The 72089-nt window shown below is 41.6% G+C and overlaps 2 protein-coding genes across 2 annotated transcripts in view; both read right to left on the bottom strand.

Moving 5' to 3' along the window:
• LOC117442464 (insulinoma-associated protein 2) overlaps positions 1-1783 on the bottom strand; it is a 3022-nt gene extending 1239 nt beyond the window's left edge. Inside the window, exon 1 of the mRNA XM_034078467.2 lies at positions 1-1783. This exon is cut by the window's left edge and continues 1239 nt beyond it. Coding sequence (XP_033934358.1) covers positions 1-1754 — 1754 coding nt within the window. The 5' untranslated portion in view covers positions 1755-1783.
• Positions 1784-32022: 30239 nt separating this feature from the next.
• LOC117442465 (calpain-1 catalytic subunit) lies at positions 32023-52567 on the bottom strand. Its single transcript, XM_034078468.2, has 22 exons — positions 52534-52567; positions 51334-51587; positions 51100-51169; positions 50813-50928; positions 50573-50706; positions 50307-50481; positions 48407-48481; positions 47841-47926; positions 46844-46918; positions 46508-46668; positions 44963-45129; positions 44810-44821; positions 44492-44700; positions 44134-44182; positions 43936-44004; positions 43718-43775; positions 43571-43632; positions 42457-42525; positions 42262-42340; positions 41570-41686; positions 34207-34259; positions 32023-33994 (listed from the first exon to the last, which is right to left on the bottom strand). The coding sequence occupies exons 2-22, from the start codon at positions 51568-51570 to the stop codon at positions 33968-33970; spliced, it is 2100 nt and encodes a 699-aa protein (XP_033934359.1). The 5' UTR covers positions 51571-51587; positions 52534-52567; the 3' UTR covers positions 32023-33967.
• Between the last annotated feature and the right edge of the window lie 19522 nt (positions 52568-72089).

Here is a 72089-nt window from a genome sequence, read left to right as displayed (position 1 = left end):
TCATGTCTGAGTCCTCCTCCCAAAGTTCCCGCCAGTAACTCATCCCTCATCGCGTGCCACATACGGTGCTTGTCCCTGATTTCACCCGACGGGAAGCGCGCGCCGCACAGGTGACACAGATACACCTGGCCGCTGGTCTCGCGCACCTGGTTATAAGGTGGTGGAGGCGGTGACGCTCGTGCTGTCATCTCGTGCGCGGCAAGGTGTTTCTTCAGGTAAGCTTGTCGGCGGAATTTCTTCCCGCAATACCTGCAGTCGTAAACCTCCTCTTCCGTTAGGGACTGCACGAACGGTAAAGCGGGAAGCGCGAAGGACGGCCGCTGCTGCTGCGACAGGTCCACGCTCTCTTCCGAATTACCGTTCAATAGAAACAGGCTCGAGGGTGGGCTGTCTACCGCTCTCACCTCCAAACAACTTTCCACCGGGTTCCGGTAATGAAGAGAGTGCTCATAGTGAGGAGGAGCAAGACTGTCGGTGTCGGGGCTGTTTCGGGACCGGCCATGGAGCATCAACAGGGAGGGCTCGCGCCTCACGCGGGAGCTGTCCGGTGCTCCGTGGTGCTGGTTGGAGTGAATGCGCAGCAGCTCGTTCTCTTTGCCCTCCATGTCAACCGGCTGCCGCTCGTGCTGAATGAGCCCTCGTGTCTCCTTTAACGGCTGACTCTTGTTTGTTTGAGTCTCTCCTCCCTGGTTGTTCACCGGGCGAGGTTTGTGCCAGCGGCGGTGGGACGCCAGGTTTGCGGGGCAGCTGAAGACTTTGTCGCACTCCGGACACCGGTACTCCACGCGCACTATGCGGGAGCACTTGTGCTGCGCGAGGGAGAAGGGGTCGAGGTACTCCTCTTTACAGAGCTGGCAGATGAACTCTCCAAGTGGCTTGTTCCCGCTGAGAGCAGACTTCTCGCGCTGTCTCCTCAGCTCGGGGCTCTCCTTTTTGATCCGCAGACCCAAAACCGGCGAGGTCGTGACCTCATCCTCGAAGTTTAGTTTCCGGTTGACTTTTGGTTTCTTTAGCGGGTTTGACTGTTTGTTGTGCCTGTTGTTGTTCAAGCGCTGGTCCTGTTCGAGGAAGGCGCGTTTCCTCGCTGCTTGGTGCTGGTTCATCAGTGTCAGGGGCGGGAACAGGTGCCCCATACTCGGGTCATATGTGTCGTGGTGACCGTAGGACTGTGCGTGGCGGCTGCTGCTCGCCAGGAGTCTCTCGATAGAAGCGGAGGTCGGAGTGGAGCTCACCAGGAACGGCAGCTCCGGTAACTCCAACACCGGGGGTGATGTGAGGCATTTACCGGTTAAAAACGGTTGCTTCTCTCCTTCCTCGTGTTGTTCCAGCAGCCTCGTGCCGACCTGTTTAACAGGGCTGCACGACGTTATTGTCAATTCGCGTGGGGGTATCGGAGGAGGCGGGAAGAAGCAGGAGAAATCTCTTTCGGGAGTCAGAACGTCCACCTCGCTCCCCTGCCCCTCGGTCTCGGGTAACTGCGCGCTGCGGTCGGCTTCTGCCTCCAGCGCCGACTCCACCTGCGGGTTCCACGCCTCTCCTACACCGGCGGAGTCCTCGCGGGATACCGGGAACCGTCCGTCTGTCCGTTCAAACCCGTTCAACACGTCGATCTGGTTCACTGACTCCGTTTCGATCCCTTCGGAGTTATTGTTGTTCCTGTCGCCGTAGTATGTTCCAGGTTGGTTATTGCTGGTATTCCGTGACCGGTGACCCAAACATCGCCGGGTTCTCTTCACCAAGAATCCTCGAGGCATGATGACAATGATGCTCCACCAAGCGCGAGAGAACAACAACTCTTGTCTCGAGCTCACTTTCAAGTACAGCTTTGAAGTGTCAGAGAGAGAGGGAGAGAGAGGGGGGCAGGTGTGACGAGAGGGAGAGACATCTGTATCCCTGCCCTGGTGAGGAACACTGCACACTTCGATATATTTTGTACAAGAAAAGTCCAACAAAATATAAAGGCTAATTAGAGTTAGCCTCTTCGCTGTTGGAAACTAATAGGCCTACGTATTGGGGAGACCAGTGACTAAAAGAAACATTTAGTCACTGCGATGCATTTCAGAAGGAGGTTCGGTTCAGCTTTACTCCAAAAAGTACTTATTTTTTTATTTTCCTATCTTTTATAAACACAACCAAGAAGACTCTTTAAATGCTTAATCTAAAATGATGAAGTCCAATTAGGCTTTCCTGGTGTAATTGTGAGCTATCACCCCACGTGCATGAAGATAAACGTATCAATGTTTTTCTTTATTTTTAATAATAATTTAATTGGATATCGTAAAATACACCTTAGACATTTCCCCCCAAAATACAGGCTTATTAGTAGGCTAATTAGAGTATTACTTTTTCAAACGAATGCTGAATATTAGGGTTAAAGTAAAGCATCGAGCAATGACTGAAAGCGTTATTTAACAACTGCGAGGAACTCCAGCGGAGATTCGGTTCATTTTTACTCCAACAATAAATTCATAAACGATGTCATTCTATTTGAATAAGAACAACTAAGAAAACACGTGCCTTCACTTTCAATTCTTAAATGATGACGTCTAATGAGGCTTTCTAGTGTTTCGAGCTATCAACCACATGAACATGTATAAATGTTATTTTTACTTATATGATGTTTCATACCATTTTTTAAGCAGAACTCATTTTATATTTTATCTGACCATTCTAATCTCGTCATTCCGTCAGGATGTGGCTCACGTGGTTCTTGAAATAAAAATCTGCAAATATAAATATTTGCAGCTGGATTTTTATTTTATTAATATTGTTGGCATTTTTGAGGACTGCAGTTTTTACTCTAATAATTTATATAAGGAAACGTTGGGTTCACATTTAATTCCAGTGTGTTTTATCAGCCATTTCTCCTGCTGAATTCCCACGGTGATGATGAACGTCTGTCAGTGACATTTCCCCCTCTTATTTCCTCAAAACAATGCCCTTTTTACCTTTCACCGATATGTTTGTATTTCAGAGGAGACCAGATGTGTGTGTGTTGGAGTCAGTGCCGTGAAACAGCATCCGTGGGGATTCAGATACACGTATCTTTTTAAGAACACTAATGACCGATCCCTGCTGAAGTGTCGGATTATCTGCGTCTTTGTTGGCGGTGGGAATACCTCGGGCATAGCTTTCCCTCTGCGTGTGTGTGTATGTGCGTGCGTGTGTGTGTGTGTGTGTGTGTGTGTGTGTGTGTGTGTGTGTGTGTGTGTGTGTGTGTGTGTGTGTGTGTGTGTGTGTGTGTGTGTGTGTGTGTGTGTGTGTGTGTGTGTGTGTGTGTGTGTGAGTGAGGTGTATCTGCTCTGGCTGATAAGAGATCGGAGAGAGATTCATCTATCCATCCATCCTCTCCCCCCGGGCTTGGCCGGCCCCTCTGCGGGGACAGGCGCTCTCTAGCTCGGCCAGTGGGCTCCGGCCAGCCGGCGTCGCTCCCTGGAAATCAATCAAGGGGGCTGAGCGTGAGAACGGGCTTCAGGGTCGGGCTGTTGGCTGGGCGAGGGGCCGCCTGGGGAATAGAAACGAGAGGGGCGGTGGAGGGTCCAACACTAAAAGGGTCATTCCAGAATTGGAGGACATTTCATGTCCCCCATAAAACATGCACTTGTGTTAAACATACTTGTCTTGAGACAAAATGTATATAAAGTTGTAGAAAAAGTGGTTTCAAAATATTATTTAAATGATCAAATAGCTCTCGAACATCCCCTAAGATGACATTTTTCTCTTGTCCCCGCTTCTTGGTGACCAACTTGCATGTCAAATATAACATTTAAAATAGGGATTGTATTTACTTTTTTTGGTATTATTCTATTGATATATGTCTCTTGTAATGGTAAAATCAATTTGTTAAATCATAAACATATTTTAAATAACAGTAAGTTTGCACAGAAGGTGTGTTCCTCAACATGCGTTCAACCCTGTTTAGATTGGCACAGGAAGTGAACAAACTGTAAGTCAGATGACACACAGGAAGTGACATCAGCAAGCCATGTGCTCGTGCCATGGGTAGACCACAACTCAGTCCTCTCTTTTATTTTTCATATTTTTACAATCTTAAAAGAGTGTGGCACTCTGACCCACTCAACCCTGTTACTCATATTATCAGAATAAAGCATATTCATTTCAAAGTTATCTTTCTTGCATTAGATATCCAAGTGTGTCCTTGCCTTGAAAGTACATGCTACATCTAGCAATACTTCCTGAGGTTTAAGCTCTAATTAGCATTGACTTTCAACCCTGTTACACAGCAAAAATGCCAGTGTTGAATTTAACACCAGAAAAGTGTGTATATGCGTCCACTCTTGTCAGTGTAAAATTAACACTTTCGAAAGTGTTAATATTTAACACTCACCTGTACTTAATGGAACACTGAAACGAGTTGAAAGTCAACACTGGCCAACACGCAGTAGTGTTAATATTACTCTACACTAGTGCAGTGTTAAAGAATCAACACAGACTACACTGGATCTCAATTTAGTAACACTATTGGGCGTTACAAAATGTAACTCTTGAGAGTGTAGAATGTTGTGAAGATCCCATCCCTCCCAGCCAAAACCCCATAACCCACTTTACAACAAATACAAGACAACACATTTAACAAAATAGTTTGTATTACAAGGCAAGTACACCACAATTACATTCATAAACCTACAACAGTTCAGCATGGAGTGCACAACATTACAGTATGGGACAATAAACATTTGGTCATCAGTGTCATTTGAAAATGGCCTATCATATGGTCTGTAGTATGGCAGGTCATCTACACAGATCAGTGTGAATACATCGCTTTTCTCCTCGATACTAAATGCATTTAAGTGATCTTCAAAATATGTTGTTGAGACTTTACAAGTTAGAAGATAAGCATTGTCCTCTTTAACAATCACACTGACAATCCTGTTGAACAAAGGCATCTCATGTTCAACACCAGAACATACTGTACATACGTCCCAGGCTGGTACTGTGCCACAGCTTTTGACCCAGGAAGTTGTGGGAACAATACAAGACATATCAAAAGTTTCATGCAGCAGCTCACTGCCCTCCAAACTGCTGACCAAGTCTTCAGTAATGGGGCCAAATTGGAATCTTTTAAAATAAAAGTTCTCAAAATGAAAAGCCAACTGATTCTGATGTGTTTTTGTGATATTTTTAAAGTTCTTTACAGACGTTTTGAAAAATGTGTGCTTGCCTTCAAACCTCATGCACCACATGTGTCTTAGTGGCCCAATCTTCCTAATACAGCTTGGGTAATGTATCATATGGTGGTGCTTGGGAATCAAATGTCGTTCTGGAAACAGAGATTTAAAAAGTGTATGATGATCAAAAATAAGATGTTTCAGATAGCAGGTAACCATGGGTTACAATGGGTGAAAAGACAATGTTCACAATCTGTACTAAGAGGAGCAGCAAGTTCCAGCAGCTATCATTCCTGCTAACTAAATCTCCAAACATCAATGGGGTATTGCGCAAAAGCAGCCTGTCCTCCTACAAAAAACGACCATATAGGTCGATTGTTCAGCAGCTAAATACGACCCAGAGTCACGTTTTAAAGTGTAGCACCTCTAGTGGTCGTGTAAGAAACAACATGCTCCTGTCGATTGCAAACGCTCCGGAGGGTCATTTATTCACAAATAACCCTCTCTGGGAAATCCTAAATTGTGGAATAGTTTGGCCATTAAAATGCTTTTTTATTAGATTTCTAGCGAGAAGTGTATATTGTACTTTTATAATCCACGTCCAGTGGATGTGTGGGATCTACAGTTTGATAGATATACGAAGATGATTTGAGGTCTCGCCAGGAGAACGTGTACTGTATATGGGGCAACTTCCATGTAAAGTTAGTGTGGGTGAAAACAGTATTTCCGGTCTCGAAGTTTTCATAATAAAACCGGAAGTATTCCCCACACTGTCAAATGATTACGCAGTGATATCTCCATTACTCATCCACTAAAAACCATCAGTTTACCCTTGTTAATTACACAATATTGATTGGTTTAAATTGTGTACAATGCTTTTGTGTTTTTAACCTTCGATTCGGATAAATAAATTGTTTTTTCGGAGTTTACACACTACAGAGTTTCCGAAGACACTACACTACCCAGAATCCCCAGCTATCGTTTGGGACTACAACATCCGCCTTGCTTTACAAACCCCGTGATTAGCCCTCAAGCTCTGTGATTGGATATTGGAGTGGCAGTGCGACAAGGTTACGCTGTCAAACAGCTCTTTGAAATGGAATGGAACCACGCCAGACTATCCAAAACTGGACTTGGACGGGTCCAGCCCGGCCCTCCCCCCCAGAATTACACTTGCTGGCTATTGTGTGTTTCGCAACATGTTCTATGGCACGTCTCTACTGGGAATTGTAGTTTTAAAAGACGTTTTCGTATTTCCCACAATTAGAAGTTGCCAGTATTAAACTGTATACATCCCTGGAGGTTTAGGGGACACGAAACACATTGGTGTTATCAAATTTAAAACATATAATTAATACATGGGTGAAAATTGCTTGTGTCCATAATGGGCAGCATTAATACCACATGACAGCTGGTCTTATGTCTGTGACCCCTCCTGTTGTTCATTGATAAGCCTGAAACATGCGCTTGTCAAGGTTCAGATGCACATTTAGCAAATATGGCAGTAGCCATCGATCATCTTAAGATAAGATACTTTATTGATCCCAAGTTGGGAAATGTTTTTGTTACAGCAGAATGTACTACTTTGTTCTACTCCACTACAATTCAGAGGTTAACCTGGTATTTTTACTCTACTACATTTATTTGTGTTACTTTGCAGATTCTGATTAATGATGTGAAATATAAACAACCCTTAAATCAGACTTTAGTTACACCTGAGTACAATTCAGCCTTATCAGTTTGTCTGTTTTGCACATCCTCCTGTTAATATCTTTGGACGTCCTGCACTAAACTGTTTTATTGTAGAGATCACTACAGTATCTTCTTGATATTTTCCATTCTATATTTCTATCATTGACCCCTATTTTGTATGTAGGCTACTCTTAATATTTAAATGTTTTCATCAAATATAACTTATTCTATAACTAAATTCAATAACGTGCTTTAACCACTAGGAGGTGCGGTTTAGACCAGTGGTCTAGTTAATAAAACATAATAATATCGTACATAATATGACTATTCACTTTATTGTGAGTTTAAAACAGAACGGTAAAGGAAAATACAGTTTCAGTCTCTCGATGTGAAGCTTATGCATTGCACCATGAACCTGTATAGACCTGTAACAGTCAACTGCATGAGGAGTTGGAAAGGTAGTTCAGAAAATCAGTAATATCTTTAAAAACTACAAAAAAGTCCCTTTCTATCAGCTGTGCACCGTTATGGTGTAAATACAGACTATCTACTAATTGGATCAAATATAAAAGTCAGCCGAATTAGTGTTGATACTGCAAGGAGACGTATTGTGTGAAAAGAAATGGAAGATGTTGTTTAATTGTTGATATATTTATGGTCCACGTCACGTATTCAGTTTTGGCGGCATCTCTTCCAGTTTGTCAAAAGGTCTTCTGATCAGGGCTCTATAAATAAATATCTAGGGCAGATATGTAATATTTAATGCAGCCGAACCGTGTATTACAATGCCGTTATGTGATGACTTTCAAAGAGAAAAGCAAGAACACTCGGAATAAAGTATTATTATTATTTTTTTAATGTTTTCCGATTTCATATCACATAAACACCATATCCCGACGTGCATTGCGGCGTGATTTTAGCCTATCAAAACCTCTGAAAACAGAAATGTGTCTCTCAGAATCGAAAGAGAAAAACCTATGGGAAAAACACAAAAGCATTGTACACAATTTAAACCAATTAATGTCGTATAATTAACTAGGATAAACTGATGTTTTTTAGTGGATGAGTAGTGCAGATATCACTGTTAAATCATTTGATCATTGGTTTTATTATGAAAACGGCCAGACCGGAAATACTGTTTTCAACCCGTAACTTTACATGGAAGCTTGCCGCATACACGTTGTCCTGACGAAACCTCAAATCATCTTCGTAATATCTATCAAACTATAGATCCTACATATCGACTGGACGTGGATTCTAAAAGTACAATATATACTTCTCGCTAGAAATCTAATCATAAAGCGTTTTAATGGCCAAACTATCCTACAATTTAGGATTTTACAGAGGGTTATTTGTGAATAAACAACCCTCTGTAACGTTTGCATTTAACGGGAGCACTAGAGGCCGACACTTTTAAAACGTAATTATAGGTCGTATTTAGCGCTTGAACAAACGACATATTTGGTCGTAATAAGGGCTTAAACAATCGACCCATTTGGTCGTATGAGTTGGAGGACTTGTTGCGCAAAAGACACCAGGACTGAACAGCATTAAGGCCAAGATTGTTGCCATCATCATCCAGTGTTAGCCCACTTGGCCTGTTTTTCCTCTGTGGAAATCCATAATTGAAGCTCGTGATTCTCTCTGACAATGAACTTCTGGATATAAAGTTCCTTATCAGGTACTGAAACACAATCTTCAACTCATACTGCACCACTCCTTCCAGTAAATCATGCATTATATGTACTGCGTAGTCGTCTGAAGGATGGAACAGCCGTAGGGAATTGAGTGGACAGGTTTTTTTAACACCAAATGTTGAGGCCAAAGCAGGATGTTGTTGAATGGCAGCACAGTGTTCTGAATGAAGGCTTTAGAACGTAAAGTTAAACCTGGATGATCTTCACTGAAAACTGATTGCATCTCTCCCTTTTCAGTTCAACAAAAACGACAACAGTACTTTGCACTAAGTGATTCAACAAAACCAAAAAGGCCATGTATAGCCATTAGTACGCACATGTGTGCAGCGAACACTTTAAAAATGACGATTATGTCCACAAAATGAGGTTTGATGAGTCTGGATGCCTGGTTCAATACAAAACATTGGATTTGAAGCCAGGATCTGTTCCCACAATATTCGATTTCTCAACGTATGCAGTCGGGAACACCGACCGTCCCAGCACGTTGGCTGCGTAAGACAATGACAGTGTCAACAAACGTGAAGTTCGAGCCACCAAACGAGTTGCTTCAGCTGCCGAGAGAGAGGTAAATATTGCAGCACTACCAGATTACTAGCTCACACATGTATTTACTCAACCCAGTCTCACGGCATTTCGTGTTCACCAAGACGACTTTTAATCTATTGATTCGTGTTCACCAACACGATTTGCCCTTTTTTTTCGTGTTGCACAGCACGATTTTAAAAGCAATGTATTTCTACTGGTAATGTGTTTCGTGACCGGAAGCTGTGTGGTTCATAAAAACATGTTCTTACTCAATATCAAGCCACAGTTATTGCTTTTATTTTAAATCGTATAATTTCGGACTTTTGTTGCCGTCTGTGAGGAAAATAAATGGGGCTCAGAGCCTCAGGATACTGAAATCTATATTTTTTAAATCTTTTTTTCCTTCTAATTTGTTATTCTTTTCAAAATAACACACTGCTATTTACTCACCAATAACACACAATTATCCTTGCTTTTATTTATTGGTTTAATTCCATAATCTCGGGCTTTTTTGGCGTCCGTCAGGAACTCAATTTCAAAATAAAAATAACCGGAAACAGACGTAAGCATTTCGAGCGATTACCCAAGATCCTCAGCTATGGTTTTAAGCTCGCTGATTGGATGTGTTAGCCGCAATGCATGCTGGGATTTGGTGTTTATATTATATGAAATCCGGAAAACATTTTTAAAAGTATAAAATAATACTTAATTCCGAGTGCTCTTGCTTTTCTCTTTGAAAGTCATCACATAACGGCATTGTAATACACGGTTCGGCTGCATTACATATTACAGATCTGCCGTAGTTCTTTATTTAGAGAGCCTTTAGCCTTTGGAAAACCTGGAAGAAATGCCGCCGAAACTGAATACTTGACGTGGATCACAAATATATCAACAATTAAACAACATCTTCAATTTCTCTTCACACAATACGTCTCCTTGCAGTATCAACACTAATTCGGCTGACTTTTACATTTGATCTAATTCACAGATAGGTTATATTTACACCATAACGGTGCACAGCTGATAGAAAAGGACTGTAGTTTTTAAAGATATTACTGATTTTCTTTGAATGTAAGAATGTAAATACTGAGTCTGAAATAGTATAGCAATATGCTGTAAAATTATGTGAAAGCATGTATGAAACTATACATCTTCAGATGTTGTACATACACACTAATAATACAAAGTTATTATGGCTGTGTGTACCTTGTGTGCACCTCCTAGTGGTTAAAGCACGTTATTGAATTATTGTTTTTATGTGTTATATTTGATTAAAAAAATATTAAGAGTACATACTTTCATAGGGGGAAAGTAGAAATATAGAGATATAGAATATAAAAAATTAAGAAGATACTATAAGTGATCTCTACAATAAAACAGTTTAGTGCAGGATGTACAAAGATATTAATAGGAGGAGGTGCAAAACAGAAACACGGATTAACCTTTATTCAAACATTAAATAACAGATTAAGGTACAAACAAACAAAGTACTTAACGTCTAATATATTGCTTTCCTGCAATGTTAACTATGTTGAAGCACTTATTTTAACTGATATTATACATATGAATTATACTCTTATGTATGTAGATAGAATAAGAAATGTGCAGAATATGACAGTTTAATGGTGGAGGTACACACATATTGATAGATGTCTTGTAATGCACTGTTGAGGAACCTGTGACCCAAGTTTTTCATTCATTGCATAACTACACCGTAGTTGTGTATGATATGTCAATAAACCTTTGAAAATCTTGAAAGGGATGTGCAAAATAGCCATAATATACAGTCTTTAATTAACTAAGTAGAGAATAACGAGTAATGAATATACTTTATTACTTGTTTCCATTCATGTCAATTGCAGATATGTTTAGTCTTCTCAAGCACCAACTATCAAATATCTCTCCTGATTGTTGGCACTTGACAATCACCTTACCTGAATTTTACTCAGGTGTAACTAAAGTCTGATTTAAGGGTTGTTTATATTTCACATAATTAATCAGAATCTGCAAAGTAACTCAAATAAATGCAGTGGAGTAAAAAATACCAGGTTAACCTCTGAATTGTAGTGGAGTAGAATTACAAAGTAGCAATGAGCTGTCATGTGGGTATATATTAATGCTGCGCATTATGGACACAAGCGATTTTCACCCATTTATTAATTATATGTTTTACATTTGATAACACCAATGTGTTTAATACTGGCAACTTCTAATTGTGGGAAAAACGAAAACGTTCAGTAGAGACGTCCCATAGAACATTTTGCGAAACACAATAGTGTAGTGTGTAGTTCTGGGGGGGCGTTCGATTCCAGTTTTGGATAGACTGGCGTGGTTTCGTTCCATTTCACACAGCTGTTTGACACTCTGCGTAACCTTACGGGGACTGTAGTCCTAAACGATAGCTGGGGATTATGGGTAGTGTAGTGTCTTCGGCCATCCTAAACTCAGAAATGTTGACAATCGCAATGATGCTCGAACTGTCCCTTATAGGCCTACGTCTGTTTCCGGTTATTTTTATTTTGAAATTCAGTTCCTGACGGACGCCAAAAAAGACCGAGATTATGGAATTAAACCAATAAATAAAAGCAAGGATAAGTGTGTGTTATTGGTGAGTAAATAACAGTGTGTTATTTTGAAAAGAATAACGAATTAGAAGGAAAAAAATATTTCAAAATACAGATTTCAGTATCCTGAGGCTCTGAGCCCCATTTATTTTCCTCACAGACGGCAACAAAAGTCCGAAATAATTGTGGCTTGATATTGAGTAAGAACATGTTTTTATGAACCACACAGCTTCCGGTCTTCCACGACCCGACCGGAGAAAAAGACGTGCTGCAGGCAGTAGAAATACACTGGCCCTTTCTCATTTCTCTAACTCCCCTCCTCGACTCCTATCCTCGATACTTAGTCCCGCCCACAGGAGATGCGAGCGGAGGAGCCGAGGAGGGGAACCGAGGAGAGAGGAGGGGAAGCAGCAGGCGGTTAGAGAAATGAGAACTCCTCTCCTCTGAGCGGTCATTTTAAAGAGACGTCCATTAATGATGACAGGAGGCTCAGCAGCCTCTGTCTCATGGACAGATGTGTTGTGTTCATGACCACTTATATATTTACTTTGATTCATTCACAGTGCGGTATAATGAGACACACACACACGACACACACACACACACACACACACACACACACACACACACACACACACACACACACACACACACACACACACACACACACACACACACACACACACATATATATTTATATAAATATAATATACAATTTCAGAATCAAACAGAGCACTCTCATAATAACGTAACACTGGATATATCCCCCCCCCCCCCCTCTCTGGTCGCTACAATGAGGAAAATAAATTACGGGCCAAAAGTTGTATTTACAAGTATTAAAAGTAAGCAGAGGACACCAAACCAACTGAGACCTGTCTGTCCGCTGCATCCACGCACTGTACAACACACACACACCTACACGCTGTACCACACACTGACTGTACCACACACACCTACACACTGTACCACACACACACACACACACACACACACACACACACACACACACACACACACACACACACACACACACACACACACACACACACACACACACACACACACACACACACACACACACACACACACACACACACACAGTTTCGAAAACAGGCTACAGCCGTTGTGTATTTTATTATGTGAAGCACTAAATGGTTTTAGAATTTTTTTAAATATCGACTCTTTGTAGATATACTAAACTAAAGCAAATAAAAAGAGTAGGCCTGTTATACTGAGTGATATATATTATACACACTGCTCTCTTCACGGACCTCACAGCTGTTCTCACTGTAAACATCGCGTCGCGATGAAAGCAGTTAATAAAATAATATCCAGGGATGCATGCAGAGCTGTCATTGGCTGAGATAAGTCCGGCCGTGCGTCACATCTCTGTTCCCGGAAATGCATCCACGAAGGAGCCGTGGAGGACCCATCAGTGTATCCTCGGTTATAGCTCCTCCAGAGAGCCTCCTCGACGCTCGATCCTCTGTACTCGAAGTGCATTTAGAGAAATTAGATGTCCTTCAACATGGCGCGCTGAAATTCATTTCCGGGTCACTACCGGAGGACAGAGGAGTCGAGGAGGGGGATTTGATGAAATGAGAAAGGGCCATTGCTTTTAAAATCGTGCTGTGCAACATGAAAAAAGGGGCAAATCGTGTTGGTGAACACGAATCAATAGATTAAAAATCGTGTTGGTGAACACGAAATGCCGTGAGATTGGGTTGATTTACTGACACAGTGTGACCTTATTAATTAAACTAAACTAAATGGTAGCTATTATTATGACGTACAATGGAGAATTGGGGGTGTTCTATAGCTCAACTAATTAAACTGGCATACACACGCTCATCTGTCGAAAACAGCCCTAAAAAGGATAGTATTGCTATTGTGTTCAATGGATGGTATTGCAGGACCCAGAGCGCACGGAGCACAGAGCGGACAGCAGATAACGGAATTGCAGTTGTATTGCTTATAGATTATCAGAACATTTATTTTGAAAAAATAAATGAAAAAGATCAGTTAAATAAAAAATGTCCCATTATATGGATATAAAATATTCATAGTTTATTAAATATTAAGGTTACTTAGACGTTGTTTCCTGCAAATGACGCAATTTCGGTTCCGTGGGGCCTAAGAGGATAACAGAGTATGTTTTTATTTTTATTTTTTTGACATTTTCCGATGGCATCACCACACAATTGTTACATGTACACCAATATGTGTTGTCCATTCGTCCTGGGTTTTGAGCAACATCTTCTTCCTCTGAGACCGAGTTGGTACTGGAACTGGTGGTCCCACTCAGCGAGTTCAGAACCGTCGGTACTTTCGGCGGATTCCGGATCGTATGCCACTCTATTCGACCGAATCGGTTCATAAGCATAGTCCATGGCAGTGGTTCCCAACCTGGGGGGCTCGACCCCCTTGGGGGGTCGCCAAAGATCGCAGGGGGGGCGCCAGGCCTCAGATGATTTGAGGTCTAATATCATATTTAGAATAAAAAAAAATGTACATATCATTTTTTTTACATATTGTAATGCAATACATGATTGTCACTAAAAGCCTTGTCTCCACATTACAATAAAATATAGAAATTAATTGATTAATTAAAATTAAAATTAAAAAAATTTCATAAGGTGAATATTTTTGTCTAAAAATGTCTGAAAAACGTAAAGGAGATGACAGCTCATCTGCAATCAAAAAGAAAATGAGGACCTACCTAGAGAGTTATCTTAACTTCGGTTTCATGGAGGGAACGGACAAAACCCGCCCAGAGTGTGTGATATGCAGAGAGAAGCTAGCCAACGAAAGCATGAAACCCAGCAAAAGGAAGAGACACCAACAGACCATGCACCCAGAAACAGTCGGGCGTGATCGGGACTTTTTCATAAAGAAACAACACCTTGCAAAGGCAAACAAGCCAATGGATATTAGAACAGCGTTTGTTAGGGCTGGCAGCGATGCACAGAAGGCCACGAGGCCTCTTTTGAATGTGCACTTTTAATAGCAAAGGCAAAGAAACCGCACAACATTGGCGAGCAGCTCATTAAGCCAGCTTGCATTAAGATGGTTGAGAAACTGTGCGGCCCGCAGGTGGCGGAGAAGCTAAAAACTGTACCACTGTCAAACAATACGGTGAAAGACAGAATTGACAAGATGGCAAGTAACTGCGAGCTGCAGCTGCTCGAAAAGCTTGGAAAGGGGCCATTTGCCATACACTTGATGAAACCACAACTGTAGCAGACGAGGCTGTGCTGATTGTTTATGTGCAATATATCGATGGGGAAGATTTGAAGCAGGACATTCTTATGTCAGTCAACCTTACCACTACCACCCGGGGTGAGGACATTTTTACTGCAGTGGATTCTTACCTCTCATCCCACAATCTTTCCTATGAGAATTTAGTTGCATGTTGCACAGACGGAGCTGCCTCAATGATGGGGAAAAACAAGGGATTTAACAGTCGTTTGAAAGAAAAGGCCCCACACTGCACAATATTTCACTGTGTGATACATCGCCAGGCCCTGGCCAGCAAGAAACTGTCAGAAGACCTCAGCGAAACACTCTCAACTGTTGTTAAAATAGTGAATTTCATCAAAGGTCGCCCCACCAACAAGCGTCTATTCGCAGACTTGTGCGAGGATGAAGCGCACCAAACCCTCCTCCTGCACACCGAGGTGCGCTGGCTCTCACGCGGCCGAGTGCTGGCACGCTTTGTAGAACTGAAGGAAAAAATTGAAGAGTTTCTACAAACTCGTAACCGCGCACTGTCAGAGCAAGTGACTGAGTCATTCTGGATTAAAACAGCATACCTGGCCGACATCTTCAGTCAATGAAACGAACAAGCGTCTGCAAGGCGTGGAGTCCAACATTCTCCAATGTAAAGAGACGCTCGAAGCATTTGTGCGCAAACTGGAGTACAGGGTCCGGAAAATGGAGAGGGGGGAGCTGCAACAGTTTCCACTACTGCTGAAACAATCCCAAAACGGTGCCTGTGTCTGTACGTCGCGAGTTCATCCGTCCTTAGGAACGCACTGCAAACGGAAATGCAATCACGGTTCGCTGACATAGACGAGTATGTCTCCAAGGAATTGTGGGTTTTAGATCCCTTTATTGCCAAAGTTGAGGATGTGGAATACCTGGATTGCGAAGATGAGCTCACCGACATCCAAGCTGACTCGCTGTCAAAGAAATACTTCCAGGAAAAAGCATTTAAAAAGGTTTGGATTGTCAAAGGACCAAGCCTCGCTCCAAAGCTCACACTGCATGCCTCGACCAGGATTATACTCCCATTCAGTACGACATATCTCTCAGAAACAGCCTTCAGCGCACTTGTTGCCATCAAAACAAAAGCACGCAACACACTGGACGTTCACAACGACTTTAGACTGGCTGTCACTCACATTACACCGGACATTCCATACCTGGCTGCGGGCCCAAGGTTCACATTAATGAACCTACTTGAACCTCGTCTTCTCTCTGCTACCTGTTCCATGGCAGACAAGCATTTGATTTACCTGCTTAATATGCCAGTTTTTCATTTTTGTTTTATACAGGCCTATGCCACCATATTACCATTTTTTTATTAGACATAGTCTATTCTTTTGAAGTGTCCTGTTCTTCGACATTTGAAATAAATATGATGCATACATTTGCAAGTAAGTAGCTAATAAAAGCATACAAAGACAGAAGTGTATCATTTTTTCTTTAATAGAAATGTTTCTTCTGCGCGTAAAGTGTCGGTTTCAGTTGGATTATTTGTCACAGTTGCTCCGATCAAATCGGTCTCCTCCATTTTGTAGATTATTTACGACTTTTGAATCCACATAAACACATCGCCAAAATCCGGGTTACTTTGAGCATGTGTTTTAAACAGTTGAATCCTGTATTCTTCATACAGCGGGAATCCAAATGAATTAATCCTGAGTCCAATAACCATCAAAGTCACTCCAATAGTGCTCCTTGATTACGCTTTCATCCTCCTTTAACAAAATACTTCACATTCATCCAGTTTGTGACGGTAGTTGTAGCATTTTGAGACTTTTAAACTTTAATTACCGCTGTTGCCGTGTGTGTGTGTGTGTGTGTGTGTGTGTGTGTGTGTGTGTGTGTGTGTGTGTGTGTGTGTGTGTGTGTGTGTGTGTGTGTGTGTGTGTGGAGGGAGAACCGCTGTTACCAGGCACGTCTGTCACTACCCGATCTGCCCCCCTGTCCGATCTGTACTGCGCATGTGCGAGATGGTCCGCCATACTGGACAACTACATACGGCAACTCTAATAGGACACTTCACACAGTGGCGTTTGGCAAAGCAGAAAAAGAACACAAAAAACCGGGAGAGATGAGTTATTGTTATTACAACGTGACTTCACTATTATTTAACAACTCTTTTTATTGGGTTCTTTTATTTGGGGTTAAGTACATTGTCAGAATAAGTGAGACATGGATTTAACTTCTGTTAGACAGCTATATGCCATTTTTGCATACATTCACTGTAAATATTTATTCAGTATGATAGCTGCCAAACAAAAGTTAAATCCATGTATCACTTATTCTGACAATGTACTTAACCCCAAATAAAAGAACCCAATAAAAAGAGTTGTTAAATAATAGGGAAGTCACGTTGTAATAACGAATAACTCAGCTCTCCCGGTTTTTTTCGTTTTCTTTTTGTGCTTTGCCAAACGCCACTGTGTTGGGTTGCTGTACGGAGTTGTCCAGTATGGCAGACCATCTCGCACATGCGCAGTACAGATCGGGCAGGGGGGCAGATCGGCAACAGCGATAATTAAAGTTTCAAAGTTTTGGGGGGTCGCAAATTCCAACAGGAGTCATTTGGGGGGGCCCTGGGTGAAAAAGGTTGGGAACCCCTGGTCCATGGGATGCCTGGTAACTATAGATGCTTCCACATCAATGTCATCTCCCGACGAATAGTCAAATTCATCGTTCAAAACGTCGATCTCATTGCAAAATTCCTCCATCGCTGCCATATCTGCTACGTTGTGTTGACTTCCGGTATGGATACCGGAGCGAAGACCCACCCAGTGACGTCAGCATTTGGGACTCCCCTAATGGCGGCGGCCTGGTCCCGGAATTCCCCACCCGGCCGGCGGATAATTCATTTTCTTTTGGCGAGTAATATCATATACAATAAATATTACGATCAATATCCATTGTAAAATGAATAAACTACCGGAATATTATAGCTGTAATTGGTGTTTCCTTTCCCCTTTAAGCTTTGGAGGAAAATTTCTCAAAATAAAATAAACAGCCAAGTTTGTGCACACTCTTTTTTGAGCCTAATGGATTAGTGGTCTCAAAATCACCATAGTAGAGCTGTATCTGCATAGCATGCTCTTGTTGTGAGAATAAACAGTGGTTCCTGAAGTACGCGCCATCGTTTACATCTCTGTGAAAGCCCTCCTGGTGTTGTTTAGCTCTTTGAAAACTGTTACAAAGTTCCGTGTTCTTAAACATGGATGAAAGAGACCCCATGATGGGTACATACATGAACTTATCATTGACAGGAACTTGCCTGTATAGTAGGGGTGTTGAAAATAATCGTTTCTACGATGCATTGCGATGCAATGTCTTAAAAGTTAAGACATGACTTAACATAAGTATAAAAAAAAAAAAGTATGACATTACAAATACTTATAGTTATCCTACCCTGACCTTTGAAAATGCTAACAGCCGTTGTTGAGCATTGCGTTGTGCTAATAGAGACTCTTAGGAGTATGCTGTACATCTTTGGTCAGCTACCTTGTTCTTCAACAGCTCAACCTTCTCATTTGAATATGGTCACTATTAGGTCAATATAAACAAGATGACACATCAAATTTGATCTGATCCCTTGCAATTAACAGTGCCGAAAGTCTGTTTTACAGTATCTATCTGAATTTAAAAAATAAATAGATTTGCCTGCAGTCTGAAATACATTTCCTAAAACAATACTGTACCTTATATGGGTTAACCATAGGGCTCACTATTGAAACAATAAAATCCATACCCAGGAAAAAAAAAGAAAAAGAAAAAAGAAAAGAGACCTTGGATTTCTCGATTTCTTGAGCCGAGTTGCGCTGCACAGTTTTCAGCCTCTATGCCAGGTAACCAGAACCACTCTGGTGATCATAGAAATGCTCCTGTTAATCCATCATCTGGTTAAGATCAAGGAATGATCCCACACATGACCTGTGTCATGTGTGTTCAATTGAATGCATGTAAGAGCTGTGGCATGGTTATGGGTTAAATAATTCAACTGTTACTTAAATACTCGGCCCCCTCCTCTTCATCATCTACATCCTGCCCCTTGGTCAGATTCTCCGCCAATACAACCTGGACTTTCACTGCTATGCCGACAACACCCAGATTTACCTCAGCACCAAATCCCCCCACAACCCCCCCCTCACCCACATCGAATCCTGTCTGACTGCAATAAAATCCTGGATGCAACGCAACTTCCTAAAACTCAACAGCAATAAAACTGAACTCCTCCTCATCGGATCCAAATCCACCCTCAGCAAAACCCCCAACCTGACAGTCACCATTGATGGCACCCCTGTTTCCCCCTCCACCCAGGCACGCAACCTTGGCGTGATATTTGACCCCACCCTCTCCCTCGAGCCCCACATCCGTCATATTGTAAAAACCTCATTTTTCCACCTCCGCAATATTGCCAAACTCCGTCCCTCTCTCACCCGCCCTGCAGCTGAGCGACTCATTCACGCCTTCATCTCCTCCGCCTTGACTATTGCAACTCCCTCCTCTACGGCATCAGCTCCACCTCCCTCAATAGACTCCAGCGTGTCCAGAACGCAGCCGTCAGACTCCTCACCCACACCAAATCATGGCATCATATCACCTCAAAGAACTCCACTGGCTCCCCGTTTCACACCGCATCCACTACAAACTCCTGGTCCTCGCTTTCAAAGCCCTCCACCATCTGCCCCCCCCTACCTCACTGACCTCCTCACCCTCTACCAACCCCCCCGGTCCCTCAGATCCTCCTCAGCCGGTTTGCTTTCAATCCCCAAGGCCAAACTCCGGAGCTTCGGGGACAGAGCCTTCTCTGTGGCCGCCCAGACGCTCTGGAACTCCCTCCCCCAAGACCTCCGTGAGTCTGAGTCCCTCACCCTGTTCCAGTCCCGCCTCAAAGCCCACCTCTTCAACTCTCTATCCATAAGCCCCCCCCCCCCTCTCAACCAACTTCCTCCTGACTGCTTTTCTGTTGTGTTTTGTTTCTTTGTGGTTTTGTTTTGTTTGTCTACCCACGTAAAGCGTCTTTGGGTTCAGAAAAGCGCTATAGAAATAAAATGTATTATTATAGAAGAAAGTAATATATTAGCTTTAAAAACAAAAGCATATTAATATCAATACTTACATAACCATTCTTTGAATCGGGGTCTTTTAAATGTGGGAACAACGTTGTAATGCCAAGTGCGTAGGTAATGCGGACATGGGCTGGAGGGATCCTCCCGAGAAGAAACAAATGTATTACAAATATTGATAAAGACAGAAAATGAGGAAAATGTATCAAATCAAAACAAGATTGTAAGCATACAATACTTACCCATGCGCTCTACCATGTCTGCCACCAGTATATTGATCATTTCTCTTCTTGTACCATCACAAAGACTCATATTCCTTGATGACTTGGTCACCACCTGGCTTTGAATGCAGGGCTGCGTTGACAATCTGAAACAACAATTGCCTAGCATTCAGCACAAACATTTCACCTAGCTAACAAGGACATATATTAATGTCGGTTCGTAACAATAAATCAGGGCTGAAAACAGCGTTTTAGGATTAATGGATATTGGATACACAGCTTTCCTCACTGGCATCTTGCCCCTTTCACACAGAACATTCCATTTGAGCATTTCCCTTGTTTTTTTAAGACACTTACTATTGGTACAAATAATTATGAATTATGTGCATCATCAGTTAAAACACACCAGATAACTTACATCTCTTGCCCTGCTGCTGTCAGGGGGTCCTTCAATCAGCTGTCTTCTCCAAGCTTTGGTAGATTCTAGTCTTATTGTTGAGTCCGAGCTTGATGATGACCCATCAGATAAGAATGATCCCTCTGAAGAACTCTTCAACATTGTTGTCTGGTGTCACACACACACACACACACACACACACACACACACACACACACACACACACACACACACACACACACACACACACACACACACACACACACACACACACACACACACACACACACACACACACACACACACACACACACACACACACACACACACACACACACACACACACACACACACACACACACACACACACACACACACACACACACACTTTGGATGAGGATTTGCATTTTTTCAAGGTTATTAGAATTATAACATTTATTATAACATTTTATTACCATTGCATTCTTCAGTGAAGGCCTTGAAAGACACCCGAGATGAATTCAAAGGCTCATCAAAGATGTCAGAATCCCATTCCACTCCTGTAGAATCCTCTAGCATCAAGGAAGTCAAACCTGGCAAATTGAATTTTGCCAGCACTGAAACAAAGGATAATTTGGACCATATCATAACTCACAAGTTAAACATATAACACTGAAACTCTTGAAAGCAACCATGATGCAAGACACTTTAATTACCTCCTTGTAAGAACTCAGAGTAATTGTAGACATCCTCTACTTTTGGTACCCTGACCCATTTCCTCACACTCTTGTATTCGACAGGAACCAGCATGTCACCACCTTCAAAAGGGAAAATGACTTATATTAGCATACATATACACAGATACATATACCTATACACACAAACATATATGTATATAAATACAGACACACATATATAATAGATACTGTATGTACAACCCATACTATGAAGCATACAACTTGTAAAAACAGCCTACACATTTGTTATAGTTAGCTAAGATAATATAACTGGTTATTTAGCTACAATGGTCTAAAATACACTTGGTTATAAAGTTGAGCATGTTTAAGCTAGGAACTAGAAGAGGACCGCTGGGCTCACGTCAGGGAATGCATGACTGCTGGGATTTGTGTGCTAATCTGCTTAATTACGGGACGGCGGGGGAAATAGGTGAACATGTGACAAAGCAGCGTTATAAAGTTAATAGCTTAGAGAAATAAAGCTTACAATAGGCCACATTCGTTTCCCTCACCTCTGTCCTCTCTGTCCCCTAATGCGCCTTCTGTTCGTTTCGAATGTAGGTCTACTCTCCTGTAATTCAAGTTTACTCATCAGTATAGTTGCAATGGTGAAATTCCACATAAAAAACTATTTCAAATTGCATTAAAAAGTTACAGATACAAGATATACATATTAAGTAAATAATTACAATTTAATGACATTATTCATGGTTACATCAACCGCAAAACATTAATTTTAATCGAGTGAAACGTACCGCTTTGGTTAGAGAGATGGCTGTCGAAGGTCTTGGATGGTGCTCCTTTGCCGGAAATTGAGGGGTGTGGTCAATTCAACACTCGGCGTGTAAGAGTCCTCACAACGACCAAAATGTACACCAACACTTTCAGCAAAAAACTCTAGTGAGTGATAGCTTGACTAAACTAAGTGTTAAAATAACACTGAACCCTGCTGATTAACACTAACACTGAAAATATAACACTGGCACATTTGCTGTGTACTATAATTAGAGTAACAGGGGTAATTCTTCATTTGAAAATATACATTTGATGCCTAGCTGGGCAAATCACTTTTTTTAATGGTTTATTGTCTGTTTTTCCTATATACATAAAAAAAAATTATAAAATAAAAGGTTCATTTTTCAAAAATGTTGGTGTCTAAATTGTCCTCCAATTCTGGAATGACCCAAAAAACGAATTAAGCACCAAGCCTCGTGGATCCTTAGTTTGGTTGGTTTTGTTAGATATTAAAATAAATGTGACACTATTATTATATTACTATTATACTAGTATTTCATTTAAATCAGTTTTATTCTGAAAAAACCGGAAGCTCACACTAACTATTAATTTAACACTTTCATTCTGGAAATTCTTAATTTCCGGTTAGTATTAGCATGTGGCGAAATGCTACGTTTTCAAACCGGGAATAGAAGGTGAAATGACGTGATGTTGTACCCTAAACACACTGGGATTAACACTGACGCTGAAATCACGTTTATTAGGGAATGTTTAAATGACTGAGGTTACCTACTGTAACCCCAGTTTCTATGAGTAAATGGCGCAGCCCTCTAAGGCTATCGCTATTGGGTAATCCCCCTGCGCCCCCGCGCAGTACTGAAACACTTGTAGTCCACGCCCACCCGCTAGGTGGGCCCCACTCTCGGGCTTCCTTCCGGTATAAACCTGATCAGGTTCAAATGGGGCTTTGCTTTAGTGCGCGTAACACCCAAGCCAAATCCCACTGAGGCGCCAGTCTGGGTGACACAGGTCTGAGTCTCCATACTCCTCGCATACAATGGCTGCTGCGTTCTGCGAGCCCCTCGGTTCAATTAGCCGGGAATATACATTTCTCTGACTCCCCCGTTCTTTTCCGAGATTTAGAAAAATAGCGGAGTAAAAACCGCGTAAGACACTGTTCCTGGGATGACAGGAGTGTTTCTTGTATCCCATGGAACTGCTGGGGGGGGGAGGCTTCTCTGTGATGTGCCGTAATGGTCATCATGGTGACGAGCCACGCCATCGCCACCGCTGCCCATGAGGCAAAAGGGCTGCGAGGGAGTTTCCACACGCTGCATCTCACTCCGTCTCTCATCATGAGGCGTGGACATGCCCAGGGGATGAGAGGTGTGTGTATGCTGTCCACACGAGGCGTTATAACGGTGCTCGTGGATTTATTATGACCGTGTGTAGGAGGCGTATCTGGGACAGAGGAATGCCGCGAGCTCTATAAACCAATAGGTTAAAACAGCAGGCTTCTGCAGCGAATGAACCACCTCTGGAGACTCCACCTGTGGGGGAGACCCAGGGGAATCCCCACGTGATCAGCTGACGCCAACGCTGAGCACCTGCGTCCCGGAGAGGGCTGTGTGGGTTGTGACACGCCGGAGGAGAGCTGTTAGTTCCTCCACTCGCTGCCGCGAGAGCCGCGCTCTGCTGGCTGAGTTTAATTCCACTCCAGAAAACGTTTGTCTGAGAGGGAAGAGGACAGCTCTTCTTCCAATTTATTATGAAACCCAGGCTTTGACAGATGCGATACGAATGTAACGTCTGTAAAGCGACTTCCTCCCTGGAGCGAGCCAGAAAATAGAAGGTCGTCCAGAGGAAACCACCCTCTCATCCCTCCTCTGTATAGTGGCTCCAGCCTTCTCTACACAAAAATGCGAGGAGCCAGGAAATATCCGAACGGCAGACGATTGTCTGGTCTGATATTTCCTGAAATGAGAAAGCGCAGGAATTTCCTGTGTTTCGGGATGAGGGGTACGTGGAAGTATGCATCCTTCAGGTGGAAGTGAACCAGTCGTCCTGGTGAACACATTCCAGCCCCTGTTTGATCGTCAGCATGTGGAATACTGACAGATCGAGGATGTCTCATTCCCCCGGTCTTTTTCGGGATTAGAAAAATAACGGGAGTGAAAACCCCTGATTTTCTTCCCCTTGAGGAACCCTGGAAATATCCTCTTTCAACAGGAGTTCCAGCGGCTCGGATTGGAGCGCACGACATAGCTTCTGGGAGGACAGGAGTGTTTCTTGTATCCCATTGAACTGTGGGGGGGGGGGGGGGACGTATCCTCTGCTGATCAGCCTGCTCATCCATCTGTCCATCAGACCCACGCGCTGCCACTCTGAGAAAAACTCTGATAGCGGGCGCACGTGCTCGAGATGTGTTTTTGGTCGTCATGGTGACGAGCCACACCAGAGCCCCTGCCGCCCCTGCCGCCCCTGCCCGTGAGGCAACCCAAGGTGAGCTTGGACCGAAAGGGCTGCGCGGGGGCATCCACACGCTGCGTCTCACTCCGACTCTCATCATGAGGCGCGTACACGCTCAGGGGATGGAGGTGTGTGCAGTGCTGCCCAAATGAGGCATTATAACGGCGCTCATGGGTTATTATGACCGTGTGTAGGAGGCGTATCTCGGACAGAGGAATGTCGCAAGCTCTGCAGGTTATTAACCGAGGTTAAAACCGGCAGGCTTCTGCAGCGAGCCCTGCTGTCTACTTAATCAACAGATAAGTGGCAGCCGCGAAAGGACTGCGAGGAAGCCTCCACACGCTGCGTTTCACTCCGGCTGTCATCACGAGGCCCGTACACGCTCAGGGGATGAGTGGAGGTGTGTGCAGTGCTGTCCACATGAGGCGTTAAAACGGCGCTCATGGGTTATTATGACCATGTAAGCGTATCTCGGACAGAGGAATGCCGCAAGCTCTGCAGGTTATTAACCGATAGGTTAAAACCGGCAGGCTTCTGCAGGGAGCCCTGCCGTCTACTTAATCAACAGATTAGTGGCAGCCGGCTTAATTACCGGCTCTGCTTCCTCGGAGGCTCTCGCGGAGCAGACCAGGAGCGGGGGAGCCTCACTCCCCTTTGACTCGCCGCCGGGAGACCCTGTCTCTGGGGTGGCGGGGGAGCGGAGACGTGGGACGGAGCCCCTGCAGCCGCCGAAGGGCGAGTCTGACGCCGAGGCGGTTGCTGTGGGCGTCTCTCCGCTTGCGGCCTCCTGTGGCCGGCGTAGACGCCGCGGCTGCTGTGGGCGTTGATGCCACTGTGGCAGCTCAGCCGGCTGGAGCCAGCTGTACATGCTGGTGAATGTCGTCCGCCTGTTCCGCGGCCGTCTTCATGAACTCCACCATGGCGTGGAACTGGGGTCTGAACAGCCCGTCCGGGCTGATTGGAGCGTCCAGTAGCACTTTTCTGGCCGTCTCCGTAACAGACGCCCGAGGTGGTCAGCCCGAGGTGGTGCTGGATCTGTGTCACCCACGCGGAAATCCTCGCCTGGGAGACAGCGACGGACGCGCACAGAATGAGCGCTGTGCTGGCCTCCTTGCTGATTTCCTCTGCCTCGGTGGTGGACCGCTCTACCAGTGTCCCCACCGAGTTGGAGAGCCGCGCGATGTTATTCGCCGCCGCGCTGTGGTGACGGAGAGGGGGAAAGCATGTTCGGCCGCCAAGCTGGCACCCTGCTTCGACTCTGTCTCCCCCGTCCAGGATACGCATACGCGTGCTCTGACCCCAGGCAGGATTCGCATACTGCTTTTATCTCTGCTGGTCATAACTCATTATGAACCCAGAGCCACATGAGAGACAATCACAGACGCAGTTGTCATGATGATTCTCAATTGCTGTGCTTCAGTAACTGTGTAATTTACACACGGCATCTATTGCACGTCTGTCCGTCCTGGGAGAGGGATCCCTCCTCTGTTGCTCTCCCTGAGGTTTCTCCCATTTTTCCCTTTAAACTGTGGGTTTTCTCCGGAAGTTTTTCCTTGTACGATGTGAGGGTCTAAGGACAGAGGGTGTCGTATTGTCATACTGATATTCTGTACACACTGTGAAGACCACTGAGACAAATGTAACATTTGTGATATTGGGCTATATAAATAAACATTGATTGATTGATTGATTGATTGATTGATTGATTGATTGATTGATTGATTGATTGATTGATTGACTGTGCTGGTTTGCTGAAGAAAAGAGGGAGCAGATTGTCGGGCCTCCTTCCTATTTATACCGGAAGGAAGCCCGAGGGTGGGGCCCACCTTGCGGGTGGGCGTGGACTACAAGTGTTTCAGCCTTAGAGTTAGAGGGCGAAGCCATATACAAAATAGAACCACAGACACCAGAATTATGTAATTTAGCAACAAAAAGTCTGGAATTGCATTGGACCCGCCCCCCCGACGACGCCGGCCAATAGGAGAAGACCTTGGATGACCACAGGAAGAGCAAACCCTCTCTTCTTCTCCCTGACCTCGGCTGACTGGACGCATGGGGAGAGAGCCTCCTCTCGCAAATTTCATTTGTACACCACCGCATCTTTTGTGTAATTAAATGCTGTTAACTTTTATAAGCTTCCCTTGACTCTTTTCAGTCTCTCCTGCTCTCAGGGTTCAAGAATTGCTAACAGTCTTCACTGTAACCGACAGCTGCTGATGTCTAGAGTAGACTATGAGCAACTGACCCAGGTTCAGCCTGTATTGACCTGACTGAGTGGGACAGTATTGGCCAGGGTGGTATTTTCACGGCGGCTGGCCGTCATCATGCCCCACAAATAATTGTAGCCTACGTCGGACACCATGGCCTTTGGGCCCCTCACACTGTTAACATCTCGAAGTTGCTTTAAAGGCGTCAGAGCAGTGGTCTGGTCTCTGAACTGCATTATGCTGCGTTCACAACGGACGCGATGCCAATATTCGCATTGCTCTAATAATCGCTGGAGTTTCACCGCGGCTGTCAGCTGTGTTTACTCCTGTGACTGTCATTCAAACAGGACGCGCTGGAGAGGGGGCGGGGCTTATATCCATGTAAATATTGTGGGTTAGTACAAACCAGTGCCCTATAGAGAGAATTATTTATTTTATTTAGATAATCTATTATACAGCTCTTGTACAAACCACAGACTGCCTGTGTCATGGCGAATATTTCCAGTGATATGTCATTGGTTAAAATTGCATGCTGGGAAGTTCCTCTTTCTTTTCATCCAAAATGGCTGGCATACCAAAAACAACATTATATAAGGCAAGGCAAGGCTATTTATATAGCACTTTTCAACACAAGGCAATTCAAAGTGCTTTACAAAAAATGAAAGACATTAAGCATTAAAAAAGAAAAGCTAATAAAATAAACATTAAAAGAAAAAATACATGGATAAAAGTTACAGTGCAGTTTAAGATATGAATAGTTCAATTAAAAGCAGCGACAAAAAGAAAAGTCTTCAGCCTGGATTTAAAAGTAGTAAGAGTTGCAGCGGACCTGCAGGTTTCTGGGAGTTTGTTCCAGATATTTGGAGCATAATAACTGAACGCTGCTTCTCCATGTTTAGTTCTGACTCTGGGGACAGAAAGCTGACCAGTCCCTGAAGACCTGAGAGATCTGGATGGTTCATCATTTAGCAGGAGGTCAGAAATGTATTTTGGGCCTAAACCATTCAGTGCTTTATAAACCAGCAGCAATATTTTTGAAATCTATTCTTTGACACACAGGAAGCCAGTGTAAAGACTTCAGAACTGGAGTGATGTGATCCACTTTCTTAGTGTTAGTGAGGACTCGAGCAGCGGCGTTCTGAATCAGCTGCAGCTTTCTAATAGATTTTTTAGTGAGACCTGTGAAGACACCATTGCAGTAGTCGAGTCTACTGAAGATAAAGGCATGGACAAGTTTTTCCAAATCCTGCTGTGACATTAGTCTTTTAATCCTAGATATATTCTTTAGGTGATAGTAGGCTGATTTAGTAACTGTTTTAATGTGACTGTTGAAACTCAGATCAGAGTCCATGACTACACCTAGATTTCTGGCTTTATCTGTTGGTTTGAACATTGCACACTGAAGCTCAGCGCTAACTTTTATACGTTCTGACTTGGCTCCAAAAACCATTACCTCAGTTTTATCTTTGTTTAATTGGAGAAAGTTCTGACACATCCAGTCATTGATTTGTTCAATGCACTTACTCAGTGTTTGAATTGGAGCATAGTCTACTGGTGAAATTGTTACGTAAATTTGTGTGTCATCTGCATAGCTATGGTAACTTATTTTGTTGTTCTTCATTATCTGAGCCAGTGGTAGCATGTAGATGTTAAAGAGAAGAGGCCCCGAGATGGAGCCTTGAGGAACCCCACATGTCATATTTGTCAACTCAGATGTGTATTTACCTATAGAAACAACGTTGTTTCTATCCTTTAAGTAGGATTCAAACCAATTTAGAACTGTTTCCGAAAGTCCCACCCAGTTTTCCAGTCGGTCTAGTAATATGCTGTGGTCAACAGTGTCGAACGCAGCACTGAGATCTAATAATACTAACACTGAAGATCTGCCACTGTCTGTGTTTAAGTGGATGTCATTAAAGACCTTTACAAGAGCAGTCTCAGTGCTGTGGTTTGGACGAAAGCCTGACTGGAACACATCGAAACAGTTATTTAAATGCAAGAAATTACTCAACTGTTGAAAAACAACTTTTTCAAAGATTTTACATAGAAATGGGAGGTTTGATATGGGCCTGTAATTGTTCATTACTGAAGCATCTAGATTATTCTTTTTTAAGAGCGGTTTAATGACTGCAGTTTTCAGGGCCTGTGGAAAAATACCTGAGTGAAGAGATTTGTTTACTATATGAAGTAGTTCTGAGGCCATGCAAGGCAAAACATCTTTGAAAAATCCTGTTGGAATAATATCAAGGCAGCAGGAGGAGGATTTCAGAAGTTTTATAATGTCCTCTAGGTTTTTATCATTAATCTGATGGAATTGTGTCATGATGTCTGAATTGATGTTAAGTGGACACAGAGACAACACATTTGCTGTTCCTGATGCAGAGGAACTGACTGCTTGTCTGATTTTCTGAATTTTGTCAGTGAAAAAGAAGGCAAAATCATTGCACGCCCTGGTGGATAGAAATTCAGAGGCCACTGACACGATATATAGAAGCAGGAGAAGTCAAATATTGTTGAATAATTGTAATTTTTACCATGAAAATCATATATGTTCTTGTTTATTAACATGTGAGGAACTATATAATTAGTTCTGAAAGCAATTCAATAATTCAAGTTTTAAAATAACAGCTCTTTTATAAATGTCCATTCTAGTGGACGTCAGGACCATCTTCATGGACTTTATGACTCAATATTGTTGCAGGAGACGGAACTGAAGCAGACATTTTCTTTACCAGATAGTTAAGGGAGATTCAGATTTGGACCTCTCAAAGTTGCAGGAGGCTCCATGAGCGCACAGATACAGACAGAGAGACAGATAGGGATGAGCTGGAAAGAGATGGCCCCACATGTGGGCCAAGAGTAGCATGTATGTCTTATTGTTGTTTTATTTTAAGTGGAGCCATGAAAAATGAGAATAGCCTCAGGAATGCAAGCTTTGTTTCTATGAGCAAGGTCAAATGGAGACCACATCCATCAAACTAGTCAAGATGACCCTACAGCCCGTGCCGACTGGAGTCAATGAGGTACTTTTCCCACTACATCGACTACAAAGTCTTTGAAAATCTGGAAAGATTCACCAAAAACCAATCTAGTTTTTTAGTGACCAAATAAACAGCAATGTTCAGATCAATTACTTATTTATGTTTTAAATAAAGGTGAATGTATTCTTGTATTAATATCACATTAGTCTTTTCAAACTAATATGGTCCCGACGTCCTCTACAGTGGACATACTGTAACATTTAAAAATAAAAAAAAGTATAAATTGCAAGATGTTTTTTTAACCCTAAATATGTAGGAAATCACAAAAAAAAGGAAATTGGAAGACACTTTTTTTCCTCGGGTCCCAGAAGGACGTTAGCTCAGCTGATCTCCATTCAGAAAACACGCATTTTAAAAAGTTTGCAGACTTGTCAAAGCATTAATTCATGGTTTTTACTAACCGATATCAGTATGTTGTTACATCATTTAAAACGTGTATTACAATTAAATCACGGTCAAATATGTTCATTTTGTTGTAGTTGCCAGTGATTCTCTCTCTAGTTTAGCATACTCAGCCCGGTTGTTGGCCCGGAAAGACCTCGATTTTGGAGAGCCAGAAAACTGTGAAACAGTACCCGTTAGCCGGAATTACCCCTAGTGGAAACGCAACAAAAAACGGGCCGGGCACGGCACGCTTAAACCGTGCTACGCACTGCAGTGGAAATGCGCCATAAGTGACTGGAGCCTTCAACCTGCCATTAAAGTATGGAAGCTCATTGGCCTCAGAAAAAAATAGATCAGATGTTATGATTGACTACTACGGAGTTCTGACAACAACGTATTTGATGATGTGTCCAAAAAAGGACTTTAACATGGTGACTTTTCTCTCTTATATCATCATTTTAACTCGCTCTCTAATTATATATCACCATTGTGACCTAAAGGTCAATTTGTAACGCATAATTGACTGACACTTGGTCGACGTGTACTTCCACATTTATTTATTCACTTGTAGTTTATGCACCTCACAGGATCAAATGTTCCTTCAAAAATGTAAATCAAATGGAAAAGATTGAATAAAAACCCATATTTTAGGGAGAAAAGCTAATGGCAGGCTGGTGTAAGGAAGGACAGGAAGGAGCTTTCAGACATTATCAAACAGGGAACATATTCTCAGTCAATGTCCTGTAAAACAAATATGGATCCACAGACAGTCTGAGGAGGCTGTTGGCTGGAGGACGTGTGTGTGTGTCTGTGTCTGTGTGGGTGTCTTCGTGCGTGCGTGCATGTCAGTGTGCATGTATGTGTGTGTCATGAGTGGGCAGTGAGGTGGATAATCTCTCAGACTGCTGAAAATGACTCTATTGATCAGTGCTTCTCAGTCTCAGTCTTTAAGTACCGCAGTATTATACAGCTGCTGTCTGCCTGGGTTTAAAGGGAGTACATATCAGGGCTGAGTGACTGTGTTTGTAGATTGAGAGTTTGGAAAACACACTTTATTATTTCACCTGGTTGTTATTGGAAGTCTAACAGTTTAGTTTAAGGAACTCATGGTTATTAAGCCACATTTTCATTGGCTTGTCATTGCTCTTAAGTCATGAGCATATTAACTGATATCATTAATGAATCCTCATCAATTCATTGGTCCTATCATATTGAGAGTAAGAGATCATGTCTCAGTGTGAAAGCTGTGTTGGGTGGCAGTGGATAATTGTCATGTTTTAATTGTCATCTGTCGCCATCTAGTGGTACAGATTTCCAAGACCCACATTATAGTTTGTCGCTGCTTTGTTGGCCTGTGCATTTAGAGAATTAAAATCATGCCACGTTAAAAAACTGCTATAAAAATATATAGTGATTTTTTTCAACTTTATTAGTCTTGATAACAACTATCAGATATTAATTTATTATCAGAATGTTAACTCTTTAAATAGCCGTTAGTTTACATTATGCACTGTTTGTTTGGTGAAGAAAAGAAAACCCCACAAAAACGGTATAATATGGCAATATTACGTTGCTCATTGCAGTTTCAGCCGTTGCTACGCAGCAAAACTGACTTATTCTTCATAGCTGAAGCTATAGATCATATTTAAATTAATAAGACCAGCTTCTATATCAGGTCAATTTCAACACCAAACACCCGTTGTGGTGCTTCTCAGTTAAATGAGTAATTGGTGCATTTGTAGTCAAATGGATTGCTTTGCTTGTGATAGTCCTGCGATGCACGATTTATCTGTGTGCCACATTCAAGGAGCCTCTTTCCTAATAAGGGATTTCTATTTAAAGAAATCTGCAAAGAAAGAAAGAAATATTTATACTGTTTGGAAAATGTCTTTATTTTGTAAAGTACAAAGTTTATTCCCACCAAAAACATAAAATGTAGAAGTATCCCATCATGAATATCAGCTTATAGACTTAACAATTAGCCATGCTAGCACCAGTCTGAGGCTGTGTTTGTTTGTGCACAGTGGTGCTTTGAGCTAATTGCTAATGTCAGCATGCCCAATGTTAATATGCTATTACTGATTTGCATATTAGGATGCCAAGATTTGCCAGTTAGAAATATATATATATCAAAAATGTTTGGTTTGGACAATTATAAGTATGTCCAGATGGTGGGGCTATATGTAAAGGTAAGGGATCACCAATGTGAATACCATTTTTTTTTTTTAAAGTATTCAGGGAGAATGCATGTCTGAACCAAATTTAATTGAAAATCCATCCGTCTAAGAAATATAATCAACAAATGTATTATGCTACATACTGGTGGCACCATGGATATTAACATAAATATAGACAATACATCAAATAGTTGTTGGGATATAAAATAGAGGACTGACCAGAGCTAGCATGGCTGCAAACACACACAAAATCCACAATCACAGTATAACACAAATATATTGAGATATAAGATATGTTAAAATCACAGTTTTGTTAACACCCATTACCCATAATTGTTGATTTGATACAATTGTTGTCGTCATCTTCCAGTTCTGTTTTTAATAAAACTGTGCTTTGATGCTCAAATCTGTAATGCATTGATTGAAATCTGATTTTCAGTTTGAACAGTATTTTTAACTAACGTAAGAAGTCTAAGCTTAGTTAGAGTGACAACCATAAAGACAACGTTTTCTGTTGCTATAGTGACTACACCGCCCACCTCATGACTAATCCAGAACTGGGCGGAGGCCAAGTGGCAGTTGCAGGGGAGGGTTAACCCTAACCCTAACCCTTGTGTGTTGTTGGTTTGTAGCCTAACATTCACTTTTTACTTACGGCAATTTGTATGTACACACAAATCATAAAAATCAAATGTGTAAGTAACGTTTGTTTGCCACAGACAGGGCCGGCCCTCGGCATAGGCAGTTTAGGCGAATGCTAAGGGCGCATCAACTCATAGGGGGCGCCAAAAAACTAAAACAAAACAAAAAGTTAGAAATTTAAAAACAAAATCCTGATTTTGGATCAACAAAGTACATCTTATTATCTTATACTAACAGAACTACGCATATATTGCGTACAGCACCCATATATATAGTTTATGTGCGCCAGCTAAAATCTTGCCTAAGGCGGCAAATTGGCCAGGGCCGGCCCTGGCCACAGAGATTATTTTCTGAATCAGTCTGTGACGGAGCGGATCACATGAGTGACTGACTCCGCCACTGACAGCCGACACACACGCACACACACAACACACCAAACATTTCGGAGAAAAGACTGAGGCGCATCACTTCCATGTTTTAAATTCCTGCTATGAACCATGCAATTATTTAATTTACGTTTGGGGTTGGCCCTGGAAGGGGAACTCGGGGAATGTTGCAGAGAAGGCAACAGCTGGGACGTGATTTTTATTTTGTTGTCTAACTTGTGCTGGTTCGCTATTTATTTATTTTCTGCTGAAAATAAAGTTTTGGAGCTTACCCAACCGATTAGGCCAGTGTTTTCGGACGGACAATTAGAACCCCGTCACACAGTCCAATTGAAAACATCTCATTGGCTATTTGTCCATAGAACCAGAGCAATGCTTACTTTTGGGGTTTGCGTATACAGAATATGTCATGCATGTTCTTGTCAGCTTGCTTTGGGTTGTCTCTCACTTTTTGGAAAAGCTTGCAAATCCAATTCCTAAAGAAAATGTTTATTAATCTAATATTTGCCCTAAACCCTAAGAAATATACCTAAAGTTACCTCAAACCTTCAAACAGAAATGATTATTTTCCGTGTGAACATAGGATTGTAAACAAATGCACAACTTTTCTTCAGCTTTATGTGCTGCTGTGATTCCAAGTGCATCCTGCCGCCATTTCAGTTTAAGTGTACATCGAAAGGTACATCCACTGCAAATTAAGGAAGGGTAAAGTATTATTTCATTGCATTTCATCACAGAAAAGTAAAAGTGTAGTACCAGAATCCAACATTCTCTAGAACAAACTCTTAATATTGTATTGAAACAGACATTATTTTCTGCCAATCTGAGGTTCCACCCTTAGTTCCAGATCAACAGCTGGGCAGATTTGAATATTAAAAACCTCTGAAAATGTTTTTTTACCTCTGATTCAAGAAGAGTCATGTTCTTCTCATTAGACAACTTGCCAAAGATTTCTGTTGAGAAAGATTCACATTGTATTACAGCACTCACTCAACTGTAAATGAAACAGTAACTGTATCTGTCAGGGTGTCAAGAAATTCTAGCATTTACTTGTATTTTGTGGTGTTGTCATAAAAAAATGCACGACAAACTGGTAAGAAAGAGAGGGTATTTTATGTTATTATAACCTGATTTCTGAATTGTTGTCATATTGACAAACCGCTGACACAGAGAGCCCCTGTGGTCCCCCTCTGTATAATGTGGCTACACAGAACATATGCTCAGTATGTTGCTACCGCTAACATACTGCGAGCACTATCTGTTCCTACAGTGGTAACCGTGTCCACTATCCCCCACTCTTTTGTAACTTCAAGACTTCAAACTGGAGCATGGTTCAACAAAAAGCATTTCCTCTGTTTTCACCACACCTAACGCAAACAAGTGCAGTTGCCATTTTTTATCAATTAGGTCTGCTGTCACACTGAGGTAGTGTGAGTGGTCTCCAGTCAGTGCAACACATGTAGCTTGTGTCGATGTATCCCCTTCCTTTTCTATTTCACTGCCATTCAAAAAATCCGATCTGGAATAAAGGGGTCAATCTGAGTGATATGATTACTTTGCGTTTTTTTCTTCTGTTTTTTTTAAACTTTTTGTGCATGTGTCATGTCTGTTTTTAACTTCCTGTCTTTGTGTGTTTTCCCACCTGTTTTGATTGTCTGTCCAGGGTTGCGGTCGAATAGTTCAAAAATCAGCTCCTATCGTCTATCTATTCCTTGACCTCTGTGTGAAACGTCACAGGGTTAAGGGATAGTGGATAGGAGAACTCAAAAGGACTTATAGTAGAGGAACAAACCCCCAAAAAAGGCTTCAGTTATCGAGATACCCCTACCCGAGGTAGAACAAAGCACAACCATGTTTTTTCATTTCTTTAATATCTGTAATATATTAAACGAATTGTTGTATATAAATATTTTACTGCAAAATAAAAAAATGTGGTTGATGTATGGAACCTTCCCATAACCGAAAATAGTGAAAATGTAGGCTCCTCTGAAGGGGGCCATGTCAACCTTATCACGTGTATATCAGGAAATAAGGATCAGAATGTCACCAACTTTGGTTTATATGTTCAGGGTGAGGCAAAGAATACACTAAAGCACATTTTGTACCAATACCTTTGTCCATCTTTGTAAAATATACAATCAAACACTGATACAATTTAGGCAGAAAGGAAAAATCCAAAAGGTATGTTTATACTTTTCTGTCATTATTAAAGTTAGGAGACCAATCTCCAGATAACCTTATTTATATGTACCAAAGAGTGTTATCTTATGATAAAAGTTGGTTATTTGACTATTAGGGGCTGGTAACCTCTTCTGTCACCAGCCCCTAACAGGTTGCTAGTGCAGCAAGGTCTTCAAACTGACAAATAGAATGGGCCCGATAGGTGTAAATGGATGAACGAAAGGACACAGACCGTAGATTAAGGCAAAAAACAAGATTTAATATAATTATTTTTATATAACGTATATATAATAATAAACCCATCTTTATCATTCTTAATGCATTTATCTTTATATTTAGTTAATCTTTTAATTAACATGGCGATAGGCCTACTGTGAGCCAACAGGCTTGCATGACAGCATTTTCATATGACATAAATGAACATGTTTGACTGAACAAATCAAACATTAGTTAAAATTAAACCATAAATTCAAAATACATACACAGCATTTAGTCAAATTTGCTTTATAAAGTCTATTATTGTTCTTACATTTAAACCAGGTATATCAGGGAAAGACATTTAGCCTATAGGATTTAGACTACTTTTTATCATTCCTAAAATTTGCCTTAAAGGGAAATGGAAACACTTTTCAAACTGCTTTCCATGCGACAATATTCCCATTAGGAAATGTATTTATCTAGTCTATTTCCAATGTAAACGATCGAGATACGCAAATTTATTTTTTGAAATTCGTGCCTAATGACCATGGGCGCTTCCATTGCTCCGGGACTTTTCCAGTGACGTCACTGAGTGGGTACGGCTTCCTGCGCCAAAGCTCAATAACAAACAACATGGCGTGCAATGCACCAGTAGTTTACATTAAAAGAAAACGGTCGTCGTCAGGAGTTTATTGTATTGCCCCAGGCTGCACAAATGGATTTTATACGAAGAAGGAAGAAGTACATTTCCATAGGCTGCCACTAACGGATGAGAAGCTGCTCAAAGCATGGGTTATTTCCATGAAATGGTCCGATCCGCCGCTGAATCAGTACGCACGTGTGTGCAGCGAACACTTTAAAAATTACGATTATGTCCACAAAATGAGGTTTGATGAGTCTGGATGCCTGGTTCAATACAAAACATCGGATTTGAAGCCAGGATCTGTTCCCACAATATTCGATTTCTCAACGTATGCAGTCGGGAACACCGACCGTCCCAGCACGTCGGCCGCGCAAGACAATGACAGTGTCAACAAACGTGAAGTTCGAGCCACCAAACGAGTTGCTTCAGCTGCTGAGAGAGAGGTAAATATTGCAGCACTACCAGATTACTAGCTCACACATGTATTTACTGACACAGTGTGACCTTATTAATTAACGCAATCGCGTCCAAACTAAATGGTAGCTATTATTATGACGTACAATGGAGAATTGGGGGTGTTCTATAGCTCAACTAATTAAACTGGCATACACACGCTCATCTGTCGAAAACAGCCCTAAAAAGGCTAGTATTGCTGGACTAGGTGTTCAATGGATGGTATTGCAGGACCCAGAGCGCACGGAGCACAGAGCGGACAGCAGATAACGGAATTGCAGGAATCACAGCCCCATTGGATATTAACCTATGGATTAACTACATCATCGTTTTTATCGTTGTAATGCCATTGAAGACCAGTTTAGACCAGACAATGAGGAAGGTAAGCCGTTAGCCTAGCGCATGTTAGTACCTAGTGCCACTTGTTTTGATGTACGTTTTTGTTGATAACCTCGCGAGTTTGTATCTTTCAGTGTTGAGGTGAGATTCTGTGTCTTTACGATCATAAACAATGTGTTGGATGTGCAGCTAGGATAAGTAATAAGGGAGCTAGGAGTGATTTTCGGTGCAGTAATAGGTTAGCATTTTTCGCTCGGGGCTAATTCAGAGGCTCACTGTTAGCATTGTGTGTTTTTTTTGAAAAAATAAATGAAAAAGATCAGTTAAATTAGTTTTTTCCCGTTATATGGATATAAAATATTCATAGTTTATTAAATATTAAGGTTCCTTAGACGTTGTTTCCTGCAAATGACGCAATTTCGGTTCCGTGGAGCCTAAGAGGATAACAGAATATGTTTTTTTTTTGTTTTTTTTGACATTTTCTGACATTTTCTGCTTTGTTCTATGATGATGGCAGAATGAGAAAAACCTCGAGTCAATTGTGCCAAGTGAATATCACCTACCTGATGTAAGAGGACCATCTGCATACATCATAGATGGTATGGCATTAATTCAGAGTCTGAATTAATCAGGTTTCCAAACATTCAACGACCTTGCGGAACGTGTTCTCAAAAGAATATTTTCATTTCTATCATTAGAGGGGAAAATCTGTTGTGTTGCCATGGTTTTTGACCGATATGACCTATCGCCATGTTAATTCAAAGATGAACTAAATATAAAGATAAATGCATTAAGAATGATAAAGATGGGTTTATTATTATATATATATATTATATACAAATAATTATATTAAATCTTGTTTGTTGCCTTAATCTATGGTCTGTGTCCTTTCGTTCATCCATTTACACCTATAGGGCCCATTCTATTTGTCAGTTTGAAGACCTTGCTGCACTAGCAACCTGTTAGGGGCTGGTGACAGAAGAGGTTACCAGCCCCTAATAGTCAAATAACCAACTTTTATCATAAGATAACACTCTTTGGTACATATAAATAAGGTTTTTTGGGGGATTGGTCTCCTAACTTTAATAATGACAGAAAAGTATAAACATACCTTTTGGATTTTTCCTTTCCGCCTAAATTGTATCAGTGTTTGATTGTATATTTTACAAAGATGGACAAAGGTATCGGTACAAAATGTGCTTTAGTGTATTCTTTGCCTCACCCTGAACATATAAACCAAAGTTGGTGACATTCTGATCCTTATTTCCAGATATACACGTGATAAGGTTGACATGGCCCCCTTCAGAGGAGCCTACATTTTCACTACAGATGTAGCGCTTCATTTCAGACGCCTACCCTGCTGAAAAGGAAAACCCCCCTGAAAAGTATTATTATCTGAAATTAATCATTATGTTATTAATATTAAATACATATAAGTATTTTTACAACTTGTATTTAGAAATACTCTGTTGTAATTATTGATGCATAAATGTGTTCATCCATTCAATGTGGCATCTGCTATAATGGGGTTAATGTATGATATTACTTAATAATATAATACATTATAATATATGATATGTGTGAGGGATTAATTTTGTCTTTACTTAAGATATTTGACCTTTCGGCCTGTTGACGTTTTACGACCGAACCCTAAGTCTGTTATCTGTCTTAAAGGGCCCATTGCATGCTTTTCCGGTTATTACCCGTCTCCTTGTGTGTTATGAAGGTGTCCATGCATGTAAACAGTCTGCAAAGTCAAAACCCCTCAAAGTACACCCTGTAGGGAGTAAAACTCTAACACAGAAAAGACCTCCCCCAAAAGCCTCGTTGGAGATTTCTCAGTTTCCATTGTTTACTTCCTGCCCCGCGTGACGTAGCTGCACCGCGTGACGTCACTTCCTCTGCCAGCCGACCATATTAAGTGTCGTAAAACCTGCTTCTTTTCAAAGCTTTTTCAGTTGCCTGTCTTGTCTGGAGAAATCCACAATGTTTGCAGTACCGAAGGCAGAACCACGACGAAGTCAGTGGTTGACATTCCTTTTTAACACTGTTCCAGCTGATTTACCAGCCGGTACTGTTGTGTGTGCGCGGCATTTCACGGACCAAAGCTTTAAAAACGTAACAATGTTTAGCTTCGGACTTGCAAAGCTGATATTGGAGGACGATGCTGTTCCTACTTTGTTTGGACCAGCGGGAGATTCGGGTACACAACCTGTATGTATTCATTGTGGTACTCATAGACAGTATACTCCGGGTGATTTAACCGTACGGTTTTGTTACATTAGACCACAGGCACAATCCACGCACCGTGACGTAAAGTACATTGTTTTTGAAAGCTGCCTCAGACAGCCGTTTGAAAAATGTCCGGTGTGTAAGACAGACTGTGATGTCCAAACAAGAAAAGTGGGGACCTATGTGGCATTCACACAGCGTTGTTCAAACTGCAGTTACTTCAGAAAATGGGAGAGCCAGCCCGTCATCGGAAGTACCCCGGTTGGCAACTTACAATTATCCGCTGCTACATACTTCACTGGGGGTTCCTTCTTCCAACTACGAAAGGTATTTTACCATCTCTAACATCGATAGCATATGAAAAATGACAGCAGTGGACTTTTTCAAAAACGTTTCCTTTTTTCTATTTATTCATAGATATGCAGAGCCATGCAGCTGGAGATCATCGGGTATGGGACCTTCAGGAGGCATGCTAAGAGTTACCTGGAGCCTGCTATTATCCACAAGTGGAACACTGATCAGCAGCAGAATTTGTGAACAGAAATGTGCGTCTGCTGCGGTGGGGAAATTATGGAAACTACAGTTTTCTATACAGCGGACTACAACATGGATGTATAATAAGAACGAGGGACTTCTGTAAACTCATCTAGAGACTCTGCACCGTGCTCTGATGCTGCTGCTTTGCTTTATGAACGTGGACAACAGAGAAACATATTCTTCAGGACCAAAGTTGGAATTGAAATAAAAAAGGAAAGTGAAACTTCTGCTCGTCACCCTCTCCCTCCGGTCCACATTAATACAAATGATCCCAATACGTATTATTGTATGAAAAGATCTTAAAATCAATACAAATGTATTATTATAAACAGTAGTCCTTAACATCTATCACTGTGTATATCACCATTCAAACATCTTTTAAAAGTTGAACAAACCCCACACAGCTCAGTAAAGACTGTGAAATGTTGACTTTATTTGATCATTTCAGTAAAAACTAACGTTCATATTTCTCTCTTTGATTATAATACTGATGAACGTTCAAAACAAAGCACCTTGGCAACTTACCACATACATTTTAAAATGCTTAATAAGCACCGTAACTTTCATGATATAATTTCTCGGTCATAATCGGTTGTTTCCGTGAACGGCCGAATGTTGTGTGACGGCAAATGCTGCGGCTGCAATGCATTGTGGGGCAGCATTTTCTCCTCTCCTTTTGTCAAGGGAGGTCCAGTGGTTCCTAAGCTAAAGGAGGTTATAAAGGAAGTTTCAAACCTCCTTTCCTATCATCTAGAGAATTCGAACGGCACTTATCATGGCTGCCACTGAGGGACTTCCGGGTCATTTCACTCCGTTAGGAAGGTTCCTAAGCTAAACGGACTATTCAACTGCAACCCCGGTCTCTTTAGTTTCACCCGTTCCTCGTTAGCCCTGAAACCATCAGACCTTCTGTATTCCTGCATTTATCTTCTCATTTGTTCAGCATTTAAGTCCTAGTTTTAGTTAGTCTTTGTCGGATTCTTGTATGTTGTACTGTAAAGTTTGGTTCGGTTCCATTTGCCTTGCCTTTCCTTGCCATGCTTTGTGTTAAATTGAAGTCTTAAAAGTTCCTGTTGTTTACAATTGAGTCCCACCCAGTACAGCTCAGCTTTAGTTTTGTGGTCAACTTAACAGAGTCGAGCAGAACTGTCGGCCCTCAGCTGAAAATAATTAGGCTGGGCCAGTGTTCTCTGCCATGTAAGGCCAGGAAGATAGAGAGACAGCGATCTGTAAAGTGTCAAAATAACTTAACTCTAGATTCAGTTTACTGCTTACCCTGTTTAGGCAAAAACATTTACAGAATGGCTGTGCATGAAAACTGACTTTGGCATGCAGCGTAAACACTTTATCTGCTCTGTATTTACATTGTTTGGTCCCTTGGTTAAGCGCTCAATAACCCTTCAGGACTGCAGTTCCAGCTTCCGGGAGCCTCTCTGTGTTTTCCAGTATTACTGCTCAAAAGGATTGCCAGTACACATTCAACATTTCATTGAAAACCATCCGCTAGTTCTTGAGAACTGTCACTTTAAACCACAAGAGTAAACCTGGTAGTCCATGTTTTGTCTATTGACGTCATTTCAAATTGTGACAGCACAAGAGAGAGACTCAAAGTTAAATATAATACGTGTTTAGGTACTATTTAGTGTTGTTTCGCGTCATCGGTTACCCATCTGTACTTACGGCTCATGCAGTTGAAGCGCAGCACCATACTGATGAAGTTCTCCAGGGTGATGTGTCCAGAGGAGGCTCCATAGCGCAGAGCCAACAAGTTCAGCATGTCATCGCTGACCCTCTTTCCTGACCATTAAAAATAGGACAAGAGTTTAGGTATGGCTTGATTAGGGCTGCAACAAACTATTATGATTAAGAAACCGTTTACCAACTGCCTGCCTTGTTTTTGGGGTTTGTTTTCTTCGACTCTCTGTGTTAACATTTGGATTATACAAAATGCTAACGGGCAGCAGTGGGTTTAAGTAATTCAATGTTCAAGGTAAATGTCAGTCAAACACAAAAGCAGGGATTCACATTACACAATCGGAGTAAAGCTCTGTTTTTCTTTCGTTGACCGACAAGCATGCTGTACTATACTTAGTCAAAACTTTACCAAATCCTTCCATTAAGACTCTGCTACATGCTTAAACTTGTTTGCTGCAGCCTTTATACTTTGCGCCTGGAGGCCAAATGCATTTCTTTCAGTGTAGACTTAAGACTAAAGCCCAGTGTAAAAGCAAAAATGTTGACAAATCCGTTCCATTCCGGAGCACCTTGAATGCAGGGGCTGGGGTCCAACCCATAATCTTCCAGTTGAAAGACGATCCCACAACAGCCCAAGTTGCAAAAAAGAACACATACAAAATTAGGCTGATTGTTACCTGTAGCCATGACAGCATTCCTCAGCTCGTTCAGTAACAGTGTTCCTGTCTTTGAAACATCAGTGCGGAAGAAAATGTCCTGGTAAAACAGAAGACAGTGGGTTTTGTAGAACACCGTAAGAACATATGAACTCTCAATCAGGAAAGAATCTAACTCTATCACTCAAAGTTGTTGGTTTTCTTGGTTATTTTTACCTTGTACATGACGACCCTCTTCCAGAGGCGAATAAATTCCTCTCCATTCAGTTTGCCAGTGATTGATGTCTAACCAAAAATGAAGGTGTATAACTTTACTAGATGTTGTTTCATGTCTCAGTCTGACCTTTAAATCTGTTCATGAGTGTGAAACTACCAAAAGGGCGGGCAGGTTTTGGCAGGTACACTACTACTACTACTACTACTACATTTACTGTGAGAGATTTCCCCTGAAGCAGTAAACTGATGTTCTCATTTATAGTATTCGTTTCAATGTCTTACGTGCCTCCCTGCGTATTCCTTAAAAGCGTTGATACCATTACCCCAATCCTGATCCTTCATCGACAAATCAGAGTCGGAATGCCCGTACCTCATTATAGCTTTTGCTGATATGAAGTGAATGAGCACATGTCAGATCCATTAGGAAACCACCAGTCAGCTTTTCATGTATACTTAGTTCTTTTGACGTTGGGCGTGCAACCCTCTTATACAGACAAACAAATTCCTCCCCATTCAGTTTGCCAGGGATTGATGTCTAACCTAACCCTGTACTACATGCTGTGTCATGCCTGACCTTTACATGTGTTAATGAGTGTGAAACTAGCAAAAGGGCAGGCAGGTTTTGGCAGGTACTCAACACTATGGCCTGGCCCCGCCCTACCTCTCTGAGCTGTTACACAGCTACACGCCAACTCGCACCCTCAGGAGCAGCTGATCAGCTGCTCCTGAGGGTGCCAAAAACAAAGTCTAAGCGCAGAGGGGACCGTGCTTTATCTGATGCCGCCCCTAACCTGTGGAACGACCTGCCCTTGCTCATCAGACAGGCTCCCACACTGACTGCTTTTCAATCCCGTCTTAAAACCCACCTCTTCTCCTTGGCATTCAGAAACAAGTAGATTGTTGCTTTTATTTGCTTTCAGCGGTCTCTTGTTTTTATTATATGGCTGTTATTTATTTTTTAATTATTACGTTTATTCTGGTTTGTTTTGTGTTTGTATCTTGTATTTTAAATGTATTTATATTATGTTGTGTGAGCTTATCTCTCTGTACAGCACTTTGGTCTGAGGTTTTTTAAAGTGCTATATAAATAAAGTTGGATTGGATTAAAGGATACATCCATCAGAGCAACCATGCTGCGACAGGCATCAATGCTGAAGCCTCCAGATTTCATGTCTCCTAAATAAAAGTAGAAAAGAAACAGGACTTTTAATTGAGCTAAAACCTCCGAGTGCGTGCTACTCAAGACTTTCATATTTGAAACCTTTTAGAATGTTTTCATTTAGAAGCCTCTGGAGCTGCTCAGCATCCACTTCTTCGTACTGGGAATGACAACAAGAAAATAGTTATTTAGTATTTGGCTCACATGTTGAGTTAAAAATAACTTTGGTTACCTTTATATTTAAAAGGTAGTTAAAATCACTGCATGAAGAAAAGTCTCTGTAACTGTCATTTTCTGCGTAAAAGGTCTACATCAATTACCTTGTCAGAGTATTGACGGAAAAAGGTTTTCTTATTTTCGTCATTCTCCTTATTTTCAGTTCCTTTGTCCTGCAATATATTGAGTGTTTCAGCTTGAGATGAACCAATGCAATAATGTTCAAATTATACAGTTGTGTCTCGTATGCTACAAATGTTAACAACATAATAATATAATCTATCTATTGAAATCTTGCACACCTCTTGCATCGCTTCCTCATGTTCGTGGTCATGGCCATCAGAATTTTCACTGAAAGGAAAAACAAGAGACATCAGTACATTGCTTGTGGCCAGTTCTGGTCAACAAGAACAGCATTGATATCGTTTTCGGATGATACACATGATCAGTTAAGGGTTGAAGTATACCTTAAACAGGTGTAATGGAGTTGGTTCTCTGTGCTTTGCAGTTGCAATGTAGATTGAATGCGCTATCAATTGATTGTAGTGTTCCCAACACTGCTTGCGGAACTACCATTTACTCTTTAATGGGCTCATATTATGTGTTGCGTATATATTTGTACAAGCCTTTAAAGAGTTATTGTAAGTTTAGAATGCTTACTGGACGTGCGTCTCTGCCTTGGAGAGGATGGTCAGGATGAAGGAGGCAGTCTCATTGGGAGTAAAGGTGGACGGTACAATCAGGTACTCGCCAGGCTTTAGCATCAGGAACCCCATCACCTCACGTGCATTTTCGTAGGTTTTAGTTTGGTAGACAAGTCTGTTCAGGTTGAAGAAAGAGGCTGGGAACTTTCCCTTCGTTGACTTGTACTGTAAAACCAGTCATAAATAATGTATAAACATGTTGTTTTATATTATAGCTTTACAATTTAGGTGGGCATGAACTGTGTATGAGGATTGGGATAAAAATCTTACTTACTTCTTCAGTCACCTTCGAATAAATAAGAGGAAAATAAATTAGTTTAAAGTTTGACGTATACCAACAAAAAACAGGCTCTTAGTGAGTGAATGTTGTTTTCTTTGTAGAATGTCATGAGCCACATAATATAAATGCAAAATGTGTAATGTTTACCTCAAATACAGAGAATCCAATGTGGAGATTTTGGACCAGGCGTCTGTTCCTCTTGTCAGGCTTTTGCATCAGAGATACCAGCATGTTCTTCTCACCCTGTTTCCCAGAACATTCACTCAGTAATGCATCAATCTTGACCTGGTACTGCGGATTAGTCCAGAAAAGGTCTGGAAGGCAAAGATATATAAAAAAAAGGTCTATTAGTTTACTACACGGCTTAGTTGAATACTCGATTCTGATTGGTCAATTTAGACCTTCAGCCCTTTTTCGATAGCAGAACGTTGCTCAGGACGCTCTGATCCAGGATCTGATCAGGAGGTTAACACTCAAGGGAACATGATGTGACTGACTTGGATTGAATCAATTAAATGATTTTTAAAATCAATATTGTGAGTCAAATTGTTCAATCATTTAGTAAGTAGCCCTATAATAGGTGGGTCATTAAGGAGAAAAGAACCCATTCCGGGTGAGCTATACCCTGTAGCAGCACATTATCCCTGACATGGTAATATGTTAGTGAGGGCTTGTTGGGGGGATTTTAAAGCCAGACAATTAGAATTTAATAATATTATACATAATTAAAGTTCACTTTAACAATAATATATCACATTAATCTCCCGCCCCGGACACACAAGAACGCAGTTTGATTGGCTAGCGCTTGCACTGGCATATGATTTGATTGGCTGGCGCTTCAGTCGACGCTTGAAAAGTTGAAACGTTTTCTCAACTTTCAGCACGAACAACGGAGGCAAAGCGAAGCAACGGAACCGCAATGCAGTTCAGCAAAGCGTATCGTCACCCCATTCAAAGTGAATGGGAAGCGTCTCCGTTCAAGCATGCGATGTGTGTACGGTCCGTAAATGTAACCCGAGCTGCTGATGGCTCCGCCCCTTTGGAGCTGCTTCTGGCCACGCCCTTGGAAGCGTCTGCATGCAAGCAGTGAACTCTGTGAAGAGAAGAGTGTCTACCAGCAGATACTCAGCTGAATGCTGCCATGATTAAACCCCATATTATGTTCCAAACCACATCAAGCATTATTTCTGAAACAGTATGGAGCTCAAATGTTTTCTCTCCTGTGTTTACCACAAGGTGAGTACCTTTTTATATCCGGCTTCTTTACACATATTCTCTCCAGTACAGTCTTAGCTCTGACTGTTAGCGATGCTTGCTAATGTAAACACAGACCATATTACTCTCAAAACACGTTGCGCATTGTTTCTGATACAGAAACAGTTGGGGCGGAACGTTGCCAGGAGTTCCAAGTAAAGCCATCCCACATTTTAGTAATGTCGTCATGACCGCAGTAAATCTGGATCAGCTCCGTTGGAGGAAAAGACAGGGTTTCATTTTCTGACACTTTGTGAGACTTCTTGAATGAATAAAATACATCAAAAAGTGCATAATAGAATACCTTTAAATTGCGATTGAATTATGTATTTTTACAATTCAATTTAAAAACGATCACAAAAAATCTCTACATTTTCGAATTGGCTCAAATCATGTCTCCACATTCTGCAGTTTTGAATAAATCCAGATTGTAAATACCTGTGTTATTCATGCATCCTCCGGCAGTTGTTCCTGCAACCCATCGGCCCTCATAGAAGGAGGTCTTCCAGTGGCAAGATGTATTTCCATCAAGGAAGTCGGGACACAGGCAGCAGATGTCCAGATCACTATAGAACCGACAGAAGTCTTCCAGGGTCATCCTGGTGACATCAGAGATCAATTTAGATGACTCATTGTTGTTTTAGTTCATTCACTTCATCCACCAAAGGAAAAATACTTAAGTAAGACAATGTTTACAATCGCTTTTCGTTGCTACTCTGTATTTTTAGAAAGAAATGACTTAACTTTGTCAAATCTAAATTGAGGCATGCTTACCAGAACTCCCCATTATCAGCCACAGTAAGGCACATCTCGCGTTCTTGAGGACTCACGGTCTGCCACAAAGGAGACCTTAAGAGAAGATTTATCAGTGAAGCATCCGTATTATACACATTATAGTAAGAGTCAAGTAACGGTTCTTGAAGTGGGCAAAAGCTCCAAAACGTGCGCCTTGTGGGGGTGGCCGGGATTTTTTGAACAGATGCACTGTTGCAAATACTGACAGTATGGGAGCTTTTGAGGAAGAAATATACAGTATTTCCGCTTGGGCTTAAACTCAACAATTTTGCAGTTAATATAACTGTGTCTAACTTTCAAGTGTCAATGTTCGTTGTGAAAAATATGGGCTCCATTGTTTTTGGAGCATAATGCATACTAGGCACTTATTGTAAGGATATCTCAGCCTCCTTTACGTTGCCTTTCTTTTTAAATTTGACGTTTTGGAAACCTCAACAACATACAGTACATATATTAAATAATTTGAGCAGTCTTTAAAGGGGCCTTAATAAGAAGCAGTTCTGCCATCATGATTCCATAATTCAGTTGGGTTCATTGGATACCTTAGTTATTGGTAATTTAGCAAACTTCAAAACCAATGCCATTTTTTTAGTAACTGGCATAGCATTCACTGGTAAAAATAAAATACATTATTTTTCCTTACAACTGATAAAGCCTTAGAGATATGAACGTAGAAGGCCTGTCAAAACTTGGCATCCCTAGCAATGGTCTGCTGTAAAATGGTACAACCAGTTTATTAAAGGTTGTTATAAAATGGTTGTGCGAGTTTGCAGTGAAAGGCTTCAGAAAGGATCCCATTGCTCTGATCAGAATTTTCACAAGCGTGTTAAAACATGATGAACAAAAGCTAATGTAGTAATTTGCCTTTGTGCTACAATAAACATGTATTTTGTCATTGAAAAGGAATCTTAGTCTATTTCCCATGGCAACAGATCAAAGCAATGTCTCTGTGAAACAGTCACTGTGTCATTTTTACTTGTCACTCCAGTCTCCGATCCACTCTCGTTCGCCCCAGGGGTTCCACAAACGCACCAGGTTTACCGGTTGCCCTTGGCTCGTCATCTGATCAGCATGACCGGAGGAAACACACAGTTATTGGATATGAAAATAATTACACTTTACTACGAGTATACAGTAGAGGCCAACCTAAAGATGCTATAAACAGCAATATGCATATGTGGGGGGGGGGGGGGGGATGTGGGATGTGGGAGAGAAAAGCAGAGATTTTAGCCTTTGCAGACCATTTACGTGCACAAAAACCTATATAACACTACAGGGAAGGGAAAACCCCAATAAGCAGAATAAGGCCGCTTTAACACTCTACGCGTACTTTGTTAGCACTGTTAGCATCGTTAGCAGCTCTGTTGTAGCACTGTGAGAGCCGTGGGGAAGCAATCCCAGCTGAGAATAATAGATATGCTCTGAATGTCGTGTATTGCACCTTTAAGCTTTTATTATCTCAAAACTCTGAATATCAACAAAAGACATTTGCAGGACCTAAATTATGTATACTGGATGATGATATAATAAAAAAACCTTCACCTGTTTCACACCTGTGACAGTGTAAGCATGTCCTTGGACGATTCCATTTGGTAAAACCGTGTTGTCAGATGTGGCCTAGAAGATTTAGATACATGTTATTATTGGAGTCAGACTAGTGCATACTACTTTATCCCTCGGTGAATTAAGTAAACAGGAGAGTCATCAGATGTGTTCATCTGGCATCCTAAATACTCTGGGTAGGATGTTTAGCTGATTGGAGTTACAGTTTTTTACTTAGAAGCAATAATGCAGCACAATATTATCAATACATCCTCTGACAGGCTGTCTCTCGTTCACTGGCAGGGCATTGCCGTGGAAACGCTTTAATCTTTGAACACGCCTGTCGGATTGATCAAGTGGTGATCTAAAGATGTTCAGAAACGATGCAGGAACAAGAACAAGAATCCAAAAATGTAATAGATAAACAGTTAAAATAGTCAGCTAAAAGTGAGCTAAAATGAATGGATATTCTTTGTTGTACCTTAACAATACAGCTAATGCTATTAATACTAACTCAGCAGGGGTAATGTTAGCATCGGGACGCACACCCAAGTTTCAGTCACACAGTCAACATTTCTCTGAATGTTCTAGTTCACACATACTGTACAGAATCAAAAGCAGCAGTATGTTCCTTGCTTGACAATTAAGTAGTAATATCCTGAATGATATCCCTTGTCATTATCAACTATGTACTATGTACTATGTAAATGGTTACCACTTTATAATAAGACTACCCTTATAAAGGGTTTACGAATAGTTTGTAATTAATTTATTAATTAGGTTGTGAACACTTTATAAATCATTAATAAGCTTTTATAAGACATGAGATAAACAGGGCAACTGGACCGGTTGCTTGCCAAATAGTGAGCCCACATTTATCTGTACTGCTAAGCCTTATATTGGCTACTTAGCTTACTTCATCTTCTTCATCAGCCACCATCCTTGGTATCTGTTGCTCACTGAGTTGATTCTCGCTAAGTAGCCAATATAAGGCTTAGTTATCTTGCCAAATAGTGATCCCACATTTATCTGCACTGCTAAGCCTTATTAGAAATGGTAGTAACTCATTAATAAATGGTGATTTGTTTCACACTTTACAATAAGGCTCCCTTTTGGCTACTATAAATGTTAGTAACTCATAAATAAATGGTCATAAGAAATGCCAAGAAACATCAAGATGGATGGGGGGGGAATCAACTCAGTGAACAACAGATACCAAGGGTGCTGGCTGATGAAGAAGATGAAGTAAGCTAGGTAGCCAATATAAGGCTTAGCAGGACAAATAAATGTGGGCTCACTATTTGGCAAGATGACTAAGCCTTATATTGGCTACCTAGCTTACTTCTTCTTCATCATCAGCCAGCTTCCTTGGTATCTGTTGTTCACCGAGTTGATTCTCGCTAAGTAGCCAATATAAGGCTTAGTCATCTTGCCAAATAGTGAGCCTGTGTTGATGTATGAAAACAATGTTAGAACTGGTTTATGAATGGTTCTTAATGATTAATAAAGTGTTTACAACCTAATTAATAACCTAATAATAAACTCTTTATGAATCCTTTATAAGGGTAGTCTTATTGTAAAGTGGTACCGAAAAAGGTGTCAAACCCGATTTATTGAGACTTGGCAGTCCCCATGTACACATGTAAACAGGCAGTTATCGACACACATACATCACCATAGTTATGCTTTCAGTTATCTGTTGTGACAAGTGAAAACGTTAAAGCAGCCAGAAAGATACTTTAATAATCTTTCTAACTATGACATTCTAACCATGTACTTGGGCCATGATCATTTTAGCCTTAAGATGCTTTGGTGAGTCTTTTGGTGAGTTTTTGGCCTATTGGACAACCCAGAAGCACATGACACTAGTCAGTGTTGGTTATGGTATATTCGTTCTTACCCCCTGATGTGTACCACAGCCCATCAGTGACTTGGATTGGCCAGCTCTGCACATCAACTCCCACAGATGTGGGGGGGGTTCTGTCAGATCAATACACATGTGAACTCCACCGGTGAAGTCCACCATGGCCTCGGCAGTAGTTCCAGAATTCATGTCCGAGTAGGAACCACACACTCTGACAGAAGTGGGCGTGAAATGAATTACACATATCGACTTCAGAGAAAATGCATTTCAGGAATAAGAAACATAACATTGTTTTTCCATACTTCGCATAAGCTTTCTCCAGCAAAGCAGGCCATAACTCAGTTGGGTCTGTGGAGCGGACAAAGATCAGTCTGCCATCGATAGTTGGTAGTTTGTCATCAATGACAACATCCACCCATCTTCCAAACCTCCAGAACTGAGTAGTTGTGAAAGGAGATAATATAAATAATTAAATAGCAATATATCATAAGATGAGATGGGTTATTATTGAGGATATACAGATGGCAAGGTGGTTGATGTACCTTGAAGTGGAATATTCCGCAGTACTCCTCATTAAATGTTTGATGTGGAACAACCTGCCTAAGGATGGAGTCCTGGAACGTCAGAGCTCCGATTGATGCAAGAAACCAGCAGTTTCCTGAGAGGGAAATGGACATTTGTTTTCAGGAAGGTGTATAAGAAGGAGAAGGCATGACAGTTAAATGTGAACAGAAGGGTTTCCAGATTACAACCTATTGAGAATGCTAACAGCTTGAAAAACAATTGATGGATTATGGATTTATGGTTATAAATAAAGCAGTTTCCATACCAAGCATGCCTTGACCAAAGTCAAACCTGGAGAACCCATCAAGTTCAAACACTGGATTGGGAACCATTTTCTGAAAGAGAGGACTTGTTGACATTACTCGTTAAGAACAACTAGCACAAGAGCTAACACAAATTACTTGTGCCAGCCCAACATTAAACACGTATGAACGGATGAACAGTTGAACATTTAGCGGAGAGAAACATGTGATTTGAAATTGAAAGCTGAAGCACTCACATGTGGTCTCAGCCACACCACTCGCTTCAGCTCATCAGCCTTCAGTAACTCAGTCCCGATGGACCTCACGTCAGGGGGGAACATGTCGTCGATGTACCGTACCCGTTTAATCATACAGTACTGTTTCAGCTGCTCAAAGTCTTGGTCCAGAAACTTTTGAGGGTTAGTGACGGTCCCGTTACCATCTTTCAGGTGACGGGCATTGATGATGTTCACACACACTCCTGCATGAGGCATTCTGCAGTGTTTGAACTCTGTTCAGAAAAGAGAGCATTTTAAAATGAGAAATGGTTCTTTGAAAAAAGTTGGCTTTGGATGTTTATGTGATAGCTGTTTCATTTCCTTTGTCCACCATGCCATGGGCGTGGGGCATACAAACAGCAGATTAAACCAGATCATTATAACCAACGTAAAATGTGGATAAATACGACAAATAATTAGCATGCAAATGTTCAATTTGATCCAAAGGCATTGATCCTTGGCATTTGGACTTCAAGTTTGAAACAAAAAACATGAAAAACACTGTGAGACGCCTTCGTCTATGCTCATAAGACCCCCGTACTGATCTTTTATTTTGCCAAGCAAAATATGTCCAACTGCACTTAATGTTCGGCATCATAGATCAAAGCAGCACAGACTTTTCCAAAGAAAATAAACCAAACTATTTGTTGTCCTCTGTAACATTTAATACATTCATATCATATTAGTTTGTGTCCTAAACCAACTAAAAGATTAGCATTATCTGAGTTTGCAAAGACCTGCATGCCAGGACATTTGGACCCTAAAAGTCTATGTTAATACCTGTCTTACGATGTATGTGTGGGTGCACACACCCTACCATCATCACCAGTAGCGTTTGGTATTACATGACATTTTTTGTTCTGTGTTTTGCTGTTTGTTGTGGCTGCCACGTTAATGGCATATCATATAAAAAAGAAAATAATGTAAGACTATACATTTACGCTGCCACATAGCTTTGTGAAAAATGAACACTTAAAACCAACGCATGACTAAATAGAAAGGAATAAAATAAGACTTGAATAACAATCATACAAAAATAACCCATTATACTGAGATGTAGTGTCTCTAAGGAGGAACAGTTAGAACTGGGACTACAACTAGGATAATATCAGTTGCTAAACTATTTGAGAAAGTGCAAATCGACTTGTTACCTGGCATGTTAGCTACAAAAAATCTTACCTCACCAGCTGGGAAGAGAAAGTGTTGGGTCTTGGTGAAAGAGCAAGTATGAGAAAAGATTCCCCAGTTTTTATATTAAACCTGTATCAAACGCCTCAGGCTGCTTCTGTCAGGATGGGATGTTCCTTTTATAATTGCACCTACAATAAAGCTTGACAAAAATATCAGGAGTCCGGGGTGGTAATCTGACGCTCGTGCGTAAAAAGTCGCTCCGTCAGTAAGATTACAATTTAAAACAATGTTTGAAAGAAAAGTAACTAAAGAAAGGTGTAATATTTAAGATTTCGTTTCTACAAAGGGTATAGAAACGAAATATATATATATATATACAAATATATATCAGAGATAATAATGATATAACATGACATAAAGTCCAACAAGGACAACGAAAACATAGCCTAATAAAATGACTACATTTCTGACACACCATTCACCATGGACAGCCAGCAGCCACCATGAGAGCAGAGCAGTGTAAAATTGGCACGGCGGCCCATACATTCACGTACAAGTAGGCTACTGTACAAATTACATTTGAAGTGTACTCACCATGCACTACTCGAAGGGTACTCGGCGAGCCTTGCGCTCCGCGAACTCGTCCACAATCCGCTGTATGTCCAATTTCTTGGCTCGGTCACTTTCGATGGACAGCAAGGCCAGTCCACTCAGTCTCTCCTGTCTCATCGTGCTCCTCAAATAGTTTTTGATGAGTTTTAATTTGGAGAAAGAGCGCTCGGCGGTTGCCACGGTGACAGGAAGTGTCAGAAATAAGATGAAGGCTGTGCAAACCTCACTGAATGTAGATGTTACTGCTGGGTTGTAAACAATGAGCATTTTTACCAGATCCGCGACAGATTTTAGTTTGGGTATTTGGTCCCTGAAACAGGTTCTGAAAGAAAGCAGCTGGCCAGGGAAGCTGGCGGCGATGTCCCGACTGTAGTGCTCTCTAAGCCGCTGGGCAGCTTGGTGTAAATCCTCATCCTTTGCTTGCAGTAGTGTGTTGGGGTGAATTGCCTCAAACATGTTCACAGTTGCATTTAAGCTGGTGAATCTTTGGGACAGTTGCTGGATGATTATATCGAGACATGCATTGAAAACGCTCACCCGAAAGTTGCTCTCTGCGTCAGTGAGGCGGCTGTCTTCAGAAAGTTCATCAAAGTGTCTCTTAACTTTCCTGGCCCTGGTTGTTTCAAACTGTGTTTGACTTCCCCATTTAGTAGCCAGGGCAAGAGTGGCGGACTTCGCCTCATCAAATTGTCCCCTATACTCCACCAAAACACTGATGGCATTTTGCAGTAGAGTAGATGCTTTGAGAATATCCGCGTCTTTTGCTTGCAGTAACTGTGAAGCACAATTTATGCTTTCCAAAATCTTGGTCTGCATGTTGACCAAAAATAGAAATCGAAATGTGCTTATGGCATTCTTGAGTGCACTTGCTTCATTGCGCTCATCCTTTTTGTCACTGGTAAGGGATATTTTGACGAGGGCTTTTATAATGTCTCCATATCTGTGCCTTAACGCAACAAGCGCATCATGGCGAGATGACCAGCGAGTGGGACATAAGCGTTTTAATGTGATAGTTCTGCTCTCTGGCGTCATTAACTCACTGAGCAATGCCCATCGTTTGATACTGTGACCAAAAAAGTTGTAGAGCGTCTCAGTGTCATAGAACTGCTTCACTCCAGGGACATTTTTAACAGAGTCGTTGAGTGCTAGGTTGAGATTATGAGCAGCGCAATGAACATAGTGAGCAACAGAGGCGGATTTAGGATTGTAGGAGATCCGGGGCTTAGCCCAGGAGTTGTTGGGGGGGGGGGGGGGTGCAGGGGTAAAGTGCTATTTTTTTTACAAGTGGGGGGTGGACCAAACATCCTTTAGGGGGGGTCGTCAACTCCTCTAGGGGGGTCCGGGGGCATGCTCCCCCGGGAAGATTTTTTTTTTTTTTTAAATATTGAAGTTAAAAGCATCAATCTAGTGCACTTTGAGAGCAACATTAACCCTACCTTAATAATACCTTAAAGGGGACATATCATGCTATATTTGAACAATACATTGTAGGGCCATACCTATATAAAGTATATAAATAGTTTTTCTTTCAAAATACCAAACAGATCCTGCATTTTAGCCATGCCTCATTTCGCTCTATTTGCTCTTTCCAGCTCTGTTTTTGCAGGGGGCTGATTCTGTGAGCTGCACCTGACCACGCCACCCTGCAGGAGAGGGGCGAGTGCTTTGAGATCAGCTGCTGGGCTGCAGCGGGGAGAAGAGGGGGATAAAAAGAGATCTCCGTCCTCCGTGTTTTATTCTTATATTATTATTATATAGAGTCGTTATTCATTTGTTTTAAAGCTCAATAAATAACAAAGAAGACCTTTGACCGGCACTTTTCTAATTTTGTCCGGAAGATTTAAACTTTAACGGACATGTTGACCGGCGAAATAAAAATCTAACTGAAACTCTGCCGCACGGTCCCCTCGTTCCTTGGAAGAGCCAGAGAGGAGGGTGTTTGTCATCTGCTGGTGGACTACCGGAGAGGATTACAGCGAGGGAGGGATTGCATTGCTTCCCTCGGGGAGGGAGAAAAAGAGCCAGAGCGTAGTATAAAGCAGTGTTTCTCAAACTTTTTCATACCAAGGACCACTTAACCAATACAAAAACACTCGCGGACCACCTAGCTCCACAAATATCCAAAAACACATCTTTTTTTACAAATCGCCTGAAAATGGTACAAACAAGTGGCCACATTTGTGATGAAGGTGTTTATCTGGGCTATATCATGCAATCAAAAGTGAAACTTAAGCTCGCTCCATTGCGGAGATATTCCCGCGAGAGTGCGGAAAACTTAAATTTATTTATTTATTTCAAATGTGAAATGTTACCAATATACGCACGGACCACTAGGGGGCGCTCACGGACCACCAGTGGTCCGCGGACCACACTTTGAGAAGCACTGGTATAAAGGGCAACCATGCGCGGGAAGTCTTCTTCGCTACTTTTGTGGCAGACTACTGCGCCACTTACAGGCCTGGCATATGTACTACAGCGTCTCCAGCGCAATGGCCGGCCGTGGCCCAACCCCACATTCCCCTGATATGTGGAGAATTTACCAATAAGCGGAGCACCACTTCTGTGACGTAGAAAATAATTCAAGATCAGTCTGTATCAGATCCGTTGCAGCCCCGTTTTTAGAGATTTGGGTATGGAGGAAAAGAGAGAGGGTTGTGTTTTCTGACACTTGGTGAGTTACCTGGAACACCGGGGACTAGGGGTGCAATGGTTCACAGAAGTCACGGTGCGGTTCGTACCTCGGTTTGGGGGTCACGGTTCGGTACAACAAGAAAAAGCAAATAAAAGTCCCAAATGCATAATTCCAGGTTTGTTGTCATTTACTTTTGAACAGTAGTGCAAGTTTCAGTTTCAAAATAAGGAACTCTGACATTTTGAATAATTAACTGTATTAAACAGTTAAAAACAAACCACAAACAGCACCACACACACTCAGATGGCCATATTATCTATAATGGCTGATGTCAAACAAAAAGGTTTCATCAAGCTGTAAAACTAAAAAGAATGTCTTGAAAATATGACATCATAAATAATAAGAAAGTGTTTCAAGAGCGCAAAGTCATTGAAAAAAGATGCCAAAAGCTTCCGTTATTTATTTTGGTCTCTCGGCTCTCATGTCTATTGGTTTATTCAAAACAGCGGGGATCAGCTGTTGAACTGCTGTTGTCTTTTGCCGGGCTCCGGTGATTAGCAAATCTGGGTGATGCCTTCTGATGTGATTTAGCATGTTTGGCATTAGCATACCGCACCGCTATCGAACAACGCCGACACACCGTCCTCTTCCGATCCACTGCGCATTGCTTATCGTTTTATAGATCTATTCTCATCCACCATCTTTGTTTGTGACGTAAAGAGTATAAGAGTCACGTTTCTGAATCGGGCACTCTGAGTGGATGCAGTCACAGCCAATCGGATTCAGAGTGTTGCCTGTCAGTTCCATTGCCTGTCAGTTCCGTTGCTATGGTTCAGTTGTTATGTGTACTGAAACGAGAGCCAGTATAATTCCACGCGCGAAAACAAAATAAAAATTGGAATACGTTATTTTAGTGTCTTAAAAGTAGACTGAGGTATGAAGGGTTAACGTTACATCTTAGGATAATTTGTAGTCATGTTCTGTATACATACTAACATATAAGGGTATTGACTTAGTGTGGTTTATCTTTTTGTCGCTGCTTTTAATTTAAACTGAACTGTTATGTTCATCAGTAAAGTGGAACTTCTGTGTGAACTATTCATATCTTAAACTGCACTGTAACTTTTTATTCATGTATTTTTTCTTTTAATGTTTCTTTTATTATCTTTTACTGTTTTTAATTGCCTTTGTCTGAATGTCTTTCATTTTTGTAAAGCACCTTGAATTGACTTGTGTTGAAAGGTGCTATATAAATAAACTTGCCTTGCCTTGGTTACTCCATGTTTACTAGCTATAAGATTAACGTTACAGTACATCACTCTTTTTCACTTCTTACTCAGTCAGCCAGAGTGCAGATATCACCATTAGATTCACAAACCTGAAACATCATCCATGTCTTCACTGCTGGTGATGACATTGTTGTCAGCTGCTGATACTGCTGCTGCTGCAGCTTGTGGCGCCTGCTTCGATGAAAATTACTTTCTAATATCCATAACTTTATAGGCTATTAGCTTAAAACTCGTCAGGCACTAGGAAGGATCACTTCTTCTTCATGGAAGGGAAGGCTACGCAGTACGCAGGCTAATGTCCCGCAGCGGCTGCCTCTCTGGTGGACTCCGGTACTGCACATTACTCCCGAGACATTTAAAGGGAAATGGAAACACTTTTCAAACTGCTTTCCATGCGACAATATTACCATTAGGAAATGTATTTATCTAGTCTATTTCCAATGTAAACGATCGAGATACGCGAATTTACTTTTTGAAATACGTGCCTAATGACCATGGGCGCTTCCATTGCTCCGGGACTTTTTCAGTGACGTCACTGACTGGCTTCCTGGGCCAAAGCTCAATAACAAACAACATGGCGTGCAATGCACCAGTAGTTTACATTACAAGAAAACGGTCGTCGTCAGGAGTTTATTGTATTGTCCCAGGCTGCACAAATGGATTTTATACAAAGAAGGAAGAAGTACATTTCCATAGGCTGCCACTAAAGGATGAGAAGCTGCTCAAAGTCCAGTCTGGATGCCTGGTTCAATACAAAACATTGGATTTGAAGCCAGGATCTGTTCCCACAATATTCGATTTCTCAACGTATGCAGTCGGGAACACCGACCGTCCCAGCACGTCGGCCGCGCAAGACAATGACAGTGTCAACAAACGTGAAGTTTGAGCCACCAAACGAGTTGCTTCAGCTGCCGAGAGAGAGGTAAATATTGCAGCACTACCAGATTACTAGCTCACACATGTATTTACTGACACAGTGTGACCTTATTAATTAACGCAATCGCGTCCAAACTAAATGGTAGCTATTATTCTGACGCACAATAGAGAATTGGGGGTGTTCTATAGCTCAACTAATTAAACTGGCATACACACGCTCATCTGTCGAAAACAGCCCTAAAAAGGCTAGTATTGCTATCAATGGATGGTATTGCAGGACCCAGAGCGCACGGAGCACAGAGCGGACAGCAGATAACGGAATTGCAGTTGTGTATTGCTTATAGATTATCAGAACATTTCAAAGGGGACACAGCCCCATTGGATATTAACCTATGGATTAACTACATCATCGTTTTTATCGTTGTAATGCCATTGAAGACCAGTTTAGACCAGACAATGAGGAAGGTAAGCCGTTAGCCTGGCGTATGTTAGTACCTAGCGCCACTTGTTTTGATGTACGTTTTTGTGGTTAACCTCGCGAGTTTGTATCTTTCAGTGTTGAGGTGGGCACCGTTAGATTCTGTGTCTCCTTGCGATCATAAACGATGTGTTGGATGTGCGGCTAGGATAAGTAATAAGGGAGCTAGGAGTGATTTTCGGTGCAGTAATAGGTTAGCATTTTCGCTCTGGGCTAATTCAGAGGCTCACTGTTAGCATTGTGTTTTTTTAATTTTTTTATTCCGGATCGTATGCCACTCTATTCGACCGAATCGGTTCCTAAGCATAGGCCATGGGATGCCTGGTAACTGTAGATGCTTCCACATCAATGTCATCTCCCGACGAATAGTCAAATTCATCGTTCAAAACGTCGATCTCATTGCAAAATTCCTCCATCGCTGCCATATCTGCTACGTTGTGTTGACTTCTGGTGGAGCGAAAACACAGCCAGTGACGTCACCATTTGGGACTCCCCTAATGGCGGCGGCCTGGTCCCGGAATTCCCCACCCGGCCGGCGGATAATTAATTTTCTTTTGGCGAGTAATATCATATACAATAGATATTACGATCAATATCCATTGTAAAATGAATAAACTACCGGAATATTATAACTGTAATTGGTGTTTCCTTTCCCCTTTTTTTTTTTTTTAAGTGAAACATCCGGGGCTTTTCAGAAAACATCCGGGGCTTGAGCCCAAGTAGCCACCCCCTAGCGCCGCCTCTGGTGAGCAAGGGGCTCCTTCTCCGCTATTCTTGCTTGCACGCCTGAATACACACCACTCATATTAGCCGCCCCATCATAGCCCTGTCCGCGACATTTAGACAGATCTAATCCGTTTTTCTCTATAGAACCAAGGATTTTGTTTTCAAACTCTGAAGCTGATGAACCTTCAGTCACTTCAAAACCCAAAAAGACTTCATTGATCTGTACATCTGTTGCAATATCCATGTCGTTCTTAACAACAGTTATGTAACGGTAAACTTGACTCAACTGGTCTATCTTTGACACATCTTGCGTTGTGTCCATGATGACGGAATAAAATGGGGCTTCGTTTATTTCATCAATGATGTCAGCTTTCACACGTTGAGATAATATGTAAATAATCTCATCTTGAATCTGGTGACTGAGGTATTTCACTGACCCTTCTGGTCGGTTGATTAGCTCTTTCAAAACAGGGTCGTAGCGAGCCAATAATTCTATTATTGACAAAAAGTTGCCAGCTTTTCGCTGACCTAGAACCTCTCGATGGCCCCTGAATGCCAAGTTGCTTGAAGCTAGAGTGAGAGTTACATTAACAATGCGCTCCATGACCTGTCTCCAAAATTGGGCAGCATTACGCACATTCCTCTCCATGTCAGCATCTATTGTGCCGTTGGTTTTCCACTGCTCATATACTATGCATGCACCAAGGTGTATTTGAGTGGATTCATGCCTCTCAATTTTTGTAGAAAGATGTTTCCAGTCTTTTATTCCGTTTACCCATGCATTGTTGTAGAACGGTGCGTTTCGGTTGGCAAAAAGCCAGCAAGGCTCACAGTAGCAGCAGTCCAATTTTGGGGAATAGCACATCCAGCTGCGTGGAAATTTCATCCCAACTTTAGTGGTGGAGGTGTAATAGCTTTCTGAAAAGCAACGGTTATCCTTGTCTTTGGGAAATGGACCTTTGGGTTTGCATGGGCCCATTTTAAGGATATATCTTTTGATATTGGCGTCCTCAATGTTTTCAAAATAGTTTGCCCGATCAGTCGGAAAACGCTCCAGAGGATAATTGCAGGACACATCATGATCCGTGTTCTGAGTTTCACCCGTAGGCGTAGCGTGAGGAGGAGACCTGTTGCTGCTTTCATTCCCAGTGTCCAGTACTTCTTCACCTTGCGGCGCAGCAGGTAAGGAGCCGGAGGGGGAGGGGTGCGGCTGGTCAAGCGTCAGGCCTGGCTCTCTAGACGAGCAGCTAGCAGCTGCTTTGTCGTCCCTATTATCACTACAGCCGAGAGACAGAAAAGGAAATAAGCTAGGCGGCCGAGCTACACGAAGCAAGTAACAACAACCATATGATATCAACATTTGCCACAAACTCACACTTTCTTGTTGACAGTGTGTGTCCGTGATTGTAGCCTACCTGTACATCTGGCTAACCCCCGCTAACGTTGTTGGCGGGCTGGGGCTCGGGAATGAAACACCGCTGGCAGTGGCAACAACTTCAGGTTCATCTCCCGCAGGAGGAGGAGTAGGGCGAAAAAAGTATCCATCTAGCTTGGACAATTTGGCCTTTTGGTCCTCCTTTTTATCTTTTTCTTTGCGTTTTGTTGCTCCACTTTTGTGTTTATAGCTGCTCATGCTTAGGCAGTGCTCTGTTGAATGACAAGTGATTGATGATGACGTTGACGTTCATTTACGTATGATGTTGATGGACGGCTGTTGATGACGATTTTACCCAAAAATACATTTGGAGACAATAGAAGGGATTCACTTGCAATTTTTCATGTTTTAATGTTAAATGTGAGTGTGAAAATAGCAGCACAAGTTCAACTCATATTATAGGCTACAATGCTTTATACCTAATATGACCACGAACGTCAGTGCACTCAGTGGCGCGAGGCAGCAGGGCCCGCCGGCGAATATCTCGGGGGCGGAGCCTTCTGCCTCGGCGACGGGCCCCCATTGGGTCCCGGGCCCGGGGAGCCCTGCCCCTACAGCCCCCCCTGAAGCTCCGCCCCTGGACAGACGGGAGGATAAGGGAGGGGAGGGTGATTACCTAAGTGTCACAATTCACATGTTATGTCACGTTTGTAGTTTTGTCTGTGTTGGTGTTTTTCTTGTCTTTGGGTTTCCTGTCTTATTGTGTAAAGTGTTCACCCCCGTTTCCTGCCTGTCTGCTTTCTGTCTGTTTCCCTCCCTGATTACCCGATTGTGTTCACCTGTTGTCCTTGTGTTTCTCCTCCCCTGCCCGGCTGTTTCTCGTTGTCATGATTACCCCTTCTTGTATTTAGTCTTGTCCCTTTCTGTGTTCAGTGTTGGGTCATTGTTTGTTGGTGACTGAGTTCACCGGTGAGTGTTCCGTATCTCGGCATTATCTTTATAATAAAGGGTTTCTCTTAAGTTATCTGCATTTGGGTCCTGCTTCCTTCACTCGACCGTGACACTAAGAGTGACTGACAACATTTCATTAGCTTCATTGTTTTATCCTTTTATTCCATTTATTAGTGCGAATGCTGTTTACAGCATTCCACTATAGTTCTTCAAATCTTTATTAGTGTGAATGCTGTTTACACCATTCCACTATAGTTCTTCAAATCTTTATTCTTCCCTTTATTTCAGCCAATACTTTGGCACTCCATAACTTCAGCTTATTTTCAGCTACAGAAACCATTCAAATATTAAACTATTCAGCCTGTTCAGGAATCGATGGGAAACCTTCAACTTTTTAAAAATATTTCATATTTTTTGAAATATTCAGCTTTTTAAACTCATTTTTTAACATTGAAGTCAATGGGAGATGCCTTCAAATCCTGTTTTCCTACACTTTCCGCCAAATGCTACTCCTTCCACATAATTTCAGCTAGACACTTCATTCTAACTTTCAAATGATCACAAGACCTTCAGCTATTCAATTCCTTTTCAGATTTTTGATATCTTTTAAACTTTTTGAGATATTGAATTTAGTTTGGAGCTTAGCAGAGAGGCCTTTTTCAGATTTTAACATTAGAGTGGATGGAGCAGCTCGTTAACTCTAGAGTGCTTTGATCTCAAAACAGAGTGCAGCAGTGCCTGAAATTCTCCCCCAAAAATATTTTAATCTTGCCATAACTCCCAAACTCTACACTCCTCAGACATATCTTTTCATGAAAAACGTTGGAAAATCTCTCCTTGAGGGCATGAAGAGAGAAAAAGTCCAGCTAGCTCCCAATTGATTGCCATGTTAAATTGTTCTGGATCTTTCTTCAGAGCAGAGAGAAGTACACTTTAGACAAACTGCTCCCATCTCCACATTTTACACACAAACCCCCCCAAAAAAACATATGGGGGTTCCCTGATGCTCACGGTCTGGTCATTTTTTTATAAGAGCCATAGTTTTTGAACAGGTGGCAAAATTGTCAGATATAATCCCCAATGTATTTTTATGTGACTCAGTGCTGCAGTTGGTTGTCATGGTGTTGCTGGGCAGATTGGAGCCTCACACAGGTGAGTCACATCATCCAATCAGAGCAGACACCATGGAAACCTTTGATCTCTGGGTTTACACACACAGGTGTTTGTAAACATTCAATCACTACTACTTTTTTTACATTTAATATCTTTATTTAACTCCTTCAGCCTAATTTCAGCTGCAGGCACCATTCAAATATCAAACTAATCAGCCTTTTCAAGACATTATGGGAAACTTTCAACTTTTTCAAAATATGTCATACTTTTTAAAATATTCAGCTTTTCAAAGTCTTTTTTTAACATGGAAGTTATTGCAATGCATTTGAGCTGTAACAATTCACACACACACACACACACACACACACACACACACACACACACACACACACACACACACACACACACACACACACACACACACACACACACACACACACACACACACACACACACACACACACACACACACACACACACACACACACACACACACACACACACACACACACACACACACCAGGCTTCTACGGGCAGGGCGTCCCATAGACCTTCATAGACCACGTGATCAACAACAATGGCCGACCTTCGTGTTATTCTCGGTGGAAAATGCTTATTTTAAGGTTCATTTGGCCATTAAAATGCGTTTTGATGTCATTTTATGCGAGCAATGAGTTTTTATTTCTGATTATTTGTGCAGTACATGTACATGATGTTTAGTTTGCTAGTTATGACGAAGATTACTTCATGAATGTGTACACATTCATGGTTGCTAACGTTTTTTTGGTGGAAATGTGTTTTTTCATAGCATTCGTCAGGAACTGAATTTCAAAATAAAAATAACCGGAAACAGACGTAGGCATTTCGAGTGATTACCCAAGATCCTCAGCTACGCTGTTTTAGCCGCAATGCATGCTGGGATTTGGTGTTTATATGATATGAAATCCGGAAAACATTTTAAAAGAATAAAATAATACTTAATTCCGAGTGCTCTTGCTTTTCTCTTTGAAAGTCATCACATAACGGCATTGTAATACACGGTTCGGCTGCATTACATATTACAGATCTGCCGTAGTTCTTTATTTAGAGAGCCCTGATGAGAAGACCTTTGGAAAAACTGAAGAAATGCCGCCGAAACTGAATACTTGACGTGGATCATAAATATATCAACAATTAAACAACATCTTCAATTTCTCTTCACACAATACGTCTCCTTGCAGTATCAACACTAATTCGGCTGACTTTTACATTTGATATAATTCATAGATAGGTTATATTTACACCATAACGGTGCACAGCTGATATAAAAGGACTTGTAGTTTTTAAAGATATTACTGATTTGGATTGGATTGAATTTTGAATGTAAGAATGTAAATACTGAGTCTGAAATAGCATAGCAATATGCTGTAAAATTATGTGAAAGCATGAATAAAACTACACATCTTCAGATGTTGTACATACAAGTGTCCTACACTAATAATACAAAGTTATTATGGCTGTGTGTACCTTGTGTGCACCGCCTAGTGGTTAAAGCACGTTATTGAATTATTGTTTTTATGTGTTATATTTGATTAAAAAAATATTAAGAGTACATACTTTCATAGGGGGAAAGTAGAAGGTCTGTGATAGAAATATAGAATATAAAAAATCAAGAAGATACTATAAGTGATCTCTACAATAAAACAGTTTAGTGCAGGATGTACAAAGATATTAATAGGAGGAGGTGCAAAACAGAAAAACGAATTAACCTTTATTTAAACATTAAATAACAGATTAAGGTCTTCTTTTAAATAAGAAAAAAAACTTTGGGGGTATCTATCTACAGATAAATATTAAGCCTGACAAAGTACTTAACGTCTAATATATTGCTTTCCTGCAATGTTAACTATGTTGAAGCACTTATTTTAACTGATATTATACATATGGATTATACTCTTATGTAGATATAATAAGAAATGTGCAGAATATGACAGTTTAATGGTGGAGGTACACACATATTGATAGATGTCTTGTAATGCACTGTTGAGGAACCTGTGACCCAAGTGTTTCATTCATTGCATAACTACACCGTGGTCTATGAAGGTCTATCTATGGGACGCCCTGCCCGTAGAAGCCTGACGGTCAAGGGATACCCTGTACGTAATATAGCGACGGGGAGGGGCCCTGACCGTCCGTCAATATGTGACGGGATGGGAGTGAGAACGTGTTGCACACGCACACACACACACTCACTCACTCACTCACTCACTCACTCACTCACACACTCACTCACTCACTCACTCACTCACTCACTCACTCACTCACTCACTCACTCACTCACTCACTCACTCACTCACTCACTCACTCACTCACTCACTCACTCACTCACTCACACACACACACACACACACACACACACACACACACACACACACACACACACACACACACACACACACACACACACACACACACACACACACACCACACACAGACCATAATTCGGAGCACCCATGGTGTTGGTATGTCCGGTGCGGTGAAGGGATCCATCTGTACCTCCCAAACCCAAATCCACAACATCAACAACAATTGGTTTTATAAAATGAAACTTATACATTATTGGGGAAAGAAAGAAGAAATAAAGAAGAAAGTGGGACAAAGCTCGATCAAGCAGAGTAAACACCCTCCTAGGGGTCAGGACGTTGCCCTCCAAAGCATCAGCCACCGCCGCCCAGCTCTGAACAAAAATCCATTAAAAAGGTACTGCAGGGTGAGCAGACCCCCTCCTGAGGGTCTGAGGGTTGCCCATGAACAGATCAGCCTCCACTGAACAAGGTTTTGGTGTAGGAGGACTTCTGGCCTCCCTGTCACTGCACCCCACCACCCACAATTTGGGCTTACTCCTTTAAGGCCCTGCTACTATCATTTTCATTCTACATTTGTCATTTATTACTGTTTTATTTTGTCTAATCTCTCAAACACAGACAAGCAAACACACACCCTTTGTTTTGTCTCCATGTATATTTTGTCATTTGTTATTTGTCTTTACTTGTAAATTCACCTTACGGTCGTATGTGCATCTGTGACACTGTACTTGTACACACTTGTCTTGTAACTCCTATATTACTAAATAACAATACAAAAAAAACGAAGTGTTGGGTCGAAGTGAAAGAGCAACTATGAGAAATGACACCCGAGTTTTTGTATTAAACCTGCAAACGCCTCTGTCAGGATGGGATGTTTTCGATGTTTGGAACTGTACCTAGGTATACAGGCAGATGAGAGCGAGACGGACGGGGGGAAAAGGGGAGGGGAAGATAATTACACAAGAGTGACTGACAACATTTCATTAGCCAACTTTTCACATTCCAAATGTGCTTGTGCCTGTTTTTCACATCAACACCTTTTCTGTCCACGTAAAGACATCATTTGCTCAGGGTTGGCTGCCTTGCATTGGCAGAAAAACTAAGACCTTTGTTAGGCCCTTTATTTTAACTCCAGAGAGTGACCAAATGCCATCATTGTGTGACGTTTATAATCTGTTATTTTACATTTTACATTGATGTTAAATCAGAGAACATGCCCAGAATTAAGGAAATACACGGAAATGATGTTGCAGCCATTGCTAAGTCAGTGAAGTACGATTGGTTGAAAAGACAAGGAAAGTCTCCCAGCCCCTCTCAGCTCATTTGCATTTTAACAGACGCTGGGCTGCTGGAGGAAAAGCAGGCTGTGTCTCTCTGTACGAGATGGGTCTGTCTGCAGACCGCAGCAAGGAGGCGTTTCCTATAGGGGCGTTTACTATAGGGGCGTTTCCTATAGGGGCGTTTCCTAACTTTTTTTATCCAGCTGCTTTTATAAATCCTCGCAGAAGAAGTCATTGTTCTCGTGATGGGAATTCCGGCTCTTCTTGCTGAGCCGGATCATTTGGCTCACCAAGAAGAGCCGGCTCTTTCGGCTCCCAAAGGGCTCTTCAGTTTACCACATATTATACCTTTTAATTAAATCAAATGTAGCGCTGTTTTGACTAATGATTTATATGTGTACACATATATCACTTAAATTATTCAAGACATCCTTTGTACTAAAGTATTCAAAAGTAAAAATTACATGTTTAATATAAATTATTTGCTGCGGCCAATTGTTTTCATTGCATTTACAGACCCGTGTAACTCTCTGATACCACCCAATTAATGCATCGACTTGCTTGTAGAACCACGCTACACAAAACAGAGGGCAACACCTATAAAAACTATTTAAAAAAAGGGGCTACTGTATCAACCTATATAAAGTATATAAATATAGTTTTTCTCCCTGCAGGAGAGGGGAGCGTGCTTTGAGATCAACTGCTAGGCTGCAGCGGGGAGAAGAGGGGGACAAAAAGTAGGAAGAGAAGTAATCAGAAACCCTCCTTTTTACGCAGCGGTCCAGACATAGGGCATTAGGGCAGGGATATCTTTCAAGGTTTGACATAATGAATTGTGCTACTTTTAAAGCAAGCAACACTTTTTTCAAATCTGTAATCAAAAAGCCGTTGTTACGTTAGTTCAAACAGTAACAACGGACTACTTTTCTTAGCGGATGCATGTCAATTTAAATCAATACAGAAAACTATTTTTTAAATCAATAAAATCTTTTTCTAAATCCATAAAAGCATTTCAATTATTATTGGGAGTCATGTCGTTACTTTGTTGAGAATGTGGCCATGTGTAATAAGCGGGATAATGTCCACATTGCACATTGCATAATGTGCCTTCATGCTGATCTAGATCCCTCCGCAAAAACAAAACAAAAAACGTCTCGTTCACAGGCGAGAGCCGGCTCCCGTCGTTCACTATAGGAAACGCCCCTATAGGAAACGCCTCCTTGCTGCGGTCTGCAGACAGACTCTATTGCTCTGTACACAAATGATCCCCGCGACAGAACTCTCAAATCCTGTTGCGAGAAACTCCGATGATGATCTGTTAATGACAGCTGCAGCTATCATGAATGAAAATGGGTTGAGATATCGGCCAGGACATTATGGAAAACTAGATTTGGGGCAGCAGGAGCAGAGTGCAGCGGAGGGTGAAGGGGATTCTTCAGACGGCAGCTCGTTACGAACCCCCTCTCCTCTTCCTCCGCCACTCCATTTACACGATTACCCAGGGACGCCGTACGGCAGCAGTTTTCCAAACACTGTCCAGCGTAAAATGATCACGAGAACGCAAACATCTCAGAATAATAATTCTGCTGAAACTGTGACCGCCCCGAACATTCTGATAGGAGAGGTTCCAGTTGTTAAGCCTTGGACACCCGCTGAGGTCATTGATGTCACTAATCACGCTCCCAGTCCCACTAAAAGCCCAGATGAGTATCTGTCGTGGTTGACTAATGTCTGCTCAGTTTATAACTGTTTGGTTCATGATGTTAAACAGCTGATAATCCTAACATACAAGGCAGATTGGCCCACGTGCAGAGACGAGTTTAAATTTCCTGAGTGTACGCCTGCAGGTGACTGGCCTCTGACACAGACGCGCGACATGTGGATTCAGAACGTCGCTGCTTTGGCTATTAGATTTTTAGATTAGATTTTTCCCAAGTGATGGCTTGCGTACAGAGCCCAACAGAAACTGTCCCAGCGTTTCATGACAGTGTGGGATAATAATGCGGGCATTAAAAGGGAGGGCAATGATTTGTTCGCCATACAGAGCTTGTTACATAACTTAATCCAAGAGACAGCTCAGGCCTACATGATGGCGACTCCTGACTGGCAAGTTAAAACCTGGAAACTCACGATAGCCACAATGCGTGCCCTGCATAGGAGCCAGATATTTCTGACCCCCAGAATTGCCCAGCTGCTGCAACAATTGCCTCAAAATACACAGGTTTATCAGGGTGCGGATAACACCCAGCAGTTTCAGGGACAAAACCGCACACAGCAGTATCAAAATCAGGGAACATCACAGGGTTATCAAAACAAGAGTATACAGCAGCAGAACAAAAATTCCAAAAAGTTGATGCCATGTCATGTTTGCGGTGCAACGGACCACTGGGCGGGGCAGTGCGAAAAGAGATGGGGAGCTCAGCAGAACACACAATCCTTGCCTGCTCTCCCCCAGCCCCCCCGGCATCCCGCATTATTGCCGCCCCCACACTATGACAGACAGGCTCAACATGGGCAAAACGGTCAGCAAAGTGGATTTAATAGAAGATAGGGGTACCATGGAGAAATAGGATCAGATTCACAGCATTTCCCCATTCAAGCAGCAACAATTCGCCTTTCCAATAACCCGCGTGAAGATCCGATTATGCCCGTTGATTTTAGTGGTACGGCTGTAGATATTTTGATTGACAGTGGAGCCACATTGTCTGGAGTACGTAGGCCTACTAAGGAGAACGTGTGTGAAGCAACTAATGATTTTGTTAAAACAATGGGCGTTTCTCAGACGTGTCTGGGCGGGCATTTGATGTACCAGGGCGGGCCCACCCCGAAACTTACATTTCCCGGGAAAACTGAATTGTGGAATAGCTGACATGCTGAAAACCCAACGCCTGCAGGGGGGTCTGGGGAGATTCTCCCCCAGGAGATTTTTTGAAATACTAACATAAAATACACATTCTGGTCCTCTCTTGTGAAGAAAAATAAATATATCTATTACTTCACAACATATTTAAAATGAATGCCATTTCAGTTTTTTGTTACTTTGTTCTGAAAGCTGAACCTGCTGCTCCTCACAGAGAGAAGAGGGAAGAGGCTGTGAATTACTTTACATTGTGGATAAGGGTGGATTGCCCCCATTGTTCTGTGTGTCAAAATGAAAGACAGCCCACACATCAATCATCAAACCGTGGGGTCTTATTTAATTACGTGTTGATTTCTATCAACACGTAATGTTGTATCGATGTATATAGAGATGTACTGTAACTACAGCAAAAATATTCTCCGTCGGGACTTCCTGCAACAACACCACGTCGTTATCTTGATTCTGATTGGCCAGAAGACATTATCAAATATGTTCTATTGAGAAGATGATCACTACGTGACAAAAGTTTTCAAACCGTTTCTAGTCTTCGGTATTTCCAGACAAGTGACTGCTGAAATCAATCTTACTAACTGCTGTCTGTGCAATTTACTCCGCGCGAGTTGGCGGACTTTATTTAGCTTACTTTAAAATCATTTTTCATGGTGGGGCTAAGCCATTTATTGGTATTGGTGTAGCCTACCCAAGTATACCCTCGCGCTGCCACTGAACATAATAATAAAACAATTAAAATGTTGTATTCAGCCCTGGTTAAAACAGCGGGCGCAAATCCTGGATGACGCCGGGTCTGGCATTTCTGGCATTCCAATGTCCGAGCCCATTTCAGAAAGTACTAATGTTTCAATCGATGGGTCAAATGTGCAACACTCTTTCATTATTTCAGATGGAAGTCCTATTAATTTAATGGGCAGAGACTTACTTTGTAAGTTACAGGCAACAATACATTGCACTCCAGATGGATTGTTTTTGACTATTCCTGACAGAAAAGTCTATCAAGCTGTCCAATTCATTCAATCATCTCAAGACAACCTTTATTGTTGGTCATTTCCAGATTTCAACATGATTTCTGTTTTTTCCACAACAGGGATTCAGAAAATTGCTAGCATTTCCCCTGTGTGTGCTTCCTTAATGTCTCTTTTGCGGCCTGTGTTGAATTGTCACTGCACAGCTGCTTTTAACCCGTCAGATGACTATGCGCTATCAGTAAGAGGTTTTTGCAACAGCTCAGATCAGTTGGAATGCGAGCAGTTTTTGTTTTTAGGACCACAAGGATGTGCGTTGCCTCTTAGGCTCACACCCCCACAGCAGGCTCTTCTAGCTGTAGAAACTATCCCATGAAACTATACATGTTGTTGTTTATAAGCTCTTTCTGCATTTTTGTAGCTAAAAGCAGCTACCATTCAGCTAATAACATATTCAGCTTTTTTCTGCATTTTCAGCTAAATTCAGCCATAAATGTTCACAGTTTACAGCATTCGCACGCATTTTCTGCAGGAAATGCATTTTCTAGTTTTTCCTTGTATTACCATGCTCCTTGACTCTCCTCTCAATCCCCCTTTAGACCACAAAGGTTGTTATCAGTATTATTATTATCGAACACTCATTTGTCAATATTAAGCCTGTCGATGTTGTTATGATTATCACATTGTTGTCATTCATACTAAGGGTGTTGCTGTTGATGCTATACTAATTACCAACTTATTATTATTCTACATATATATATATATATATATTTGTTCTCCTTTCTTCACTAAACACACAGTAACATCCACAACCCCCTTCCCTCCTGTGCACGGGCCCCAACCCAGACCATAATTCGGAGCACCCATGGTGTAGGTATATCCGGTGCGGTGAAGGGATCGATAGTTACGGCTGTAACTACGGTTCTATGAGTCCCGGATGACCGCCAGAGGCGGTGCTTTAGCACTGGATAGGTGCTCGGTCCTCGACGTGCATTTAGAGAAATGGGATGTCCTTCAACATGGCGCGCTAAAATTCATTTCCGGGTCACTACCGGAGGACAGAGGAGTCGAGGAGTCGAGGAGGGGGATTTGATGAAATGAGAAAGGGCCTAAGTCTCTTACTTTTTTGATAGCGTTTTTTATGTATGACAACTTTACAACTGGTAGAAAGTTAAGTACTTTTTCTGAGCAGATTTTTTCTTTAAGACTGTGACTCTTAACACACCAACCCCCCGAGAGCCAGACATACTCATCCCCTTTTCAATGTATTTTGTTTTTGTCTTTCTCGCTTTTTTTTCCCATTATATTTTTGAAAAAACTACATAGTGATTGCTAGCAAAAATACAACATGCAACTAATACATTATACAATATTACGACTTTTTGCGATATTTTCAACACAATATACTTGTACCCTTTTTTTTTTTTGTAGGACTTCAAGATATTTTGCATGTCATACATAAACACGGTGTCATCTTTCTTGAAACTGACGTGCTGTCCGTTTTACAAACAAGTTATGTTTATGCTTCTTCATCCTCTGAATGTTCCTCCCCCGTCCCTCTTCACAACAACAATCAAGGTGGATCTGTGAAATGAAACACCTCTTCCCAAAGCGTGACTACCCTATTGAGGGCATGCGTCTAGGGCAGTAGGGTCTAAATCGATGGGCCAGATATACTAACATGCAGAACGTACGGTATGTTTGAAAAAGACTAACCATTTATCCAGTTCAAGCTGTCTTTAAGATGTGACATAGCGCTCTGACTATTTCCCGTACAATTGTGACAAACTATTACTTGTTCTTACATTTGACCTCTTGCTGCTTGGTTGAAAATGATAGATGAAAAAGAACTTTTTTAAAAAGAGTCAAACCACAAATGTTTTAAGATTGTTACAAAATGTAAAAAATAAAAAAGGTCTGGAGACAAAATTATTTCAGGTGACTCTGGCTTTATTAGGACAACAAACATATAATACAAATGGGTTAGGGGTTAAATATAACCATCGTGGACTTAATAGTCTAACAAAATACTTTTATCTGAATACATTTGTTCTTTTTTAAGAGCACTTTTTGAAATTATTTATTTA

Source organism: Pseudochaenichthys georgianus, unplaced genomic scaffold, assembly GCF_902827115.2.
Source record: "Pseudochaenichthys georgianus unplaced genomic scaffold, fPseGeo1.2 scaffold_434_arrow_ctg1, whole genome shotgun sequence".
In the NCBI taxonomy this organism is placed as follows: domain Eukaryota; kingdom Metazoa; phylum Chordata; class Actinopteri; order Perciformes; family Channichthyidae; genus Pseudochaenichthys; species Pseudochaenichthys georgianus.
Note: the sequence above shows the minus strand (reverse complement) of the source record. Positions and strands in the feature narration are given on the sequence as shown.

Coding starts and splice junctions, on each gene's coding strand:
- LOC117442465 (XM_034078468.2), bottom strand. CDS start 51,570: ATGCCTCATGCAGGAGTGTGTGTGAACATCATCAATGCCCGTCACCTG. Junction 44,005..44,133: donor ATGAGGAAGCGATGCAAGAG/GTGTGCAAGATT, acceptor AATATATTGCAG/GACAAAGGAACTGAAAATAA. Junction 42,341..42,456: donor AGAGGGTCGTCATGTACAAG/GTAAAAATAACC, acceptor CTGTTTTACCAG/GACATTTTCTTCCGCACTGA.